Source organism: Phyllobates terribilis, unplaced genomic scaffold (genome assembly GCF_046119375.1).
Source record: "Phyllobates terribilis strain yellow unplaced genomic scaffold, ASM4611937v1 Scaffold_1__5_contigs__length_1240528914, whole genome shotgun sequence".
Classification (NCBI taxonomy): Eukaryota; Metazoa; Chordata; class Amphibia; order Anura; family Dendrobatidae; genus Phyllobates; species Phyllobates terribilis.
The window spans coordinates 1008663945-1008736033 of NW_027362761.1; positions in this window are offsets into that span (position 1 = coordinate 1008663945).

The window sequence follows — 72089 nt, forward strand, 5'->3', positions numbered from 1 at the left end:
TGTCCTTGCCCTATAAGACCCAGCCATTTTCTCCGTCGCCACCATATACTCACTGCTGCAGCTGCGTGTTAGATGGCACTGCTGTTGCTGTGTGCACTATACTTTGTTAATTTCAAGCCAATTTCAGCACAAATCTACAGATAGCTTGGGAGTAGGGAAGAGTTGTGATTGCAGTCCTTTTAAGGACTAGGTTACATCATCTTACGACTTTTATCAGGCTGGTCTGTGCTCTTAAATAGATAGGTTGGGAGTAAATGCTAATTGTAATTGCAGTCCTTTTCAGGGCAAGGTTACATCAGTTTCTATCACTTTTTGCCAGGCAGGTCTGTGCCAGTGCTATGCAAGTTTTTTTCACAGCATTTGGGTAAATCTAGCAAAGCAAATCCTTTTTGGCCTATTGCAGAGTGTGTTAGTCAGTGGAGTAGCCTACCTGTGTTGCAAGCTACACTACCTGTGTATAGAATACAATTTTTTTTACTGCACCTAGTGAAGTAAAACTTTTTGGGCATAGCATCATTCTATTAGTCCATCTATACTAACCTCCACCAGGGTGCAAATTAAAAATAATTTTTTTCTGCATCTAGCTCTGAAAAAATATTTCAGCTTCTAGCAGTGTGTGGGACTTGGTCTATTAGTCCATCTATACTGACCTCCATCAGGTTGCAAATTCAATATAATTTTTTCTGCATCTAGCTCTGAAAAAATATTTAGGCTTCTAGCAGTGTGTGGGACTTGGTCTATTAGTCCATCTATACTGACCTCCATCAGGTTGCAAATTCAATATAATTTTTTTCTGCATCTAGCTCTGAAAAAATATTTAGGCTTCAAGCAGTGTGTGGGACTTGTTCTGTTAGTGTATCTATACTAACCTCCACCAGGTTGCAAATTAAAAATAATTTTTTTCAGCATCTAGCTATGAAAAAATATTTAGGCTTCTAGCAGTGTGTGGAACTTGTTCTATTAGTCCATCTATACTAACCTCCACCAGGTTGCAAATTAAAAATATTTTTTTTCTGCATCGAGCTCTGAAAAAATATTTAGGCTTCTAGCAGTGTGTGGGACTTGGTCTATTAGTCCATCTATAATAACCTCCATCAGGTTGCAAATTCAACATAATTTTTTTCTGCATCTAGCTCTGAAAAAATATTTAGGCTTCTAGCAGTGTGTGGGACTTGTTCTATTAGTCCATCTATACTAACCTCCACGAGGTTGCAAATTAAAAATATTTTTTTTCTGTATCTAGCTCTGAAAAATTATTTAGGCTTCTAGCAGTGTGTGGGACTTGGTCTATTAGTCCATCTATACTGACCTCCATCAGGTTGCAAATTCAATATAATTTTTTTCTGCATCTAGCTCTGAAAAATATTTAGGATTCTAGCAGTGTGTGGGACTTGTGCTATTAGTCCATCTATACTAACCTCCACCCGGTTGCAAATTAAAAATAATTTTTTTCTGCATCTAGCTCTGAAAAAATATTTAGGCTTCTAGCAGTGTGTGGGACTTGGTCTATTAGTCCATCTATACTGACCTCCATCAGGTTGCAACTTCAATATAATTTTTTTCTGCATCTAGCTCTGAAAAAAAATTTGGGCTTGTAGCAGTGTGTGGTACTCATTGTATTAGGCCATCTATACCAAGCTCCACCAGCTTTGAAATTTATAATCATTTTTAGCTGCATCTAGCCCTGAAAATAATTTTTCTTCCCAATAGTGGTAGCAATAGAAATATGGGGCACGCGCCTGGCTAACAAAAATATACGATTCATAACAAAAAACACCAGCCTTGCGCACTGCATTAATAACATGGCATCATCGTCTCTCCCAGTGCTAGGCCTACTACGCCGGCTAGCATTCCTGTGCCTAAAACACAATGTATGGGTCCGCGCTAGCCACGATCCTGAGGGGTCTAAAGCTGCTGCTAATGCTTTATCACAATTCAATTGGCAGATTTTCACAGAGCTCTTCCCCAACGCCCACCCATCAGACAACAGTTGCCCACCCTCCCTATGGGATCTAGTGGCGAATAGCTGATGCCATTAATCAGAGCTTCAGTTGCCCCGTCGATGTGGCAAGCATACGGTAAGGCATGGGAAGAGTGGACTCGACTAATAGCAGGCAGACGGGTTGACCAATGTGAACAAGCCAGATCACAAGTCACCATAGAATTTCTCCACCAGCTAATGAAGAGGGGCATATCAGGGGCGTCAGCGCAGTGGTGTCTGACCGGACTAGCATTTCACTTCCAACTACTGAATTGGGGAGATGTGACAAAGATTCATCATCAGACAATCCATAAAAGGGTGGAAAAGGGGTCAGCCAAGTCAGGAGTGTAGACGTCCCATCCCGTGTCACTAAAACTGATTTCTCAGATCATATCCCTAACACCATTAACATGACACTCACAATTTGAAGCAACACTACTGTCTACTGCATTTGCGATCGACTTCTTCGTGGCGCTATGCAAAAGCGAATTAGTCCCTCAATCCAAAATTACCACCAGTGGAGGCTTATTACACCAGGACGTAGTCATAGCCAATAATGCAATACGTCTACGCATATGCCAATCGAAAACGGTTCCAGCGGGCAGGGGCACTTGGGTACTTCTACAACCCACAAATGGTACACTGAGTCGGGTAACAATAGTAAAAACATATATAACCATCAGATCACAAAGTAATTTCTTCCTATCACACATTGATGGAACGCCATTATCAAGATACCAGTTCCAAGCTATATTTAATAAATGCCTAACATCGGCAGGGAACCAACCCAAAGATTACGGGAGACACTCATTCCGCATAGGCGCGGCCACGGAAGCAGCAAGAGCAGGACAGTCAGAAACGGAAGTTCAGTGGATAGGGAGATGGCAATCCATGTGTTTGGCGAGATACATAAGACTGGACTTGTTATCCTAACATGATTTGTTTCTTTTGCAGGTGACGCTAAACCAACAGTGTGGGTGATAGGCCACTCGTATATATATTGGGCAGAAAAAAGGGCGAAAGTCCGCCCAGGCAGGAGGAAATAAGAGTTTCATAACACATATTTCAACTGGAGAGGTATTAGTGGCCTGCTATGGCCACAGGTACTAATGGAGGTAATCAAGGTAGGGAGAGAGGCAAGAGGTCTGGTCATCTTAGTTATACAGGCCGGGGGAAACAACCTAGGTCATCACAAGAGCGCATAACTAATGGCAATAATGAAACTAGACACAGAGAGCTTCAGAGAATTTTTCACAAAACTAACTATAGTATGGTCAGAGATTGTGCCGATAGCGGTATGGCAAGGTGCGCGAGACATCACGGCCATCGAACGGACAAGGCGGGTAATAAATATTCGGATGGCAAAATTTAGAAGAGACAGAGGCGGTGTAGTGATACGACACCGACAACTGGAAGGAGATAAAGCAGGCCTCATACGGCCCGACGGTGTTCACTTAATGGATATTGGACTGGACATTTTTCTGTCAGGACTCCAGGACGGAGTGGAACAAGCTTTAAGAGTGATGGGTGGGGGTCAAAGTCCTGCATACGAGTACGCAGGATCCTCCGTGGCCTGGAAATAGAAAGGACATGTTGGAGAGTTACACTTGTTGGCCAACTTGCCGGTGTGGAGACCCAGGGCATGCTGCAACAAGCTGAATTATTTTAGAAATAAAATGCCTTTCTAATGGAATGAGTATAAAGAGTTAATAAAGCTGTGACCGATCCTCACCCATCTAGTTGTAAGAGTTACATTATTGTATTGTCAAGGAAAGGGGGGCAGTAGGGGGGCTGAGCGTCTGGGTTTGGTTGGGGGTCCCCACAGTCTGCCTAAGCTAGATGCATTTAAAAATTCCTATTAGATACACAGGCGGTGCAGCTTGCTTCGCAGCTGGGCTACTACGCCCAAAGTATTGCCTAGGCTAGATGCAGTTAAAAATTCTACGCTGACTAGCAGACACTGAAGCTTTGGAGTAGACCTCTGAGTAAACAGCTGTTCAGACTCAACCATCTGTGTTACCCCAAGCTATAGTGTATGTAGTTTCTTACAGTTAAAAAGGGGGGGGGAGCGACCCAACCCACCTGAAATTGACGATGTCAACGTCACGTAAGACACAACAAGGGGACTCCAAAAAGAGTCTCCATTTTTTCCCAAAATTGTGGCACAGACACCACTTAACCCTCCGTCAGGGGCAACTGATCTGACAGGCGCAGCTCACTTATTTCATTTCTCTATTTTCAGTGGTTTGTCTGGGAAACACCCTCCTCCCAGTACCTTCCTAACTTTAAAGGCTGTGTGATTATGTGTATTCTCATTTATTACATTCCTATTAAGGTAACTGATCACTTTTAGAGCATTGAAATTTAAAAAAAAGGAAAATATAGCTAATTTTCTAGCCTGTGCCTGTCATGCGCAATGCCCCTAAACTCGTTATGAAACATATTGCCCCTGACGGAAGGTTAAGTGGCATCAATTGCCCCACAGTTGCTTAAAATGGTTGGTGAGGTGATTTTACCAAATCCTCAAGCTTTTAGTCTCCCCAGGATGACACAGGGGTAGAAAAGTCCTTGCGAATCTATGATTTGTTCATCTTTATGAACGTGAGTCTGTCTATATTCTCAGTGGATAGCCGCGTGCGCTTATATGTCAGCACACCACCAGCAGCGCTGAACACACGTTCAGAGAGAACGCTGGCTGCAGGGCATGACAAGATCTCCAAGGCGTGAGTGGCTTGCTCCGGCCATTTTTCCAGATTGTAATGCCAAAATGAGCAAGGGTCCAGTGACACAGTCATGGCTTCGATGTTCACTTGGAGATACTCCTGTACCATCCTCTCTAGGCGTTGACTATGTGTCAGACTTCTTGTCTCCTGTGACCTTGCAAAGGATGGTCTAAAAAAGTGGTGAAACGATTCCACAAAATTGCTGTTACCAGCAGATACTGTGTTACTGTTACGGTTTGAGTGATGAAGACTCGACAGTCCCACGATTGGCAAGTTAGAACTGTGAGATTCACTACGAGCACCACTGGTGTTTTGTGGAAAAGCACATGTAAGATTCTGCAACAGCGTCTGCAGATACCCCTGCATGCATGAATCCCTTTCTATTGCAGGAATTATTTTGGCAAATTTACTTTTCTACCAGGGATCTAAGAGTGTGGCAACCCCGTAGTCGGGATTACTTCGAATTCTGACAATCCGAGGGTCATGTTGCAGGTAGTGCAGCAAGAAGGCACTCATGTGTCTTGCGCATCCAGGAGGACCAAGTCCTTGTTGTGTTGGTAGCGAGGTAAGAATCATGCTTCCTTCCTCTGCCCTCTCCCCCCAACCTCGCACAACTGAAATGTGATCAAGGTCTCCCTCATCTGATGAGTCTTCCATGCCCATCGCCATTTCGTCCTCCACTTCTTCCTCGGCTCCTGCACCTTCCTCAACAGTTTGGCTGCTACCATGCGCCCTGGTTAATCCTTCTCCCCCACCCTCCCATGCCTGCCGCCTTGGTGCTGCCGACCGTCTGGACCTTGGAGATGTTATCCCTTCCGCATACGACTCCTCCTCTCAGGTAAAGAAGGAATATGGCTTGCGACCCTAACACCTGCATCCAACACATAACCGCAGGGGGGGTAGGGCGAGATTGCTCCTAAGGGAGAGCCCAGTCTCAGGTCCCTAGCTGTCGGGAGGGTCCTATGTAGTGGGTGCTTAGGGGAGCAGCTTAGGGGAGCTCATGACAGGGAGAGTATAAATAGGAAGCCATCTTAGAAAGAGCAAGCCAGTCAGAGGAGGAGAAGTGACAGGAGCAGAGGCTCTGCATGAGCTCTGCTTTGGAGGCGGGCCTAGCCTGGGAGGCCCAGGACTGAAGGATAGAAGAGAGGAGTGGGAGCAGGAAGGCTCCAGGAACCGAAGGGACCCTAAGGGTACTGGCCGAGCAGAAGGCCACCCATACGCCCGCTGCTACCAGGAGGTAGAGGGGTCAGGCCAGATAAGGTAACCGGTCCCTCAACTAGCGGAGAAACAGCAAGGCTCAACTAGAAACCAGAGGCTGCAGCATTTCATGTACTGCAGGCCAAAGTCCACACCAGTCTCACTAAGAAGGTAGCCACATAGGACCCTGGGGACGGAACACACGTCGCCCGCCAAGGCCCGAGGAAACCGGATAGAAGTGTCACTGGATGTGAGGTGCAGGGAGAAGGCAAGAGAAAGGACACACAGAAGGGGGTCCTTCTAAGTACTCCGGAGCTATCTGGAGGTGGACTGAGCCCCTCACTGAGTACGCACAGCAAGACGGGGGAGATTGCTCTGGTACCTGTAATCTAGACTGCAACAACTGTGAGTAAAGATCTTGGCACTGTATCACATGGACTCTGTGTTCATTACTGACTCCCTGCACTACAACCACCATCATCCACCCACACTGCCCAGAAGCTACACTCTTCCTGTGGGAAGTAATAATACAATTGCTGCAAAACCACCAGCTTCAGAGGACTGTTCTGCAGCGGTGGCCCCATTGGCCGCACTCCACAGGTGGCGCAGTCGAACATTATGAAACCCATATATGCAAATTACCCTTGGATTGACCGCCCTGGGTCACGGACCGGGTCACCGCCACAGTGACTACAACCCCCAGCGTCTATCGGCCCGACTCCGGATACCCCACGGCCCAGGGGGCGCATCAACTTCATAGGTCCCTGATCTGAGACCACTCCTGCAGCGTGATTTACCCCACCTCTGGATCTCATTGGCCCAGGCTATACGTCAGAACGTATTGCACCAGGGCTTGTCAGTGCTGCCACAGTCGCTGCAACATGTGCAGAGTTGAATTCCACCGGGTAGGCACATCGCATTTTAGCCGGTGAAGTGGCAGGCCCAACGACTTCTGTAGAGATGTAAGTCGCTGAGCTGCGGGATGCGAATGGCGGAAGTAAGCACACAGCGACCGTGCCCTCTGCAGAAGGCCATCTAGTCTGGGATAGTGGGCTAAAAATTGCTGGACAACCAGGTTCAACACGTGAGCCATACAAGGCACGTGTGTGACATTGCCCCGGCGAAGGGCCGCACCCAGGTTTGCAGCATTGCCACACACGGCCTTCCCTGGTTGCAGGTCCAGTGGAGACAACCGTTCATAAAACTGGGTCTCCAGAGCTGACTACAACTCCTCAGCTGTGTGACTCACATTTCCCAGACATTTCAAAGTAAACACTGATGCCGTTGAGCCCTGCTGCCAGCATAGTAAGGAGGTGTACAGGATTCCTTCTGCACAGTTAGAAAGCAGGTGGCATTACCAGACAGGCTTTGGGCGCAGGTGGAGGACCGAGAGGAGGTTGAGGAGGCAGAAGCAGTGGAGGAACTTCGAGATAAAGAGGATTGACACACAACTCGTGGGGACGGTAAGACTTGGACAGCAGCCCCTTGTCCTTCTGTCACCATAGTTACCCAGTGCCCAGTCAGTGACATGTAACGCCCCTGTCCATGCCCACTCGTCCAAGTGTCTGTGGTGAAATGCACCCTGTCACACACAGAGTTTCTCAAAGAAGCGGTGATGTTGTGTGCGACATGCTGGTGGAGCGCAGGCACACCTTTCTTTGAGAAGTAGTGTCTACTGGGCATCTGGTACTGGGGCACTGCGACGGACATAAGGTCTCGAAAATCCTCTGTGTCCACCAGGTGAAAAGGCAAAATTTCTGTAGCCAACAGCTTGCAGATGGTGAAACTCAACCTCTTAGCTTTGTCATGGCTAGGAGGAAATGGTCTTTTACTTGTCCACATCTGAGGGACCGAGGGCTGGCTGTTGTGCTTAGACAGGGTTGAGTAGGGTGTCCCCAGCAAACTGCCGGTCTGTGACGAAGATGCAGGCGGACATGTTGCTTTGATCCAAAGGTGGTGCTCTCGAAGTCGGAGATTTCTCAACACCAGGAGGTGTTTCCACTTCCAAATGAACTGACGACCTGCCAATCAAACTGGCTGTTGCGGGTAAAGAGGTGGCAGGTCTGTGTCCAAAAACATGTGTGACTGCTGTCCCCCCAGTCACAGAGGATGAAGAGGCCACGGATGCACAAGATAGGGCAGACGGTGGTTGGCCCGGCCCGCTAGGCCGCATTGTAGCACAGTGAGCTTCCCACTGCAACTTATGCTTCATGTCCATGTGACGGTTCATGCATGAAGTACTCAAACTATGGATTTTTTGGCCTCTACTTAGATTTGGTGACAAATATTACAGATAACACGAGTTGGGTCATCCTTATCGATCTGAAAAAATGCCCAGGCTATGCAAGGCTTAGAGCCCATGCGACCTGAAGAGCCACTACGACTTGTGGTCAGAGGCAGAGTTGTGGTTGAGGATGCAGTTGTTGACGTGCTTCCAGTACTCCGTCTCTGTCCAGGAAGGCGCAACCTAACCTCGTCGTCAATAGCATCTGTGACGCCCCGCTGCGCTTGGTATCACAGATACTAGAAGAGTGCATTGATGGAATCCTCCACAAGAGGCCCCCATAAACATTCACACATCTCCACCTTCCACCTCAGACCAGCAGAGAAAGCCCATTAGGGATATAAATAGGGAAGGTGGAGCTAGGCAGTTCAGTTCCTCTGAAGAGTTCCTGCAGTAGAGAAGCTTAAGAGAGGTCAGTCTGCAGTGGAGCTCAGTCTAGTCTAGAGAACTCAGTTAATAGTTCAGCAGTGGAGCACGAGGCTCCTGCTAGCTAGATTCAGGGAGCCCAGTTAGAGCTTAAGGTGTGCCGGCGCCATAAGATCGGTGAAGCGCGGCAAGCTGCCGTTAGTGTGTATAGCCTAGTGAGGGCCCGAGTAGACCGAAGGCGAGTTAGTACATAAGGGGCAGAGGAGCTTAACCAGCTCACCCCGAAGCATTTACCGGACACCGGATCCGAGCTTACAGGGATCTCTTTGACCCAGTAAGGCATAACCAGAATCCCTGGAGAACTACAAGTCCCAGGATCGCTAAGGTGCTGATACGTAACAGAGCCAGGAGACGCTTAGGCCCCGCATACTGGGAGCGTGAACTCCAAGACAAGGCCCTACCATAAGGTCAGCCAGCGCAGGACAGAGACAAAGTTAGGCCTAGCTCCAGGCAGGTCAGAAACTTACTACGCAGAGGCAAGAAACAGGAGGCCCTACACCCGCTCATTAGGGAGGATCCTGATATGCACCCTTCACCCTACAGTGCTCTGGGATGTGCCTGAATTTCCACCAGTAAAAGGTACTGTAGTGACTACCGTGTCCGATCCCGTTCTTGCTCTGACCCAGCTAGGTCTCGCCTGTCCTGCATTCCCCCTGCATACGCTTTTCTGAGGCCTAGCTCCACCAGTGGGGAGCTATACCATCGAGCTGCCTTATCACCGGCCTCAGTGGACTGCTGCACAGCTGGTGCTTCTCACCAGATACCACAGGTGGCGTTACGAACTCTTATAAAATTAACAATTATCCACCCTTTTAAAGAGTGACCCCAGGGTACGGGCCTGGGAGCCGACCACCGCGACATCCCCAAGACCAGGCAAAGGCCCGGGTACCGAGTCATCCCCATCCCCTGGGCTAGACACATCCTCCTCCATCTCCTCTGCTGACCTCATCGACTGGCTGACTGTGGGTTGACATTAAGTGGGATCTCCAACCTCGTCATCATCACCCTGTGTGTTCTCACACCCGTCGTCCTCAGAGCCAACCTCTTCCTGCCCTGTCCGAAAAGTCAAGTTGTCTCTCCAATCAGGTATTTGAGACTCATCATCGTCTTCATCATTGTCTCCACAACCAGGAGTTACAGTTTGGGAACGAGGGTCTACATTATGCTCAGAACCTTCTTCATCTGGTCCTGGATCCGACTTATAAAGATTCTGGGCATCAGTGCAGATCATTTCCTCGTCTGGATTAACAGAAGCTCTGGAGCAGAACTCAGTTTCCCAGGCTATAGTATGAGTAAACAGCTGTGCAGACTCAACCATCTGTGTTACCCCATACTCAGAAGGGCAGCTGGAGACTTGGGAGCTGTGAGGAAGCAAGTGCGATTGGGGTGACACCTCTGAGGACTGGAGTATTTGGGATGTTGAAGTTGAGGTGGAGGAGAGCCCACTTGAAGGAGCACTTGATATCCGTTGAAGCACCTGCTGTTTTTGTGCCTCATCTGGAATTTGTAGCGATGGGCGTGTCCATAAGAAAGGGATCGTATCACATTGTCCACGAAAAGAAGTAGACATATTAGTTTGGCTGGAAGATGGTCTTCTTCTGCAGATGTTACTCCCCCCCACCGCGGGGGGGGGCTCGACCCACCAGCAGGCAGGCACCAGTATTGGGAGAGGGAGGCTGGCCGTCAGGGTCCACCGCGGCTTTGGCACAAACCCGGCGACACGGAGGTGGCACGGGCAGGAACGGACTGGCCGTGTCAGCTTCGCACTTTTTTGGTTTTAGAAGGGCATGACATGCCTATATCTGTGTCTCTCCCTCCTTTTACTCCTCCACCTCTTTTCTTTTCGCATGACTATATGTACTTGTCACTTTTCCATCTGTTAGTTGTGTCTTCTGAGCAGTTTGTCAGCTTTTGGACACCTTTGAAGGTGTTTTCTATGTGTTTCTATGTGTTTTTGCCTGTAATTGGTTTTAATGGTGTTCGAAGGTGTTCGACGAACAGTTCGACGAACAGTTCGACGAACATACGGGTGTTCGACGAACAGAACCGAACTCAAACACTACGGGTGTGGCTCAACACTAGTTGCCTGTCCTTAGCAGTGGTTTCCTAGCAGCTATTTTATCATGAAGGCCTGCTGCACAAAGTCTCCTCTTAACTGTTGTTGTAGAGATGTGTCTGCTGCTAGAACTCTGTGTGGCATTGACCTGATCTCTAATCTGAGATGCTGTTAACCTGCGATTTCTGAGGCTGGTGACTCGGATAAACGTATCCTCAGAAGCAGAGGTGACTCTTGGTCTTCCTTTCCTGGGGCGGTCCTTATGTGAGCCAGTTTCTTTGTAGCGCTTGATGGTTTTTGCAACTGCACTAGGGGACACATTCAAAGTTTGCCCAATTTTTCAGACTGACTGACCTTCATTTCTTAAAGTAATGATGGCCACTCGTTTTTCTTTACTTAGCTGCTTTTTTCTTGCCATAATACAAATTCTAACAGTCTATTCAGTGGGACTATCAGCTGTGTATCCACCGGACTTCTGCACAACACAACTGATCGTCCCAACCCCATTTATAAGGCAAGAAATCCCACTTATTAAACCTGACAGGGCACACCTGTGAAGTGAAAACCATTTCCAGTGACTACCTCTTGAAACTCATCAAGAGAATGCCAAGAGTGTGCATAGCAGTCATCAAAGCAAAAGGTGGCTACTTTGAAGAACCTAGAATATAAGACATATTTTCAGTTGTTTCACACATTTTTGTTATGTATATAATTCCACATGTGTTAATTCATAGTTTTGATGCCTTCAGTGTGGATGTACAATTTTCAAAGTCATGAAAATACAGAAAAATCTTTAAATGAGAAGGTGTGTCCAAACTTTTGGTCTGTACTGTATATATTTATATATATATATATATATATATATATATATATATATATATAGATAGATAGATAGATAGATAGATATAGACTGCTCAAAAAAATAAAGGGAACACTTAAACAACAGAATATAACTCCAAGTTAATCAAACTTCTGTGAAATCAGACTGTCTACTTAGGAAGCAACACTGATTGACAATCAATTTCACCTGCTGTTGTGCAAATGGAATAGACAATAGATCAAAATTTTTGGCAATTATCAAGACACCCTCAATAAAGGAGTGGTTCTGCAGGTGGGGACCACAGACCACGTCTCAGTACCAATGCTTTCTGGCTGATGTTTTGGGCACTTTTGAATGTTGGTTGTGCTTTCACACTCGTGGTAGCATGAGTCGGACTCTACAACCCACAAAAGTTGCTCAGATAGTGCAGCTCATCCAGGATGGCACATCAATGCGAGCTGTAGCAAGAACGTTTGCTGTGTCTGTCAGCGTAGTGTCCAGAGGCTGGAGAACCTACCAGGAGACAGGCCATTACACCAGGAGAAGTGGAGGGGGCCGTAGGAGGGCAACAACCCAGCAGCAGGACCGCTACCTCCGCTTTTGTGCAAGGAGCAACAGGAGGAGCACTGCCAGCGCCTTGCAAAATGACCTCCAGCAGGCCACAAATGTGCATGTGTCTGCACAAACGGTTAGAAACCAACTCCATGAGGGTGGTGTGAGGGCCCGACGTCCAAGGAAAGGGGTTGTGCTCACCGCCCAACACCGTGCAGGATGCTTGGCATTTGCCACAGAACACCAGGATTGGCAAAGTTGCCACTGGCGCCCTGTGCTCTTCACAGATGAAAGCAGGTTCACACTGAGCACATGTGACAGACGTGACAGAGTCTGGAGATGCCGTGGAGAGCGATCTGCTGCCTGCAACATCCTTCAGCATGACCGGTTTGGCAGCGGGTCAGTAATGGTGTGGGGTGGCATTTCTTTGGACGGCGGCACAGCCCTCCATGTGCTCGCCAGAGGTAGCCTGACTGCCATTAGGTACCGAGACCTGGGTGTATTGGTGGACGACAAGCTCATGTTTAGTGGCCAGTGTCAGGCTGCTGCTGCAAAGGCAAATAAAATAATGGGATGCATTAAAAGATGCATAGATGCCCATGAGGAGAACATAATTTTACCTCTATACAAGTCATTAGTGCGACCACACTTAGAATACTGTGTACAGTTCTGGTCTCCTGTGTATAGGAAAGACATAGCTGAACTAGAGCGGGTGCAGAGAAGAGCGACCAAAGTTATTAGAGGACTGGGGGGTCTACAATACCAAGACAGGTTATTACACTTGGGGTTATTTACTGTGGAAAAAAGAAGGCTTAGGGGTGATCTTATTACTGTGTACAAGTATATGAGGGGACAGTACAGAGACCTTTCTACTGATCTTTTTACTCTGAGGCCTGAGACAGGGACAAGGGGGCATCTTCTACGTCTGGAGGAAAGAAGGTTTAATCATAATAACTGACGGGGATTCTTTACTGTAAGAGCAGTGAGACTATGGAACTCTCTGCCGCATGATGTTGTAATGAGTGATTCACTGTTAAAATTTAAGAAGGGCATGGATGCCTTTCTTGAAAAGTATAATATTACAGGTTACAAATACTAGATTCCTTGATAGGGCGTTGATCCAGGGAACTAGTCTGATTGTCGTATGGAGTCGGGAAGGAATTTTTTTCCCCAATGAGGAGCTTAGTTTTTGCCATATGGTTTTTTTTGCCTTCCTCTGGATCAACAAGTTAGGCTATGGGTTGAACAAGATGGACTTAGTTTTCCTTCAACCTTAAAAACTGTAGCGCCGGCGTCCCTGCCCTCTGCTAGGCAGGGACGCTGTTCCCCTCACCTCTCTGCTCCGTGCCCGGCGTCCTCCTCCCACTCTGCTGGCAGCGCGTGCTCCTTCCCGGCCACTGTGCTTAGGGCGCGCGCGCGCGCTCTCCCTCCCTCTTAAAGGGGCCGCGCGCGCCGTCCTAAGGAGTCCCCGGCCAATGGCCGGAGGACTTCACCATATATAAGGCACCTCCTCCAAAATGGAGGTGCCTGAGCAATGTTGTTGCACTGTTCACTACTCTGCTTCAGCCCTCAGGTCCCATTGCCAGTTACCTGCCAGATACCTGTCAGATTCCTGCCAGCTTGCTGTCTTATTCCTGCCTGATATTCTGCTACCTGCCTGCTAACCTGAGGTCCGACGGTCTGCCTTACAACTCCTGTCATTCTGTCTAAGGACCAGCTTGCCCGCTCACCTGGGAGTGCACATCAGCTACCTGCCTGCTTGCCTGAGGTCCGGTGGTCTGCCTTCCAACTCCTGTCAGTCTGTCTATGGACCAGCTTGCCCGCTCACCTGGGAGCGCACATCTGCTACCTGCCTGCTAGCCTACCTGGAGGCTCCGCCGTCACGTGCTGTGACCACCTGCCTGTCCAGTGACTCCTGCCCGCTCACCTGGGAGCGCTCATCTGCTGCCTGTCTGCTAGCCTACCTGGAGGCTCTGCCGTCACGTGCTGTGACCACCCGCCTGTCCAGAGACTTCTGCCCGCTCACCTGGGAGCGCTCATCTGCCGCCTGTCTGTTGGTCTTCCTGGAGGCTCCGCCGTCACATGCTGTGACCACCCGTTTATCCAGAGACTCTCGCCTGCTCACCTGGGAGCTCACGTCTACCATCAGCCGCCACAGGTCGTACCAACCCTTTACCCAGAGACTGCCCCGGTCACTTGCTGTGACCATATGCCCGTTCATCTAGAGACTGCCCCGGTCACTTGCCGTGACCATCTGCCCGTTCATCCAGAGACTGCCCCGGTCACTTGCCGTGACCTCCTGCCCGTTCATCCAGAGACTGCCCCGGTCACTTGCCGTGACCTCCTGCCCGTTCTTCCAGAGACTGTCCCAGTCACCTGCTGTGACTGCCTGCCTGGTCGCCACCCGCTCCCTTACAAGGACCGCCCCCTTGTATAGTAGCTCAGAGGTTCCGCCTCCCAGACCCGTTACAGTTTGCTTGGGCCATGGAACCCGGTGGCACCCAAGCTCCCTCGCTCTCGGACCTCTGTCATGAACTGTCCCGTCAGAGGTAACAACAGGAGTCCATCCTGGGTCACCTGCGGAATGTCAATTCTCGCCTGGACACTCTGACTGCTCCGCCAGCAACCTCCGCTAGTGCCATGACTCGCAATCCGGCAGCTCTGCTGCCCACTAATACCATGGTATCCTACCCCGGACCCCGGCTTTCTGCACCTCCTCGCTTCGGAGGCGACTCCGCCCAGGCTCGGGGCTTCATAAATCAGTGCACCCTGCACTTTGAACTATTGTCCCACCAGTTTAACTCCGACTGGGCCAAAATTGCCTTCATCATGTCCCATCTCACCGGGGAGGCCCTGGCCTGGCTAAATCCTCTATGGGAGAGAGGAGACCCCCTGGTGTCCGACTTGCCTGCCTTCCTCACGGCTTTCCGGAAAGTCTTCGACGAACCCGGACGGAAGACCTCATCCGCATCATCACTGCTACGCCTCCGTCAGGGAAGTCTCACCGTGGGCCAATATGCCATACGGTTCCGTACCCTTGCCTCGGAGCTGGCCTGGGATAACGACGCTCTGGTATCCGTCTTCTGGGAGGGTCTGTCCGGCCGTATTAAAGATGAACTTGCCGGTCGGGACATTCCTACCACTCTCGATGACCTAATAACTCTTGCCACCCGGATTGACCTACGGTTCCAGGAGCGTGCCAAAGAGGTCACCCGTGAGAGGAGGTTTCCACGTCTAGCTCCTACTTTTCAGAAACCCGTCACTCCCTCCGTCTCTCCCCAGGTACACTCTCCTGAGCCTATGCAGGTCGACCAGACCAAGATGGTCAAAACCCGTCAGGACTTACGCCGTGCCGAGGGGAGCTGCTTCTACTGTGGCAGTAAGGAGCACCGGATTCGTGCCTGCCCAGAGAGGTCGGGAAACGCCTGTGTCTAGGTTCGCTCAGAGAGGTCGACCTAGACAAGAATAAATCCTCTCCATCTCTGCTGCTGTCAGTCTCAATCGTCTGCGGGGAGAACCGTTATTTCGAACTAGCCCAACTGGACTCTGGAGCAGCCGGGAATCTTATTTCACAGTCCCTGGTAGAGAAATACCGCATCCCCACCAAACCTCTGGCTGTACCCTTGTCTGTTGCTGCCGTGGATGGGGGTCTCTTACCACGCCCCATCCAACTCATCACCGAATCCATTACTCTGCAGGTGGGAATGCTGCATTCTGAGAGTATCTCCTTTCATGTTCTGCCTGGACTCTCTCACGCCCTCTTGCTAGGTCTACCTTGGCTCCAGAGACATGCACCGTGCTTGACTGGCAGTCCGGTGAAGTCCTTCGCTGGGGACAGGACTGCCATAAGACCTGTCTGGTTCCCGTCCATCCCGTCCGTCCTTCTCCTACACCAGCTAATCTACCTGGACTTCCGATTCCTTATTGGTCTTATGCTGATGTCTTTAATAAAAAGGAGGCAGAGACACTACCCCCTTATAGACCATACGACTGCCCTATCGACCTGTTACCTGGTACTACTCCTCCCCGTGGGCGTATTTATCCATTATCCGCTGCTGAGACCCGGTCGATGTCCGAATATATTGAGGAGAATCTGGCCAGGGGATTCATCCGGAAATCTACCTCCCCGGCGGGAGCAGGCTTCTTTTTCGTCAAAAAGAAGGACGGCTCTCTCCGTCCCTGTATAGACTATAGAGGCCTTAACCAGATCACGGTGAAGAATAAGTACCCCCTTCCGCTCATTCCAGAGTTATTTGATCGTCTGAGGGGGGCTAGAATCTTCACCAAACTGGACCTCCATGGGGCGTACAACCTGGTTCGTATCCGTCAGGGGGATGAATGGAAGACGGCATTCAACACCCGGGACTGCCACTATGAATATCTGGTAATGCCCTTTGGTCTCTGTAACGCTCCTGCCGTCTTTCAAGAGTTGGTCAATGACATCTTCCGGGACCTTCTCTACTCCTGCGTAGTGGTGTACCTGGACGACATCTTGGTCTTCTCTCCGGATCTCCAGACTCACCGGAGGGACGTTCGTCAGGTCCTGCTCAGGCTCAGGCAGAATCACCTCTTCGCTAAATACGAGAAGTGCCTCTTTGAGCAGACCTCGCTTCCGTTTTTGGGCTACATTATTTCTCAGACCGGCCTACGAATGGATCCAGAGAAACTGTCTGCCATCGAGAAATGGCCTCGACCGGAGGGGTTGAAGGCCATTCAGCGGTTCCTGGGCTTCGCCAACTACTACCGCCTCTTCATACCACACTTCTCTTCCCGGACTGCCCCAATTTCCGCGCTCACCCGTAAGGGTACTAATCCCAAAGAGTGGCCGCCCGAAGCAGAGGAGGCCTTTCTTTCCTTAAAACAGGCCTTCTCTTCCGCCCCGGTGCTGCATCGCCCGGACGGCAACAAGCAGTTCTTCCTGGAAGTTGACGCCTCCTCCTCTGGAGCCGGAGCGGTACTTACTCAAAAATCATCTTCCGGGAGGATGGTAACTTGCGGCTTCTTCTCTAAACTCTTCTCCTCCTCAGAGCGCAATTATTCCATAGGAGACCGAGAGTTATTGGCCATCAAACTGGCATTGGAGGAGTGGCGTTACCTGCTCGAGGGGGCTCTTCACCTGGTAATAATTTACACTGACCACAAGAACTTGGCTTACCTCCAGCATGCCCAGAGACTTAACCCGCGCCAAGCCCGGTGGTCCTTGTTTTTTGCTCGCTTTGATTTTGTTCTTCATTTTCGCCCGGCTGACAAAAACGTCAAGGCGGACGCCTTGTCTCGATCTTTTCTGGTGTCTGATCTCGAGGAAGATCCGAAACACATCATCGATCCCGCCAGAGTAATGCAGGTGGCTCCCGTGAGTCTAAATCGTCTCCCTCCCAGAAAGACGTTCGTATCAGTACCTGATCGGGAGAAGATCCTTCACTGGGGTCACTCGTCTAAACTGGCTGGCCATGCCGGTCAGAAAAAGACCCTCCAGCTTATTACCCGGCACTACTGGTGGCCTACCCTGCACAAGGACGTAATAGACTTTGTTTCTGCCTGTGTGTCATGCGCCCGCAACAAGGTTCCGAGACATCTGCCAGCCGGTCGCCTCCTTCCGCTTTCTGTACCTGCTGCCCCCTGGCAGCATATAGCAATGGACTTTATAACAGACCTCCCAGTCTCTGCCGGTTGTACGGTCATTTGGGTGGTCGCTGACCGCTTCTCCAAGATGGCTCATTTCGTTCCCCTGCCAGGTCTCCCGTCTGCACCCGAGCTAGCTAAAGACTTTATTCGTCACATCTTTCGTCTTCATGGCCTGCCCCTCCACATCGTGTCGGATCGTGGGGTACAGTTCACCTCACGCTTCTGGAGAGCCACTTGTAAACTGCTAGACGTCACCCTGGACTTCTCTTCCGCTTACCACCCACAGTCCAATGGTCAAGTGGAGCGGATCAATCAGAACCTGACCAGTTACCTCCGGCACTTCGTTAATGCCCATCATTCAGACTGGGTGGATCTCCTACCATGGGCCGAGTTCTCTTATAACAATCACGAGAGCGAATCCTCCTCCAAATCCCCGTTTTTTGTAGTCTTCGGTCAGCATCCTCGGATTCCTTTTCCTGTCTCCACCTCTGTGGACAACCCGGCTGCGGAATCTCTCGTTAACAAATTTTCCTCCATTTGGGAGAGTACCCGATCCGCACTCCTTCAGTCGTCCGAACGGATGAAAAGACACGCTGACAAAAAACGCCTGGATCCTCCACAATTTCGTCCTGGAGATAAAGTCTGGCTCTCATCTAAATATGTCCGACTCAAGATACCTTCTTACAAGTTAGGGCCTCGGTTCATCGGTCCTCTGGAGGTCATCAGTCAGATCAACCCGGTGGCCTATAAATTGAAACTCCCGGCCAACTTACGGATCCCTAACTCCTTCCATGTATCTCTCCTCAAACCTGTGGTACTTAACTCTTTTTCCAAGTCTACAGGTACGCCTCCTGCTCCGGTTTCTGCTGAGGACGAGTTTGAGGTAGAGAACATTCTTGCCACCAAAAGGGTAAGAGGAAAGACCTTTTTTCTTGTAGATTGGAAGGGGTTTGGTCCTGAGGAGAGAACGTGGGAGCCCCGGGAGAACATCCATGCCCCTCTTATCGTTGCTAAATTTCTGTCTGGCCTAAAAAAGGGGGGGCCTAAAGGGGGGGGTACTGTAGCGCCGGCGTCCCTGCCCTCTGCTAGGCAGGGACGCTGTTCCCCTCACCTCTCTGCTCCGTGCCCGGCGTCCTCCTCCCGCTCTGCTGGCAGCGCGCGCTCCTTCCCGGCCACTGTGCTTAGGGCGCGCGCGCTCTCCCTCCCTCTTAAAGGGGCCGCGCGCGCCGTCCTAAGGAGTCCCAGGCCAATGGCCGGAGGACTTCACCATATATAAGGCACCTCCTCCAAAGTGGAGGTGCCCGAGCAATGTTGTTGCACTGTTCACTACTCTGCTTCAGCCCTCAGGTCCCGTTGCCAGTTACCTGCTAGATACCTGACAGATTCCTGCCAGCTTGCTGTCTTATTTCTGCCTGATATTCTGCTACCTGCCTGCTAGCCTGAGGTCCGACTTTCTGCCTTACAACTCCTGTCAGTCTGTCTAAGGACCAGCTTGCCAGCTCACCTGGGAGCGCACATCAGCTACCTGCCTGCTTGCCTGAGGTCCGACGGTCTGCCTTCCAACTCCTGTCAGTCTGTCTATGGACCAGCTTGCCCGCTCACCTGGGAGCGCACATCAGCTACCTGCCTGCTAGCCTACCTGGAGGCTCCGCCGTCATGTGCTGTGACCACCTGCCTGTCCAGTGACTCCTGCCCGCTCACCTGGGAGCGCTCATCTGCTGCCTGTCTGCTAGCCTACCTGGAGGCTCTGCCGTCACGTGCTGTGACCACCCGCCTGTCCAGAGACTTCTGCCCGCTCACCTGGGAGCGCTCATCTGCCGCCTGTCTGTTGGTCTTCCTGGAGGCTCCGCCGTCACATGCTGTGACCACCCGTTTATCCAGAGACTCTCGCCTGCTCACCTGGGAGCTCACGTCTACCATCAGCCGCCACAGGTCGTACCAACCCAATGCCACCTATTGGAGACATAAGTAGCATTGACATCTTTCTAACGTTGGTCACTGATGAGATTAAGAAAATCAACCCGAGACTACGTAGGGTTGATCCAAATCTCACTTTTGAGGAAAGAAGAGCATTACAGAATTTAAGTAATGATACCTCCCTTGTCATGAAACCATCTGACAAGGGCGGAAATATAGTACTCCTCAACTGTGATCAGTATGTATCGATGTGTATGGATATCCTCTCTGACACCGTGACCTATAAGGTCTTGCAGGGGGATCCCACTACTATATATATGAGGGCGCTCTCGAACATCTTGCAACAAGCCAAACAAGATGGTCTGATATCTTTAAATGAATTTAGGTTTCTCCTCCCTAAGTTCCCTGTGATTGCGACCTTCTATGCCCTCCCGAAGGTCCATAAGGGCTATCCTCCATTGAAAGGGAGACCAATTGTTTCTGGTGTGGATGCTTTGAGCCAAAACTCGAGTATATATCTTGATCAGATACTTAGGCCCTTTGCTATAGCCCTCCCATCCTTTCTGAGGGATACAACTGATCTATTAACAAAACTAGATGATGTTGTAGTTGACCCAGGGACTATTTTAGCATCAATTGATGTTGAAGCCCTTTACTCGAGTATTCATCATACAGTGGGCATTTCGGCAGTTGAATTTTATCTTAAATCTAGAGGGAACCATTTGATTCCACATAATGATTTTATTCTTCAATTGCTTCATTATGTCCTGACGCATAATTTCTTTTTGTTTCACGGGAATTTTTACCACCAGCTCAGGGGCACAGCAATGGGGAGCCCTTGTGCCCCTACTTATGCTAATCTGCTCCTGGGCTGGTGGGAGGACACGATAGTCTTTGGGGACGGGGATATCGTCGGGGGTCTATACATCCAGTTTTGGGGCCGTTATATCGACGATATCCTCGTCCTCTGGATGGGAGATGAGGCATCCTTTGTTGGGTTTATTCAACGCCTAAATATTAACGAACTGGGCCTTAAGTTCACCTACGAGATAGGAGGTAAAAAAATCGCTTTTCTGGATGTTGAGATAGCCATTGGTGAATCGGGTATCTTAAGGTCATCCATCTTTAGAAAACCGACGGCGGCCAATAGTCTTCTAAAATGGGGGAGTCATCATCCTATCCCCTTGAAACAAGGGATCCCTAAAGGACAGTTCTTGAGATTGCGGAGGAATTGTTCCTCTTCTTCTGACTTTTTTAGGAAAGCTAAGGATCTAAAGGGTCGGTTTAAGGATCGTGGTTATCCAGCTAGGGTGGTGAATAAAGCATTTAACTTTGCCCTGCAACAAGATAGGTCTAAATTACTTGTACCTCGAGATAGGTCTGAACAGACCTCCTTGACTAGACTTATTGGAACCTTCGATGACCAGCATCCAAAAATCATGACAATTCTGAGAAAATATTGGGGCATTTTAAGAACTGATCCCGATATCTCTAAATGGATTACTGATTATCCATCTGTTACTTTTAGGAGAGGCAAATCTGTAAAAGATTACTTGGTGCATAGTCACTTTGTGCCCCCTAAGAGAGAAGGGACTTGGTTGGATAAAAGGTCTGTAGGCACCTTTAGGTGTGGACAATGTACGTTTTGCAGATATATTTCAATCTCAGGGACGTTTACCAGCTCAGCAACTGGACGCACCTATAAAAACAAACATTTCGCCAACTGTAAAACTATGGGTGTCATATACATTTGTACGTGTACATGTCCCAAAGACTATGTGGGAAAAACAAAAAGACAACTGAAGGTTCGAATTGGTGAACATCTGGGTGATATTCGAAACAAGAGAGATACACCTCTGGCGAAGCATGTAAATGTACATCATGGAGGTGATTTGAACTCCATCACGTTTCGCTCAGTAGAGGTTGTTAACCCCCATTGTCGCCAGGGCGATTGGGACAAAAAAATTTTACAGCGGGAATCCAGATGGATTTTTTGGCTGGAGTCTTTGAGCCCTGGGGGCATTAACGAACAGCTGAATTTTTCTAGTTTTGTCTAGCCTTTTCTATTTTTTTTTTTTTTTTTTTCTACTTTATTAGCCCTTATTCAAAAATCAATATCAGTCTCTTTCTCCTGATTAAGGATTTATATATATATTATTATGTTCCAGTATTTAAAAAATGGATACTGGCCTTTGTTGGGACAATCCTGATTGATTGCTAATGGATTCTGCTGCCCAGGTATATCTTTATGGGCAGCTCTGATTTTCTACCTATGGTTGACAGAGCAATTAGCATATTTTACATCATTTCTAAAAAATTGTTTTTTTTCTCCCTCTTCTATTGTATCATAACACTGTTGCTTATACATGAAAGTTTGCCTAGTGTATTCATTATTATGACATAGGGATATAATATATTTTTATATGTATTTATTAGCCTAAATTTAATTATATATGGCCCCCCTATCAGCCTAAATTTATTTATATATGGCCTCTTAAGGGGATTCTTATTATACCCTCATACCTTATTATGGTCCTTCCCCCCCCCCCATGTGATGGTTCTTTGCCTTGTTAGTTTTGACGTTAGTTGACCGTGGCTGCGAGCCTTCCACTATGAAGCTAAACAGTACGCAGTTTGCGTAACTTCTTCAGTCTAGATCGGTACATACGCAAGCGGAAATGACGTCTGACGTAACTACCGGAACTGATCACGCGTGAGGAAGGAAGGAAGGGGGGATCGTGGAGCGCAGTTTGTGTTCCAAAATCATGGTGAGTATGTAACTAACTACAGGTGGGTCTAATCTCACGGCGTGTTAGCACGTGGAGGGAGGTATAAATATAGGGTCCTGCTTAGTTTATATGTGATTGAACTCTAACTTGGTAGCACTTATTATCGGTGCACTTTTTCTCCTCTAGTACAATTTTGTCCCCTGATGAGCCCCGCATTAAGGAGGGGGGGGTGAAACGCGTAGGGACTATGAGACTACTCTGAAAGGACTTTTTGATCCGTTGACGATTTTGGGACCATATTTAAATATATGTTATTTGCTGATAATTCTATATCTGCCTGAGGGACCATTACTAAGGACTTCTGGTGTGTTTTTGAAGTAAACCTGATTCTACACCTGCCTGAGGGACCATTACTAAAGACTTTTGGTGTGCCTCTGAAGCAACCTGCTTATATTTTGTTGCTGGGATTATCTTCTGGACCGGGCTCCTACAGCTATAAATCTTTTGTGTCTGCAGGGATCTTTTCTACAGGAAGATCAGCCGGAACCTCAGAAGGATCTGAACAAGATAAGTCCATTGTTATATATAATTTTTTGAAACTACTGAGACTATTTGGGACATTTTTTTTCCCTTTTTTTATTTTTTTCATTTTTTTCTTTTTTTGATCCTTTTTAGGTTGGGATTATATTTGAGGGATATGTTTACCTGCTGGTGATCTTATACCTGCCTAAAGGAACTGCTATTAAGGGCACCTGATGTATTGAATATGTTTAGCTGCGAACATTTTTTGGACCTGGTCCACACAGCTATATATATATATTGTTCTGGGGTCTGAAGGGGACATTTGTCTAACAACAAAAACCTCAGAAAGCTCTGTATAAGTCCTTTGCTATACATTTTTGATGTGATACCTCAGAAAGCTCTGTATAAGAATAAGTCCATTGCTATACATTTTTGAAGCTATATAATGGTTGACCAGTATATGTTGTAATTGGCTATTGTCTTTTAAGGATTGCCTTTATTTTTCTAGGCGATCCTATCTATTTTCTGTGTATGTATTTAGTATCCCTATTGACATAATTATTGTGTGTCCGATATATATTTAGTTCGCCAACTTTAAAAATTACTGGTCATTTGTGTGTATGTGTCTGAGTAGGGATATTGAGGGTTGGGTGAGGGACAGTTTTTGTGTAGGGGGGGGCACCATCTTAACCCTTAGGGTGATATCACTCCGTTGCTAGGTAGGGGGAGCTCCTCTACCAGGGTTATTCAGGGTCAATTTTTGATTGTTATATGACTATCCCCACCATCCCCTTACTATCTAGTATCTCATTTCAATATATGTAGTTTGTCCTAACTGTACTATTTGGTACATTTTTAAATGTTATATTAAAAGTTATTTTTTAAAGGGTATTTTTTCTGCTCCTTGGTTTGTTAGATAGCGTACCAACCCTTTACCCAGAGACTGCCCCGGTCACTTGCCGTGACCATCTGCCCGTTCATCTAGAGACTGCCCCGGTCACTTGCCGTGACCATCTGCCCGTTCATCCAGAGACTGCCCCGGTCACTTGCCGTGACCTCCTGCCCGTTCTTCCAGAGACTGTCCCGGTCACCTGCTGTGACTGCCTGCCTGGTCGCCACCCGCTCCCTTACAAGGACCGCCCCCTTGTATAGTAGCTCAGAGGTTCCGCCTCCCAGACCCGTTACAAAAACTATGTTACTATGTTACTATGAGATGAGATCCTCAGACCCCTTGTGAGACCATATGCTGGTGCGGTTGGCCCTGGGTTTCTCCTAATGCAGGACAATGCCAGACCTCATGTGGCTGGAGATTGTCAGCAGTTCCTGCAAGATGAAGGCATTGAAGCTATGGACTGGCCCGCCTGTTCCCCAGACCTGAATCCGATTGAGCACATCTGGGACATCATGTCTCGCTCCATCCACCAACGTCACGTTGCTCCACAGACACGTTGCACCACGGATGCTTTTGTCCAGGTCTGGGAGGAGATCCCACAGGAGACCATCCGCACCCTCATCAGGAGCATGCCCAGGCGTTGTAGGGAGGTCATACAGGCACGTGGAGGCCACACACAATTCTGAACCTCATTTGGACTTGTTTTAAGAACATTACATCAAAGTTGGATAAGCCTGTAGTGTGTTTAAAAAGACAATATCAATGCCCCTTGGAAGAGTGGTAGAGGTTGCAGTGGAATAAAAAGACAAATTCAATGCCCCTTTGAAGAGTGGTGGAGGACCCAGTGGAATAAAAAGACAATATCAATGACCCTTGGAAGAGACGTGGAGGTCACAGTAGCTTAACAAGACGATTTTAATGCCCCTTGGAAGAGACGTGGTGTTCAGAGTGGTTTAACAAGATGGTTTTAATGCCCCTTGGAAGAGACGTGGAGGTCACAGTAGCTTAACAAGACCGTTTTAATGCCCCTTGGAATAGACGTGGAGTTCAGAGTGGTTTAACAAGACGGTTTTAATGCCCCTTGGAAGAGATGTGGAGATCCCAGTGGAATAAAAAGACAATATCAATGCCCCTTGAAGAGTGGTGGAGGTCCGAGTGGAATAAAAAGACAATATCAATGCCCCTTGGAAGAGTGGTGGAGGTCACAGTGGAATATAAAAACAATATCAATGCCCCTTGGAAGAGTGGTGGAGGTCCCAGTGGAACAAAAAGACAATATCAATGACCCTTGGAAGAGATGTGGAGGTCACATTACCTTAACAGGATGGTTTTAATGCCCCTTGGAAGAGACGTGGAGGTCACAGTAGCTTAATAAGACGGTTTTAATGCCCCTTGGAAGAGACGTGGAGGTCACAGTGGAATAAAAAGACAATATCAATGCCCCTTGGAAGAAACATGGAGGTCACAGTAGCTTAACAAGACTATTTTAATGCCACTTACAAGAGCCATGCAGTGCAGCATATTAAAAACATTATTCTCATTATTGGGGAGTGGGTCTCCCATAGTCTTTACCTATGCCTTCCAAGCAAAAGCTGCCAAAAGTTAGGAAGGAGGAACTTGCAATGCTGGCCACACGGACCACGTTCACCCTGGTGGTATAGTGGTGGTGGAGGCTGAGGAAAAGGAGAAGAGCAAAAAACAGCCAAAATGAGGAAGCGTATACCTATGTGTGGGTGTGAAGCGGTCCATGGGAATACACCTCACGAAATAACACAGTGGATTTGACTTTATGTTACTCTGCTGTCATTTGGTGGTGATGAGAAGTCTGGCCCAATCCAGCCCTTGTTCATTTTGATAAGCTTGTCAGCATTGTCAGTTGACAGGCGAATGCGCTTATCAGTTATAATTCCCCCAGCGGCACTAAAAACCTGCTCCGATAACACGCTGGCGGCAGGGCAGGCCAGGACCTCCAAAGCATACAGAGCGAGTTCATTTCGCGTGTCCAGCTTGGATACCCAAAAATTAAAAGGCACAGAGGAATCACAGAGGACGCTGGTACGGTCGGCAAGGTACTCCCTCACCATCTTTTGAAACTTTCCACTCCTTGTGAGAGTACCCCGCGCCTCAGGGCCTGTAAGCTGGGCGGGTCTCAGAAAACTGTCCCAGAAAGTTGACAGTGTTCCCCTGCCTCTGCTGGATTGGAGTTGCGTCTCTCTCGCCTGTACACCTTGGTTGGGCAACGAACTGTGACCTCTGCCGCTAGCGTGTTCAGATGGGAATTTTTTTAACAGTTCTGCAGCAAGGGCCTTCTGGTACTGCCCCATTTTTGTAGACCTCTCCACCTCAGGAATAAGACAGTGAAAGTTCTCCTTGTAGCGGGGGTCTAAAAGTGTCACTAACCAGTAATGACTGTCACCCAACATTTTGACAACGAGAGTGGTCACGGTTAAGGCAGCGTAACATAAAGTCAGCAATGCGTGTCAGAATGGTAACGGGCAAGACTTCCGTGTCCTCACCAAGATTATGACTGACCATGCTCTCCTCCTCCTCCTCCTCCTCCTCCCCCCTGTCCTCAAGCCACCCACACTCAACCGACGGTATGACAGTTGTACAGGTACTACCATCTACAGCGCATAATACCAGCTCCTGTTCTTCCTCCTCCTCCTCTTCCTCCTTCTCCTCTCCCTCATTGTCCCCCAATGCACGTTGGGATGAGATGAGGCTGGGCTGTGTGTAATCGCCCGCTACGGCTTATTGATCCATCTCATCATACTCTGGCTGCAATGCCTCCTTTTTAATTCTCTGCAGAGAGCGTTGCAAAAGACAGACAAATGAGATGCTGATGCTAATGATGGCGTCATCGCCACTCACCATCATGGTGTACTCCTCAAAGTTTGTCAGGATGGTACATATGTCAGTCATCCACGTCCACTCCTGAGGTCTTATGTGTGGAGTCTGACCTGAATATCGACGGCCTTGTTGCAGCTGGTACTCCACAACTGCTCACTTATGCTCACAAATCCTTTGCAATATGTGGAGGATAGAGTTCCAACATGTGGGGACATCACACACCAGTCTGTGTGCCGGAAGCTGCAAACGCTGCTGCAACATAGCAATGGCGGCGGAAGCTGTAGCGGACTTCCGAAAATGAGCTGACAGGTGGCATACTTTGACGAGCAGATCTGGCAACTCGGGGTACGATTTAAGAAACCGCTGAACCACGAGGTTAAGCACATGAGCCAGGCATGGTACGTGTGTGATCTCTCCTCACCTCAGAGTCGCCACCAGGTTACAGCCATTGTCACACACAACCATGGCTGGATGTAGGTACAGCGGTCTCAGCCACAGATCTGCCTGCTCTTTCACAGCTGTCCACAACTCACAAACAGTGTAAGGTTTATCACCTAAGCTTATGAGTTTCAGCACAGCCTGTTGCCTCTTTGCTGAGGCAGTACTGCAGTGCTTCCAGCTTGTAACTGATGTGGTGATATCTGAGATGGCGGCTGAACATGAGGAGGAGGATGATGCACTGGAGCTGTACACTGTGGGTGCAACTCTGACTGACATAGGGCCAGCAATCCTCGGTGTGGGGAGGATGTGTTCTGTCCCAAGGTCCGACTGGGTCCCGGCTTCAACTATGATTACCCAGTGTGCCCATCAGGGATATGTGCCGTCCCTGGCCACAAGCACTTGTCCACGTGTCTGTTGTCAGGTGGACGCTCCCAGTTTCTACGTTGTTGAGGGCATGGCGGATGTTTTGGGACACGTGTTTGTGTAGTGCGGGGAGGGCACTCCGGGCAAAATAGTGTCAGCTGGGGACCGAGAACTGAGGGACGGCCACCGCAATAAGGTTGAGGAAGGATTCCGTCTCCACCAGCCTAAAAGGCAGCATTTCCAACGCAGGCAGTCGTGAAATGTGCGAATTTAGGCCTGTGGCCTGTGGGGCGTTGGCTATGAATTTGTGCTTTCGTTCAAAGGTCTGGGATATGGACAATTGAACGCTGTGGTGGGACGTGGACGTGGACGTTGATGCTGTTTCTTGAGAAACTGCCATCACAAGTGAAGACTGAGAGGAGGGGGTATCTTTGCATGCAGTATGAACAGGGGATTGCCTTGCACACACAACAGGGGGTTCTCTTACACGCACAAAAGCGGAGGAAGCAGTGGTGACACCCGCTGACACTGGTCGTGGACCCTGGGGTTCGCCCCACAAAGTCGGATGCTTTGCTGACTTGTGCCTGATCATGCTGGTGGTGGTCAGGCTGGTAGTTTTGTCACCCCTGCTGATGCTGGCCTTGCAGGTGGTACGAATGGCCTTTTTGGGGATATCAGCAGAGTCTTTAAAAAAATTCCAGACTCTGGAAGACTTACCGGTTGTACTGGCAACGTCCCTCGTGTTGGTGTTACGGGGAACAGTTGCCCGCCTTCTGTCTGCGGCCACCACACTGCTTCTTCGTGCCTGTTGGGGTACTCTACCTCCCTTCCCCTGTGTGCTGTTCTGCATGTCCTCCTGCCACGTTGGGTCAGTTATTAGATCATCCACCACCTCCTCCTCTTCCACTTCCACGCCACGGTCCTCCTCCACAATTGTGTCTCGTCATCTGTCACACTGTCACAGAATACTGGAGGTAGGGGGCCTAAGCTGACCCTAAGCTGGGGCCCTGACTAATCCCTCATCCTGGAGGTACTGTTAAAGGTACAGAGGTCCAGGCCGCCAGCGTAACCCCTACCTCCTGAGGATCCCTGCACCACAGTAATCTAGTCCTGAGAAGGACCCTGATCACAACAATTGGGAACCAGCAATAATATGCCCACAAACAGTATTTAGACGAACGAGACAGTACAAGGGAAAAACCAAAACCACCTTGCATACAACTTCAACAAAACTACAACAGAGGGAACACCAACGGGAAAGGAGATAAATGATAAAGCGAGGAAAGGGAAATAACACTTTCAAATACACTTATCTCAGCAACTCCAAACACCACGATCCGCACTGTAAGTCTGAATGAAAAGCTTTCACCGACACCTCACAAACAGACCTGCAGGAATATAAAGGAGTCTCACTAACGAAGCATTGATTGCAGCTGGGCGAGGCTGGACCTCAGCTAGCCCAGAGAGAGAGAGAATTAACTCCTTCACTGCCGAGAAAACACAAAGCACCAACAAGTCAGCTGCGAGAAGTCAGGCTGTGTACTCGTGACGATCTTCGTGGCAACACACCCGTGACAGTACCCCCCCTTCTACGAGGGGCCTCCGGACCCTCAGGGCCAGGTTTATCCGGGTGAGTCGTGTGGAAGGCCCGAACTAATCGGTCTGCGTTAATATCCGACGCAGGAACCCACATCCTCTCCTCAGGACCATACCCCTTCCAATGAACCAAGTACTGAAGGGACCGGCGATTAAAGCGTGAATCAATGACCCTCGATACCTGGAACTCCAAGTTACCCTTGACCACCACTGGAGGGGGAGGTAAAGGTGACGGTACCACCGGCGCCACATACCTCTTAAGCAATGATCTGTGAAACACGTTGTGAATTTTAAACGTAGGGGGGAGGTCAAGACGGAATGCCACCGGATTAATAACAGAACTGATTCTGTACGGCCCGATGAACCTGGGACCCAGTTTCCAGGAGGGAACCTTAAGTTTAATATTCCTGGTAGACAACCATACCTGATCGTTCACACTGAAGTCCGGACCAGACACTCTCCTCCTATCAGCCATACGTTTGTATCGGTTCCCCATAGTATTCAGATTCTTCAGCACCCCTCTCCATACTGAAGCGAGAGATGAGGAAAATCGTTCCTCCTCCGGAACCCCCGAAGAGCCCCCCCTACTGAAAGTACAAAACTGGGGGTGAAAACCATATGCCCCAAAAAACGGGGACTTACCAGTGGACTCGCTTCGCCTATTATTGAGAGCAAACTCTGCCAGAGGTAGGAAAGAAGCCCAGTCCTCCTGGTTCTCTGACACAAAACACCGAAGATATGTCTCCAAGCTCTGGTTCATACGTTCCGTCTGACCATTGGTCTGAGGATGAAAAGCCGACGAGAATGACAAATGCATCCCCCGCCGTGCACAAAACGCCTTCCAGAACTTGGACACAAACTGAGACCCCCGATCAGACACCACCTCGGAGGGTACCCCGTGAAGCCTCACAATCTCCCCAATGAACACCTGCGCAAGAGTTTTAGCATTAGGGAGAGCCGGAAGAGCGATAAAATGTGCCATCTTGCTGAACCTGTCCACTACAACGAGTATGACCGTTTTACCCGAAGACGGAGGGAGGTCCGTAATAAAGTCCATAGACAGATGAGTCCAAGGACGCTCCGGGATCTTCAAGGGTAAGAGGGCCCCAGACGGACGGGTATGTGAGGTCTTTGAGCGCGCACAAACCCCACAGGACGCGACAAAAGTTACCACCTCTTTATGTAAGTTAGGCCACCAAAACCGACGCGAGAGGAGATCCACAGTTGCTTTACTCCCCGGGTGTCCTGCAAAAACTGAGTTATGGTGTGCCTCGATCACCTTTTGTCGCAACTGATCTGGAACGAACAGTCTCCCCGGAGGTCCAACAGGGGCGTCCCCCTGAGCCTCCAATATCTCCTCCTCCAGCTCAGAGCATACTGCCGAAACCACCACCCCCTCCTGAAGAACAGGAATCGGGTCGTCCGTATTCCCGGCCCCAGGGAAACTACGAGATAAGGCATCCGCCTTTACATTTTTAGACCCAGGACGATATGTAACGACGAAATTAAACCTGGTAAAAAACAATGACCACCTAGCTTGTCTGGGATTCAGACGTTTAGCGGACTCCAGATATAGCAGGTTCTTGTGATCGGTGATGACGGTGACCGGATGAACTGCCCCCTCCAAAAAATGGCGCCACTCCTCAAAAGCTAACTTAATGGCCAGGAGTTCCCTATTGCCGACATCATAATTCCTCTCAGCGGACGACAATTTTTTAGAGAAAAAGGCGCACGGATGCCACTTACCAGGGGACGAACCCTGTGACAATACTGCTCCCACCCCTACCTCGGAAGCGTCTACCTCTACAAAGAATGGCTGAGACGCATCAGGTTGAATGAGTATGGGTGCCGAGGCAAAACATTTTTTCAAGGAGGAAAATGCTTGACAAGCCTTGTCAGACCACCTAGAAAAATCCGTCCCCTTTTTAGTCATGTCTGTGAGAGGCTTAACCACGGACGAGAAATTACGAATGAACTTCCGGTAATAGTTAGCAAACCCCAGGAAACGTTGTAGTGCCTTAAGATTCTCCGGCCGATCCCACTCAAGAACTGCCCGCACTTTCCCAGGGTCCATACGAAAACCGGACGCAGAAACCAGGAAGCCTAAAAACTGGAGTTCCTGTACGGCGAACACACACTTTTCCCACTTGGCATACAGTTTATTATCCCGCAAGATCTGTAACACCTGTCTAACGTGCTCCTGATGAGACACCAGATCCGGCGAGTAAATTAAGATATCATCCAGATATATGACAACAAACTGTCCCACCAGGTGGCGAAAAATATCATTAACAAAGTGTTGAAACACCGCCGGGGCATTAGTCAGACCGAATGGCATGACAAGGTTCTCATAATGCCCCTCCGGAGTGTTAAAAGCCGTCTTCCACTCATCCCCCTCCTTCATCCTAATCAAATTGTACGCCCCCCTGAGATCCAACTTAGAGAACCATTTGGCGCCCACGATCTGATTAAAGAGATCGGGAATAAGTGGGAGCGGATACGGATCTCGGACCGTAATCCGATTAAGTTCACGGAAATCCAGGCAAGGGCGTAGGCCTCCATCTTTCTTCTTAACAAAGAAGAACCCCGCGGCCACCGGTGAAGATGAAGGTCTAATATGCCCCTTAGCCAGACTTTCAGAAATATAATCCTTCATGGCCTGCCTCTCAGGACCAGAAAGGTTATACAACCTAGCTTTAGGTAACTTGGCCTCAGGGAGCAGTTTTACAGAACAGTCATACTCGCGATGAGGAGGTAGTTCCTGACACCCATTCTCCGAGAATACATCCTCAAAGTCTGCCAGAAATGGAGGTAAGACCCAAGGAGTAACCGCACCGATGACCGTGTTCATGCAGTTTTTATTACAGAATTTACTCCATTGGCTTATCTCTCTGGTTTGCCAATTAATAACAGGGTTATGCTTAGCTAACCAAGGAAGGCCCAACACTATAGGAGTGGGAAGACCCTCCAACACGTAGCAAGACAACAGTTCTTTATGTATTGCCCCCACTTGAAGTTTTACGCTATGCACAGCTTGCAAAAAACTTCCCTGACCGAGAGGCCTGGCATCGATCGAGAATATGGGGATGGGTTTAGCCAACTCACTCAATCGCATACCTTGAACCCGGGCAAACCGAGCATCAACCAGATTAGCCCCGGCCCCACTATCCAGAAGAACAGATATCCTCACAGTTCTCGTACCCACCACCACCTCCGCCGGTACGAGAAACTGAGACGAACCTAGGGACGAAATACCTACTCCCAGATTGCCGTCCACCACACAACCTGGGATCAACAGTTTTTTCGACGACTCTTTACTCAGCAAGGGGCGGGATGGACACCCCCCAATAAAATGTCCCTTTTTCCCGCAGAGGAAACACCCTCCTGTCTTATGGCGCACCACCGGTCCCCTTCCCCGAAATGATGTCCCCCCTAATTGCATAGGCTCCTCCGGACTGACCAGGGGAACCACCATATGAGGGGACCTTGTAAGAGGTGGAGACATTACAGGGGGTAGAGTTATCCCGCACCTCTCCCGAAGCCGTCTGTCAACGCGAATAGCAAGGGCCATAGCGGCTTCCAGTGACGCGGGAGAGTCATACTGTGCCAACACATCCTGTAATTTGTCGGATAAACCATGACAAAACTGGCTCCTAAGAGCCGGGTCATTCCACTGGGTGTCCGTGGCCCACCTACGGAACTCCGAACAGAATTCCTCCGCCGGACGATCTCCCTGCTGAATCCTACGTAACTTAGACTCAGCAAGGGAGATCCGATCTGGGTCATCATATACGAGTCCCAAAGCAGCGAAAAACCTATCCACTGACTGGAGAACTGGGGAGCTAGGGGGAAGAGAGAACGCCCAAGATTGTGGGTCCCCTTGTAGGAGCGAGATGACAATTCCCACCCTTTGTTCTTCACTGCCCGATGACCGAGGCCGCAGCCGAAAGTACAATTTGCATGCCTCCCGGAAAACAAAAAACTTGTCCCGCCCCCCAGTGAACCTGTCAGGGAGAGCTACTTTAGGTTCTGGTCCGGCTTGCTCCAGAGGATGCAAAACCTTGGACCTAACGTCCGCCAGCCCCATGGACAAACTCTGCAACTGCTGAGCTAGACCGGCTACTGGATCCATGGTAGCAGGAGAAAAACTAAGTTGGTCGGTGAAAATGTCACACTGTCACAGAATACTGGAGGTAGGGGGCCTAAGCTGACCCTAAGCTGGGGCCCTGACTAATCCCTCATCCTGGAGGTACTGTTAAAGGTACAGAGGTCCAGGCCGCCAGCGTAACCCCTACCTCCTGAGGATCCCTGCACCACAGTAATCTAGTCCTGAGAAGGACCCTGATCACAACAATTGGGAACCAGCAATAATATGCCCACAAACAGTATTTAGACGAACGAGACAGTACAAGGGAAAAACCAAAACCACCTTGCATACAACTTCAACAAAACTACAACAGAGGGAACACCAACGGGAAAGGAGATAAATGATAAAGCGAGGAAAGGGAAATAACACTTTCAAATACACTTATCTCAGCAACTCCAAACACCACGATCCGCACTGTAAGTCTGAATGAAAAGCTTTCACCGACACCTCACAAACAGACCTGCAGGAATATAAAGGAGTCTCACTAACGAAGCATTGATTGCAGCTGGGCGAGGCTGGACCTCAGCTAGCCCAGAGAGAGAGAGAATTAACTCCTTCACTGCCGAGAAAACACAAAGCACCAACAAGTCAGCTGCGAGAAGTCAGGCTGTGTACTCGTGACGATCTTCGTGGCAACACACCCGTGACAATCGTCCACCTCTTGTGACAAATTGCCAGCGTCGCCTCGCCGTGGCTGTTCAAATATTTGGCCATCACTACATGGGATCTCCTCTTCCACCACTTCAAGCGGGGCATGCGAGGGGCCCAAATATGGAAATGTAACACTGAACAGCTCTTCAGAGTGTCCAAGTGTGGGATCAGTTGCTGTCTGATGACACTCGGCATGGTGGGAGGAAGGAACATCAGGGTGAGGAGGAGTATGCGGTCGAGACTCACGGCTACTAAGACTTGACTTTGTGGAAGACAAACCGGAGGTGGTGGTGCCCAGGTGACTAGAAGTATTATCTGCTATCCAATTAATAACCTGTTCACACTGATCAGTTGGCAATAGTGGTGTTGTTGTGTGCTTCCCTAGTAATTCGGTCAAGAACTGGAAGCGAGAAGATGTAGCTTTTGGTTGTGGCACATTTTCACCTTGGCCACGGCCCCATCCTCTGCACGCACCATCATAAGAACGTCCAGTTCCACGTCTCTTGCCACGCACCTTGCCCATTGTAAATGGAATAAAATAGCTTACACTCAAACTATCAATGGCAAAAGGGTAATAAAAAGGAGATTATAACCGTGGAAGAGGAAAACCACAGTTCCATTTCTTTGGCCTACACTAGGATCTTTTAAACAGATATATTTGTGTCTGAACAGTCACCGAGACACTCAAACTGTTTTTTTTTTATGGAAAAAAGGCAAAAAGGTGGATAACACCCAGATTTGAACCGTGGAAGAGGAAAACCACAGTTCTATTTTCCTGGCGTATACCAGACTTTTTTAAATAGATATATTTGTGTCTGAACAGTCAGCAAGACACTAAAACAGTTTTTTTTATGGAAAAAAGGCAAAAAAGTGGATAATACAGAGATTTGAACCGTGGAACTGCAAAACCACAGTTCTAGTTATCTGGCCGAAACCAGACTCTTTTAAACAGATATATTTGTGTCTGAACACTCACAGACACACTCAATTTTTTTTTTGGGGGGGGGATACCAAAAGGTTAATAAGCCGGGTATTTGTACAGTCTGACTGAGGAAAAAAAATGAAAAAGAGGATTTAGATGAAAAAAAAAGGATTTTTCCTGGCCCCTTAGACCTGGGGATAAGCCTAGCAATTTGAGCATCAGCAGCACTCAGGACTGTAATGCAGTGTTTGTTGGTATAACCACTGCGTCTCCTATACAGTCTGCCTGCCTGCCTGATATCTGGGATGGATATTAGTCCTCAGAAGGACTGTTCGTTTAATTTTGCAGGCTTTAGAGACCCTACACTACCTATTTCGCAGTATAAATCTCTCCCTAGCTCAGCAGCACTCTCCCTACACTTTCTGATCCGGAGTGACTGTGTCCAAAATGGCTGCACCCGGTTTTAAATACTCGAGGTGACGCTGTGCGGCCAGCCAATCACTGTAATGCCCACAACCAACATGGCTGCGGCATTACAGTGACTGACTGGCAATCCCTGCATGTTCATTGGCTCCGTATAGAGCCCAAAACATGCAGAGCGGAGACCCGAGCTCCCGCCCGAGTAACCCGAAAATGCTCGGTGCTCGCCGAACATCCCGAGTAGTGAGATGCTCGGGCGAGTACCGAGCAGTGTCGAGCATGCTCGCTCAACACTAGGGGTGACTCCAAATCCAGGCCTCCATTGGTTAATAAATTTGATTTCCATTGATGATTTTTGTGTGATTTTGTTGTCAGCACATTCAACTTTGTACAGAACAAAGTATTCAATGAGAATATTTCATTCACTCAGATCTAGGATGTGTTATTTGAGTGTTCCCTTTATTTTTTGAGCAGTGTATACTGTATATATTCACACAAAACATATATATAGTTGAAACCAGAAGTTTACATACACTATATTAAAAGACACATATGCATGTTTTTTTCAATATCTGAAATGAAATCAGAATAAACCTTTCCCGTTTTAGGTCAATTAGGATTACCATAATTTTTTATATTTTCCACATGCCAGAATAATGAGAGAGAGAGAAAGTTTAAAGGCATTTTTATTACTTGCTGCAAAGTCAAAAGATAACATACATTTCATTAGTTGTTGGTACCATTGCCCTTAAACTGAATGACTTGGGTCAAACGTTTGGGATATCCTTCCACACGCTTCTCACAATAGTTGGTTGGAATTTGGGCCCATTCTTCCTGACAAAACTGGTGTAACTGATCCAGGTTTGTAGGTTTCCTTACTCGCACCTGCCTTTTCAGCTTTGCCCATAAATTTGCAATAGGATTGAGATCAGGGCTTTGTGATGGCCACTCCAAAACATTGACTTTGTTATCCTTAAGCTACTTTGTTACCATTTTGGCTGTATGCTTCGGGTCATTGTCCATTTGGAAGACCCATTTCCTCCCAAGCCTTAACTTCCTGGCTGTTGTCTTGAGATGTTGCTTCAGTATTGCCACATAATCTTCCAAACACATGATATCGTCATATGGGCAGTCCAGAATTGTTTAAAGGCGTAGTAATCATAGTGTATGTAAACTTTTGACTTTGCAGTAAGTAATAAAAATGCCTTAAAACATTCTCTCTCTCATTATTCTGCCATTTGGCAAATATTAAAAATTATGGCAATTCTAATTGACCTAAAATGGGAAAGGAGGTGTTGGGGCATAGCCATATGGTATTTATATTCAATTTATTCCCTTCTATGTGTTTACTTTAGCACCTTTGGATCCATGCTTTAGCACTTTAATATATACCGTATTTTTGGGACCATAAGATGCACTTTTTTCCTCCAAAATTTTGGAGAAAAATGGGGGGGTGCGTCTTATAGTCCAAATGTTGTATATGGGTGTATAATGGGTGTATATTTATGTGGGGTGTGGGGGGAGCAGTATCGGTGGATGAGCGGGGCACAGGAGGCAGCAGCTGCCTGCTGCAGCCTACACTGTCCCCGCTGCTAAATAAAATGAATATTCACTGCTCCCCACGCCCATGAGGCGTGGGGAGCACTGAATATTCATGCTCCATAATAGCGGTATACAGTGTAGCCGCGCTGCGGCTGCTGCTGCTGCCGGCTATCTCCTGTGCCCGCTGTTAAAGGGCATGAATGTTCAACCTCTCTCCACACCTATGGGCGTGGGGAGGGGGTGAATATTCATGCCCTTTAATGAGTGGGCACACGAGATAGCTGGCAGCAGCAGCAGCCGCAGCACGGCTCTGCTGTGTGCCGGCTATGAAGGAGAGTGAAGTCACTGCTCTCCGCGCACACAGACCCGGCATGGGGAGCAGTGACTTCCGGCAGCTGATCTCTCCATGTGAGCTGCGCATGGCAGTGACGTCATGCGCGGCTCACAGGGAGAGATCAGTGCAGGCAGACCAGACGCAGCGCTGGAGGAGAAAAGAGAGGTGAGTATGAGTGTTTATTTTTTTTTAATGTGCAGCCTGATGGGAATTAGGGGGGCCATGCATACCAGGAGAGGGATTAGGGGTGCCGATGCCATGCATACCAGGACAGGGATTAGGGGTGCCATGCACACCAGGACGGGGATTAGGGGTGCCATGCATACCAGGACAGGGATGAGGGGTGCCTGCATACCAGGACTGGGATTAGGGGTGCCATGCATACCAGGACAGGTATTAGGGGTGCCATGCATACCAGGACAGGGATTAGGGGTGCCATGCATACCAGGACAGGGATGAGGGGTGCCATGCATACCAGGACAGGGATGATGGGTGCCATGCATACCAAGATTGGGGATGAGGGGTGCCATGCATACCAGGATAAGGATGAGGGAGCCATGCATATTAGGATAGGTATGAGGGGTGCCATGCATACCAGGATGGAGGGATGCCAGGCATACCAGGACAGGGATGAGGGGTGCCATGCATACCAGGACAGGTATTAGGGGTGCCATGCATACCAGGACAGGGATTAGGGGTGCCATGCATACCAGGACAGGGCTGAAGGGTACCATGCATACCAGGACAGGGATGAGGGGTGCCATGCATACCAGGACAGGTATTAGGGGTGACATGCATACCAAGATTGGGAATGAGGGGTGCCATGCATACCAGGATAAGGATGAGGGAGCCATGCATATCAGGATAGGTATGAGGGGTGCCATGCATACCAGGATGGAGGGATGCCAGGCATACCAGGATGGAGGGATGCCAAGCATACCAGGATGGGGATGGGGACCACATATAAAAGGAAGGGGGCGGCATATATACCAGGATGGGGGATATTATTAGAATTGGGGGACATTAGCCCTATACCAGTGTCAGCAGAAGACCCCCGCCCCCTTAAAAGTGCATCATGACCACATTTTTTGCTTAAATTTTTATTTTTTTTATTTTCCTCTAAAACCTAGGTGCGTCTTATGGTCCGGTGCGTCTTATAGTCCGAAAAATACGGTATATATTATCCACTGTGATTTAATTATTCATTTATTCTTGGGTTGCTATTATATGTATTTGTTTGCACCACGCACTTTAACACATAGTCTGGATTTGTTATTTTTGATTTTCCCCTACATTGATCTATGCCCCACAACAAATTTATTTATTTATTGGGTATTTATTATACTATATATCCCGGTGTCTGTTTTCCTGTAATTGTGTCTTGTTGATCTATATGTGTATTTATATTCATTAAATGGAAGAAAAAAAAATTAAAAATGATTGAGTGGTTGTTCATTGTTTTTTGAGAGAGTCGTATATTGAAGATTAATGAATTACCTGGTGTAATACATTGTGCCATATTTTGGTTAGTTGTGTTGCTAAAATGGGAAAGGTTTATTCTGATTTCATGTCAGATATTGAGAAAAACATGCATATGTGTCTTTTTATATAGTGTATGCAAACTTCTGGTTTCAATTGTATGTATATTGTGACAGCGTCACTGGTGATGTATGTGAGGGGGATATGTTTGACTGCAGCTGTTAGCTTCAGTGAACTGAACCTAGAAGTTTTCTCCTGCATGTTAGGTGCTGAAGAGGTTAATCAACCATCATGCAATGTATTTTATGTGAGTAGGTGTGAGATGGGTGGGATGCCTACTCATCATATCTTGAACTCAAGGGTGTGGCTGGAGAATGTAAATATCTAGCAGTGAGTTTTTTTCTCTCTGTTGTGTGTTTGGATAAGGAAGTCTCCGGACTGTGTGCAACTTCAGCTCAGGAGACACTGAAGTGTGCTGCAACCTATGTGGGCGAATCCCGCATGCTATGGACTGTGTTTTCATTTATCTTTTGGTTTGCTGTTGTGCCAGCAAGGCCATGTTTACTTACTTGAATCTTCAGTGCTTTATGCCCTTTTAAATAAATCTGCAAACAAAATTGTTCCTGTGACTACTTCTGGAAGCAGCCGAGTGAGTCGCCTTACCACAATTGGTGTGTTGAATGCAAGCAAAATTCCAGGAACACGTGTAGCTGTACCCGAAAATATTTTATGTCCTGGGTATAGGCCGTCAGCCAGTGACAGATGTCCGGCAGCATAGAGGAGATCATCACGCACCTGGTCCAAAGCCAGCAGCAGAACCAGCAGCACCTGCAGCAGCACCGAGAGCAGCAGCAGGTACAGCAGGAGACAAATAAACTCCTGATGCAGAAAATCCAACAGCAGCAATGGAAGATGGAACTCCTAGCAGGGGAGGTCCGCAGCAGAGAAACCACTCCTCCCCCAACTCCAGGTGAGTCCGAAATGCGGTAAGGCGAACTATGCAAAAGATGACCCCAGGTGATGATGTTGAGGCATTTTTGACTCTGTTTACAAGTGTAGCTGCCGCCAGAGCAGTTGGCGGAGCTGCTGGCCCCCTATTTAATGGGTGAACCCCAAAAGGCTTATTATGACCTGGCCCTACAGGATGCAAAGAAATATGCCAAATCAAAGACAGATATTGAGATATTGGCATGCTCAGGAGTGACTATGTCTGTTAGAGCTCAAGGAGTCTACCAAAGGGCGTATGCTGGCAACAAACCCCCTCGCTCGCAGATGTTTGACTTGTTACATCTAGTCTAAAAGTGGTTGCAGCCAGAGTCTTCCACTTCTGCCCAGATGGTCGAGCGTGTGGTGATGGAAAGATTTATTCACTCCCTTCGCAGGCCGGTGCTGACCTGGGTTGCCCAGGGCGATTCTCGGAACGTGGACTACCTGATTGGCCTAGTAGAGAGGTACCAGGTTGTCATGAAATCTCATGGGAAACTGGACATCATCACTTCCCCATACTGGAATACTCAAATGGGGTGGGCTCACCATGGAGAGGGTCTAGAGCCGCAAACCGGGAGCATCCCAATCCCGCTGAGAGTCCACCAAAGGCTGTTGTTAAGGACGTGGTCTGTTGGCGATGTCACAATCCTTGACACATAGCCGCCCGGTGTCATATGTCCCCTGAACCAATGGACTGCAGCCTGGGTAGACATTGTTCCTATTACACCTATCCGGCCTATAGTGTGGACTGTCACTCGGTGAGGGGCTGCAGGCGTGTGTCCATTAATGGGGTGAGGGTGCTTGGACTGTTGGACTCTGGGAGTCTAGTGACACAAATCAGTGCTAACCTTCCTCATCAGTTGATCCCTGCCAAATCCATGGGTGTTCGCTGTATACAAAGAGGTACCAAGGACTATCCTGTGGCCCTAGTAACTGTGGGAACAGACCACATGAGCTCGGGGTAGTCAATGACTTGATACATCTGGTCATATTGGGGTGAGACTTTTCCGTGTTTTGGGATTTGTGGCAAAAAGGGAATGCACCAAGTGTCTTGGACAAAAGCCAGATCCCTCGGGAAGAAACTCCATCGGAAACAAAGATGGAGGAGTTTCCCCTGTTTATCCTAGTCAGTGAGGAGGACGAGATGGTGACTGAATAGACCAACCTCCCTGAGTTAGAAGTATCTGGAGATAACTTTCGGACTGCACAAGTTTGGGACCTGACTTTAAGGGGGTCTTTTGACAATGTTACTGTCTGTAATGGAGTTGCTCAAGAGCCGGGGCAGACATCAGACTCCCACACTTTGCAGTAAATGTGGAGTTATTGTATTGGGTGACAAAACTAAGTGGTGATGAGATAGTGGAGCAGCTGTTAGTTCCAGGGCCCTACCAGAGCAGGGTGCTAGACATGGCCCATTCATATGTGCTGGAGGGACATCTGGGGGTTGAGAAAGCTCATGTGAGGATAATGAGTAGGTTCTTTTGGCCTGAATGATACCGGAGGACCTAGAGTTTTGTAGATCCTGCCTCACCTGCCAGATAACTGCTCGCTCCTCTCACGTTCGCAGTTCCCTAGTCCCGTTACCTGTGATAGAGGTCCCATCTGAGATGATTGTCATGAACCTAGTGGGTCCTTTATTTTAATCCGCATGAGGGCACCAATACATCCTGGTGGTCATCGACTACGCAACCCGGTACCCAGAAGCGGTAGCACTAAGGAACTCGTCGAGCAAGAGTATAGCCCCGAACTTGTCCATATCTTTGCCAGGACCGGCCTGCCAAAGTAGATATTGACAGATCAGGGAACCCCCTTCATGAGCAAGATGATGAAGGAGCTGTATAAGGTCCTCCAGATTGCCCAGCTGTGAACCTCTGTTTACCATCCACAGATGGACAGCCTAGTGGAGCAATTTAACAAGACCTTAAAGGCGATGTTCAGGAAGGTCGTTGAGAAGGATGTGTGAGGCTGGGATTACTTGCTTCTGTTCCTGCTCTTCTCGGTCAGGGAAGTACCTCAAGCCTCTTCTGGCTTCTCCCCTTTCAAACTTGTGCATGGTCGACATCCATAAGGGCTCCTGGATATTGCCAAGGAAACCTGGGAGGACAAGGTTACGCCCCACTGAGGCATCATAGAGCATGTCGCCCAGATTCAGGAGAGAATGGGAAAAGTGATGCCTATCGTGAAGGCGCATCTCCTCCAGACATAGGAGGCACAGGCAAGAGTGTATAACCAATCAGCCAGGCTGAGGCAGTTCCCGCCTGGGGACTGCGTTCTGCTGCTTATCCCCACCATTGAGAGCAAGTTCCTGGCCAAGTGGCAAGGCATATATGAGGTGGTGGAGAAACTCAGTGAAATGAATTACAAAGTCCACCAGCCTGGCAGAAGAAAGCTGCACCAGGTGTATCATGTGAACGTGCAAAAGCCGTGGCAAGATCGGGAAACGCTGGATGCTCCTTGTTTGGGAGCCAGTCCCAAAGCCAAAGTGTAGGATGTCAAGATAGCAGAGACTCTATTGCCGACCCAGAAGCAACAGTGTGGACAAGAACTGCTGCAATGGAACCATGACCAGTTCTTGGAGTTGCTGGGGAGTATGCAGGTGGTGGAGCATGACGTGCTGATAGAACCACATATTATGGTGAATCTTAAGTCCTAAAGGATTCCTGAAGCACGCCAAGAGGTGATCTCAACCGAGGTGTAGAGGATGCTAGACCTCGACGTGATAGAGGAATCAAAGAACGGATGGTCAAGTCCCATCATTCTCGTGCCAAAGCCTGATTGGTAGTGGAGATTTTGCAATGACTACCGCAGGATGAATGAAGTGTCCAAGTGTGACGCATACCCGATGCCCCGCGTTGATGAAATCACTGAGCGGCTTGGACCTGCGAGGTACATTACCACCCTCGACTTGACGAAGGGCTACTGGTAGATCCCCATGTCCCAGGGGGCCAAAGAGAAGACTCTTTCTCGACACCTGATGGGTGTTTCCAATATACTACATGCTTTTTGGACTGCAGGGGGCTAGAGCCACTTTCTAAAGGGCCATGGATTGGATCCTAATCCAACATGAGAAGTATGCCGCAGCCTACCTTGATGACATTGTAGTCTTAGCCTCGACTGGGCTAGTCATCTACCAAAAGTACAGGCAATTTTGTATGCTTTGAGGAAGGCAGGGTTTACTATAAATCTGAAAAAATGTGCCATTGGGAAGGAAGAGGCCAAGTACTTACGCTATGTCTTTGGGAGAGGCTAAATTAAGCCGCAAGTAAATAAGGTCGTGGCCATCCAGAACTGGCTGCAAGAGCTCTCCAAGAAGCAAGTGAGAGCGTTTCTTGAAATTGTGGGATATTACGGTTTGTTCCAAATTTTGTCATGATGGAAGCACCACTTATGGATCTTCTCAGAGGCACCAAATCAATGATGGCCAAATGTACAAATGAAAGGGACCTGGTGTTCCAACAGCTGATTCCGGCACTGTGTAGGCAGCTGGTCCTTGTCCCATTGGACAGAGTTTGTGGTCCAGTCAGACACTTCAAAAATTGGCTTAGAAGCCATGCTGTCCCAAGAGATAAATAAGAGGAGCATCTTATCCTGTATCTGAGCCGGAAGCTCTCGTCCTGCGAGAAAAACTACATTCTAGTAGAGAAAGAATGCTTAGTAGAGATGAGCGGTGTTCTAATCGAACTGTTCGCCCTGCGAGAAAAACTACATTCTAGTAGAGAAAGAATGCTTAGTAGAGATGAGCGGTGTTTTAATCGAACTGTTCGCCAATCTCAAATTCCAGCTGTTTTGGGCGGTGTTCGAGCCGTTCGACGAACCAGAACGATTTGAAAAAAATCCGGCTGTTCGAGGTTATGTTCGATAACTGGTCGTGCACCAAAATCGTAACTGGATTTTTTCACAGTAATGTTGATAATCAATGTTAATACACAGTTTGAGTGTACAGCGGGGCGGGGCATGGGATGGATCTCTGCAGAAATAATGAAGATCTCCATTTGTTTTTCTCTTTCCCGCATTTACAGTGGGGAGATGCAGTCTGTCAGCCTATCAGCAGCGCACACACGGATCGAAGTGCTGTTTTTCACACAAGCAAGGGCATGTGTCATTGGCTGTGTATGTCACATGTCCTTGCCCTATAAGACCCAGCCATTTTCCCCGTCGCCACCATTTTCTCACTGCTGCAGCTGAGTGTTAGACGGCACTGCTGCTGCTGTTAGCGTTATATTGTGTAACTGAATTGCAAGCAAATTTTCTCTTAAATAGACAGAAAGGTTTAGGGAGTAGGGACTAGTTTGTAATTGCAGCCCTTTTGAGGGCTAGGTTACAGCAGTTCCTAGCACTTTTAGCAGGCAGGTCTGTGCTCTTAAATCGACAGATAGGTTGGGAGTAGTGACTAGTTGTAATTACAGCCCTTTTGAGGGCTAGGTTACATCAGTTCCTATCACTTTTTGCCAGGCAGGTCTGTTTTAGTGCTGTGCAAGTGTTTTTCACAGGATTTGGCTAAATCTAGCTAAGCAAATCTTTTTGGGCCTCTTGCAGTGTGTGTTAGTCAGTGTAGTAGCCTATCTGTGTTGCAAGCTACACCACCTGTGTATGTAATACAAATATTTACTGCACCTAGCCAAGTAAAACCTTTTGGGCCTGTAGCAGTGTGTGGTACTCAATCTATTAAGCCATCTATACCAAGCTCCACCAGCTTTGAAATTAATAATAATTTTTAGCTGCATCTTGCCTGAAAAATAATTTTGGGCATATTAGCAGTGTGTGGTACTCATTCTATTAGGCCATCTACACTAAGCCCCACCAGCTTTCAAATTACTAATAATGTTTAGCTGCATCTTGCCTGGAAAATAATTTTGGGCATAGTAGCAGTGTGTGGTACTCATTGTATTAGGCCATCTATACCAAGCTCCACCAGTTTTGAAATTAATAATAATTTTTAGCTGCATCTTGCCTGGAAAATAATTTTGGGCATAGTAGTAGTGTGTGGTACTCATAGTATTAGGCCATCTATACCAAGCTCCACCAGCTTTGAAATTAATAATGATTTTTAGCTGCATCTTGCCTGTAAAATAATTTTGGGCATATTAACAGTGTGTGGTACTCATTCTATTAGGCTATCTATACTAAGCTCCACCAGCTTTCAAATTACTAAAAAATTTTAGCTGCATCTTGCCTGGAAAATAATTTTGGTCATAGTAGCAGTGTGTGGTACTCATTGTATTAGGCCATCTATACCAAGCTCCACCAGTTTTGAAATTAATAATAATTTTTAGCTGCACCTTGTCTGGAAAATAATTTTGGACATAGTAGTAGTGTGTGGTACTCATTGTATTAGGCCATCTATACCAAGCTCCACCAGCTTTGAAATTAATAATAATTTTTAGCTGCATCTTGCCTGTAAAATAATTTTGGGCATAGTAGCAGTGTGTGGTACTCATTCTATTAGGCCATCTATACTAAACTCCACCAGCTTTCAAATTACTAATAATTTTTAGCTGCATCTTGCCTGGAAAATAATTTTGGGCATAGTAGCAGTGTGTGGTACTCATTGTATTAGGCCATCTATAATAAAGCTCCACCAGTTTTGAAATTAATAATAATTTTTAGCTGCATCTTGCCTGGAAAATAATTTTGGGCATAGTAGTAGTGTGTGGTACTCATTGTATTAGGCCATCTATACCAAGCTCCACCAGCTTTGAAATTAATAATAATTTTTAGCTGCATCTTGCCTGTAAAATAATTTTGGGCATAGTAGCAGTGTGTGGTGCTCATTGTATAAGGGCATCTATACCAAGCAAAACAAGCTTTGAAATTAATGATAATTTTTAGCTGCATCTAGTTCGGAAAATAATTTTTCTTCCCAATAGTGGTAGCAATAGAAATATGGGGCGCGCCTGGCTAACAAAAATATACGCTTCATAACAAAAAACACCAGCCTAGCGCACTGCATTAATAAGATGGCATCATCGTCTCTCCCAGTGTTAGGCCTACTACGCCGGCTAGCATTCCTGTGCCTAAAACACAATGTATGGGTCCGCGCTAGCCACGATGCTGAGGGGTCTAAAGCTGCTGTTAATGCTTTATCACAATTCAATTGGCAGATTTTCACAGAGCTCCTCCCCAACGCCCACCCAAGGGGCAACAGTTGCCGCCCCTCCCTATGGGATCTAGTAGCGAATAGTTGATGCCATTAATCAGAGTGTCAGTTGCCCCAACGACGTAGCAAGCATACGGTAAGGCACGGGGAGAGTGGACACGACTAGTAGCAGGCAGACGGGTTGACCAATGTGAACAAGCCAGATTACAAGTCACCATAGAATTTCTCCACCAGCTAATGATGAGGGGCATATCAGGGGCGTCAGCGTAGCGGTGTCTGACCGGAGTAGCATTTCACTTCCCACTACTGAATTGGGGAGATGTGACAAAGAGATTTATCATCAGACAATCCATAAAAGGATGGAAAAGGGGTCAGCCAAGTCAGGAGTATAGACGTCCCGTCCCGTTTCACTAAAACTGATTTCTCAGATCATATCCCTAACACCATTAACATGACACTCACAATTTGAAGCAACACTACTGTCTACTGCATTTGCGATCGCCTTCTTCGGGGCACTATGCATAAGCGAATTAGTCCCTCAATCCAAAATTACCACCAGTGGAGGCTTATTACACCAGGACGTAGTCATAGCCAATAATGCAATACGTGTACGCATATGCCAATGGAAAAGGGTTCCAGCGGGCAGGGGCACTTGGGTACTTCTACAACCCGCAAACGGTACACTGAGTCGGGTAACAAGAGTAAAAACATATAACCATCAGATCACAAAGTAATTTCTTCCTATCACACATTGATGGGATGCCATTATCAAGATACCAGTTCCAAGCTATATTTAATAAATGCCTAACATCGGCAATGAACCACCCCAAAGATTATGGGACACACTCATTCCGCATAGGCGCGGCCACGGAAGCAGCAATAGCAGGACTGTCAGAAACGGAAGTTCAGAGGATAGGGAGATGGCGATCCACGTGTTGGCGAGATATATAAGACCGGACTTGTTATCCTAACGTGGTTTGTTTCTTTTACAGGTGACGCTAAGCCAACAGTGTGGGTGATAGGCCACTCGTATATGTATTGGGCAGAAAAAAGGGCGAAAGTCCGCCCAGGCGGGAGGAAATTAAAGTTTCATAACACATATTTCAACTGGAGAGGTATTAGAGGTCTGCTATGGCCACAGGTACTAATGGAGGTAATCAAGGTAGGGAGAGAGGCAGGAGGTCCGGTCATCTTAGTTATACAGGCCGGGGGAACGACCTAGGTCATCACAAGAGTGCATAACTAATGGCAATAATGAAACTAGACACTGAGCGCTTCAGAGGATTTTTCACAAAACTAACTATAGTATGGTCAGAGATTGTGGCGATAGCGGTATGGCAAAGTGCGTGAGACATCACGGCCATCGAACGGACAAGGCGGGTAATAAATATTTGGATGGCAAAATTTAGAAGAGACAGAGGCGGTGTAGTTATACAACACCGACAACTGGAAGGAGATAAAGCAGGCCTCATACGGCCCGAAGGTGTTCACTTAATGGATATTGGACAGGACATATTCCTGTCAGGACTCCAGGACAGAGTGGAACAAGCGTTAAGCGTGATGGATGGGGGTCAGAGTCCTGCATACGAGTACGCAGGATCCTCCGTGGCCTGGAAATAGAAAGAACATGTTGGAGAGTTACACTTGTTGGTCAACTTGCCGGTGTGGAGACCCAGGGCATGCTGCAACAAGCTGAATTATTTTAGAAATAAAATGCCTTTCTAAAGGAATGAGTATAAAGAGTTAATAAAGCTGTGACCGATCCAGTTGTAAGAGTTACATTATTGTATTGTCATGGAAAGGGGGGCGGTAGGGGGCCTGAGCGTCTGGGTTTGGTTGGGGGTCCCCACAGTCTGCCTAAGCTAGATGCATTTAAAAATTCTTATTAGATACACAGCCGGTGCAGCTTGCTTCGCAGCTGGGCTACTACGCCCAAAGTATTGCCTAGGCTAGATGCAGTTAAAAATTCTACGCTGACTAGCAGACACTGAAGCTTTGGAGTAGACCTCTGAGTAAACAGCTCTTCAGACTCAACCATCTGTGTTACACCAAGACATAGTGTATGTAGTTTCTTACAGTTAAAAGGGGGGGGGCGCGACCCAACCCACCTGGAATTGATGATGCCAACGTCATGTAAAACACAGCAAGGGGACTCCAAAAAGAGTCTCCATTTTTTCCAAAAATTGTGGCACAGACACCACTTAAGTGGCATCAATTGCCCCAGAGTTGCTTAAAATGGTTGGTGAGGTGATTTTGCCAAATCCTCAAGCTTTTAGTCTCCCCAGGATGACACAGGGGTAGAAAAGTCCTTGCGAATCCATGATTTGTTCATCTTTATGAACGTGAGTCAGTCTACATTCTCAGTGGACAGCCACGTGCGCTTATCTGTCAGCACACCTCCAGCAGCGCTGAACACACGTTCAGAGAGAACGCTGGCTGCAGGGCATGACAAGATCTCCAAGGCATGAGTGGCGAGCTCCGGCCATTTTTCCAGATTGGAATCCCAAAATGAACAAGGGTCCAGTGACACAGTCATGGCTTCAATGTTCACTTGGAGATACTCCTGTACCATCCTCTCTAGGCGTTGACTATGTGTCAGACTTCTTGTCTCCTGTGGCCTTGCAAAGGATGGTCTAAAAAAGTGGTGAAACGATTCCACAAAATTGCTGTTACCAGCAGATACTGTGTTACTGTTACGGTTTGAGTGATGAAGACTCGACAGTCCCACGGTTGGCAAGTTAGATCTGTGAGATTCACTACGTGCACCACTGGTGTTTTGTGGAAAAGCACATGTAAGATTCTGCAACAGCGTCTGCTGATACTCCTGCATGCGTGAATCCCTTTCTATGGCAGGAATTATTTCGGCAAATTTACTTTTGTACCGGGGATCTAAGAGTGTGGCAACCCAGTAGTCGGGATTACTTCGAATTCTGACAATCCAAGGGTCATGTTGCAGGTAGTGCAGCAAGAAGGCACTCATGTGTCTTAGCAATCCGGGAGGACCAAGTCCTTGTTGTGTTGGTAGCGAGGTAAGAATCATGCTTCCTTCCTCTGCCCTCTTCCCCCAACCTCACACAACGGAAATGTGATCAACGTCTCCCTCATCTGATGAGTCTTACATGCCCATCGCCATTTAGTCCTCCACTTCATCCTCGGCTCCTGCACCTTCCTCAACTGTTTGGCTGCTACCATGCGCCCTGGTTAATACCTCTCCCCCACCCTCCCATACCTGCCGCCTTGGTGCTGCCGACCGTCTGGACCTTGGAGATGTTATCCCTTCCGCATACGACTCCTCCTCTACTTCATCCACCTCCTCTTGTCCCACCACCTGACTCTGAATTCCGTTCCATGCTCCAGCATGTAAATCACCGGAATAGTCATGCTGATAATGGCATCGTCAGCACTAAACTTCTTCGTCGCCATTTCAAAACTGTGCAGAAGGATGAGTGGCGCCCCTGAGGGTTCAGTCGCCACAGAGGTACTGCATCTCTCCCAAAGGTGTGGTATCTCACCCTCAGGTAAGGAAGGAGTATGGCTTGGGACCCTAACACCTGCATCCAACACATACCCGCAGTGGGGGTAGGGCGAGATTGCTCCTAAGGGAGAGCACAGTCCCAGGTCCCTAGCTGGCGGGAGGGTCCTATGTAGTGGGTGTGGGTGGAGAAAGCAGTTTAGGGGAGCACATGACAGGGAGAGTATAAATAGGAAGCCATCTTAGAAAGAGCAAGCCAATCAGAGGAGGAGAAGTGACAGGAGCAGAGGCTCTGCATGAGCTCTGCTCCGGAGGCGGGCCTAGCCTGGGAGGACCAGGACTGAAGGATAGAAGAGAGGAGTGGGAGCAGGAAGGCTCCAGGAACTGAAGTGACCCTAGGGGTACGGGCCGTGCAGAAGGCCACCCATACGCCCGCTGCTACCAGGAGGTAGATCGGTCAGGCCAGATAAGGGGAACCGGTCCCTCAACTAGCGGAGAAACAGCATGGCTCAACTATAAACCGGAGGCTGCTGCATTTCATGTACTGCAGGCCAAAGTCGAAACCAGTCTCACTAAGAAGGTAGCCACATAGGACCCAGGGGACGGAACACATGTCGCCCGCCAAGGCCCGAGGATACCGGATAGAAGTGTCACTGGGTGTGAGGTGCAGGGAGAAGGCCAGAGAAAGGACACACAGAAGGGGGTCCTGCTAAGTACTCCGGAGCTATCTGGGGGTGGACTGAGCCCCTCACTGAGTAAGCACAGCACGACGGGGGAGATTGCTCTGGTACCTGTAATCTGGACTGCAACAACTGTGAGTAAAGATCTTGGGACTGCATCACACGGACTATGTGTTCATTACTGACTCCCTGCACTACAACCACCATCATCCACCCACACTGCCGTGAAGCTACACTCTTCCTGTGGGGAGTAATAATACCATTGCTGCAAAACCACCAGCTTCAGAGGACTGTTCCGCAGCAGCAGCCCCTTTAGCCGGACTCCATAGGTGGCGTAGTCGGACATTATAAAACCCATATATACAAATTACCCTTGGATTGACCGCCCTGGGTCACGGACCGGGTCACTGCCACAGTGACTACAACCCCCAGCGTCTACCGGCCCAGCTCCAGGTCCTCCATGGCCCCGGGTGACCGTTAACTTCATAGGTTTCTGATTTGAGACCACTCCTGCAGCGTGATTTACCCCACCTCTGGATCTCGTTGGCCCAGGCTATACGTCAGAACGTATTGCACCAGGGCTTGTTGGTGCTACCACAGTCACTGCAACATGTGCAGAGTTGAATTCCACCGGGTCGGCACATCGCATTTCAGCCGGTGAACTGGCAGGCCCAACGACTTCTGTAGAGATGTAAGTCATTGAGCTGCGGGATGCGAACAGTGGAAGTGAGCACACAGCGACCGTGCCCTCTGCAGAAGGCCATCTAGTCCGGGATAGTGGGCTAAAAATTGCTGGACAACCAAGTTCAACACGTGAGCCATACAAGGCATGTGTGTGACATTGCCCCGGCGAAGGGCCGCACCTAGGTTTGCAGCATTGTCGCACACGGCCTTCCCTGGTTGGAGGTCCAGTGGAGACAACCATTCATGAAACTGGGTCTCCAGAGCTGACCACAACTTCTCAGCTGTGTGACTCACATTTCCCAGACATTTCAAAGTAAACACCGCCTGATGCCGTTGAGCCCTGCTGCCAGCATAGTAAGGAGGTGTGCAGGATTCCTTCTGCGCAGTTAGAAAGCGGGTGGCATTACCATACAGGCTTTGGTGCTGGTGGAGGACCGAGAGGAGGTTGAGGAGGCAGAAGCAGTGGAGGAACTTCGAGACAAAGAGGATTGACGCACAACTCGTGGGGACGGCAAGACTTGGACAGCAGCCCCTTGTCCTGCTGTCACCATAGTTACGCAGTGCCCAGTCAGCGACATGTAACGCCCCTGTCCATGCCTACTCGTCCAAGTGTCTGTTCTGAAATGCACCCTGTCACACACAGAGTTTCTCAAAGAAGCGGTGATGTTGTGTGCGACATGCTGGTGTAGCGCAGGCACACTTTTCTATGAGAAGTAGTGCCGACTGGGCATCTGGTACTGGGGCACTGCGACGGACATAAGGTCTCGAAAATCCTCTGTGTCCACCAGGCGGAAAGGCAGCATTTCTCTAGCCAACAGCTTGCAGATGGTGAAATTCAACCTCTTAGCTTTGTCATGGCTAGGAGGAAATGGTCTTTTACTTGTCCACATCTGAGGGAACGAGGGCTGGCTGTTGTGCTTAGACGGGGTTGAGTATGGTGACCCCGGCAAACTGCCGGTCTGTGAGGAAGATGCAGGTGGAAAAGTTTGGTTGCCTTGATCCAAAGGTGGTGCTCTCGATGTCGGAGAGCGCTCAACACCAGCTGGTGTTTCCACTTCCAAATGAAATGATGACCTGCCAATCACACTGGCTGTTGCGCGTAAAGAGGTGGCAGGCCTGTGTCCAAAAACATGTGTGACTGCTGTCCCCCCAGTCACAGAGGATGAAGAGGCCGCGGATGCACAAGATGGGGCAGACGGTGGTTGGCCCGGCCCGCTAGGCCGCATTGTAGCACAGTGAGCTTCCCACTGCAACTTAAGCTTCATATCCATGTGACGGTCCATGCATGAAGTACTCAAACTATCGATTTTTTGGCCTCTACTTAGCTTTGGTGACAAATATTACAGATAATGCGAGTTGGGTCATCCTTATCAATCTGAAAAATGCCCAGGCTATTCAAGGCTTAGAGCCCATGCGACCTGAAGAGCCACTACGACTTATGGTCAGAGGCAGAATTGTGGTTGAGGATGCAGTTGTTGACATGCTTCCAGTACTCTGTCTCTGTCCAGGAAGGCACAACCTAACCTCGTCGTCAATAGCATCTGTGACGCCTAGCTGCGCTTGGCATCACAGATCCTCGAAGAGTGCATTGATGGAATCCTCCACAAGAGGCCCCCATAAACATTCATACATCTCCACCTTCCACCTCAGACCAGCAGAGGGAGCCCATTAGGGATATAAATAGGGAAGGTGGAGCTAGGCCGTTCAGTTCCTCTGAAGAGTTCCTGCAGTAGAGAAGCCTAAGTGAGGTCAGTCGGCAGTGGAGCTCAGTCTAGTCTAGAGAACTCAGTTAATAGTTCAGCAGTGGAGCATGAGGCTCCTGCTAGCTAGATTCAGGGAGCCCAGTTAGAGCTTAAGGTGTGCCTGCGCCATAAGATCGGTGAAGCGCGGCAAGCTACTGTTAGTGTGTATAGCCTAGTGAGGGCCCGAGTAGGCCGAAAGCAAGTGGAGAGTTAGTACATAGGGGGCAGAGGAGCTTAACCAGCTCATCCCGAAGCATTTACCGGACACCCTATCCGAGCTTACCGGGATCTCTATGACCCAGTAAGGCATAACCGGAATCCCTGGAGAACTACAAGTCCCTGGATCGCTAAGGTGCTGATACGTAACAGAGCCAGGAGACGCTTAGGCCCCGCATACTGGGAGCGTGAACTCCAAGACAAGGCCCTACCACAAGGTCAGCCAGCGCAGGACAGAGACAAAGTTAGGCCTAGCTCCAGGCAGGTCAGAAACTTACTTCGCAGAGGCAAGAAACAGGAGGCCCTACACCCGCTCATTGGGGAGGATCCTGATATGCACCCTTCACCCTACAGTGCTCCGGGATGTGCCTGAATTTCCACCAGTAAAAGGTACTGAAGTGACTACCGTGTCTGTTCCCGTTCTTGCTCTGACCCAGCTGGGTCTCGCCTGTCCTGCATTCCCCCTGCATACGCTTTTCTGAGGCCTAGCTCCACCTGTGGGGAGCTATACCATCGAGCTTCTTATCATCGGCCTCAGTGGACTGCTGCAGCGCTGGTGCTTCTCACCAGATACCACAGGTGGCATCACGAACTCTTATAAAATTAACAATTATCCACCCTTTTAAAGAGTGACCCCAGGGTACGGGCCCGGGAGCCGACCACCGCGACATCCCCAAGGCCAGGCAAAGGCCGGGGTACCAAGACATCCCCATCCCCTGGGCTAGTCACATTCTCCTCCATCTCCTCTGCTGACCTCATCGACTGGCTGACTGTGGGTTGACAGTAAGTGGGATCTCCAACCTCGCCATCATCACCCTGTGTGTTCTCACACCCGTCGTCCTCAGAGCCAACCTCTTCCTGCCCTGAGCGAAAAGTCAAGTTGTCACTCCAATCAGGTATTTGAGTCTCATCATCGTCATCATCATTGTCTCCACCAACAGGAGTTACAGTTTGGGAACGAGGGTCTACATTATGCTCAGAACCTACTTCATTTGGTCCTGGATCCGACTCATAAAGATTCTGGGCATCAGTGCAGATCATTTCCTCGTCTGGATTAACAGAAGCTCTGGAGCAGACCTCCGTTTCCCAGGCTATAGTATGAGTACACAGCTGTGCATACTCAACCATCTGTGTTACCCCACACTCAGAAGGGCAGCTGGAGACTTGGGAGCTGTGAGGAAGCAAGTACGATTGGGGTGACACCTCTGAGGACTGGAGTATTTGTGATGTTGAAGTTGAGGTGGAGGAGTGCCCACTTGAAGGAGCACTTGATATCCGTTGAAGCACCTGCTGTTTTTGTGCCTCATCTGGAATTTGTAGCGATGGGTGTGTCCGTAAGAAAGGGATCGCATCACATAGTCCACGAAAAGAAGTAGGCATCTTAGTTTGGCTGGAAGATGGTCTTTCTTCTGCAGATGTTACCCCCCTCCACCGCGGGGGGGCTCGACCCACCAGCGGACAGGCACCAGTATTGGGAGAGGGGGCTGGCCGTCAGGGTCCACCGCGGCTCTGGGACAAACCCGGCGACACGGAGGTCGCACGGGTAGGAACGGACTGGCCGTGTCGGCTTGGCACTCCAGCGTAGTCCCTCTGCCCGCTCACGCCCGTAACCTCAAAGGGATGCGCACGTTTTTTTTCTGCCCAGGGCTGTTCCCTGCCCAGCAGGAACGTGGGTGAGCTCAGGTCGGCCATCCACTGTACTCCCTTACCTCCCTCGCCCTCTTTTCTTCTTCCGTTCTACATCTAACCCCTCGGCTCTGTGGTGTCCGCTCTCCCTCCAGCTCTCTCCTTCTGCCAGGTGGACTACTGCGTGTATTCACACTGTGGCGAACCTTTTGAGCCCAGGCATAAGAAGTTGTCGAGGTAATAGATAATATGTTCCCCCTTAGAAACGTCCATTACAACCCATTCGAGGAAGCAACTAAACACCTCAAATAGTGAGCAGGATCTGGAGCACCCCATGGGCAAACAGCGATCTATATAGTATGCTCCTTCCCAGAAGCAGCCCAATAGGTGGACACTATTCGGAGGCACAGGTAGTAAGTAACCGGAACGCCGCATCAATGTCTGTTTTGGCCATTAGGGTGACCCTTCCCAACTTCTTGATCCGCCTGATTGCCTTGTCAAAGGATGTACAGTATATACTACTGTACTTGGTTCCGCATCGATGTTGTCGTTTACGGACCTGCCCCTTGGATATGACAAATGGTGGATTAGTCCGAATGTATTGGGTTCCGTTTTTGGCACAACTCACAACGGTGATACCACTACATCTTGTAAGGAAAGTGTTCTGAATGGAACCGCCATTCTACCTAAAGATATTTCTTTTTTTAATTTTCTTGTCACGACGGCTGGGTGTTGGTAGGCTGAATTTAGATTTTTACTCCAGCCTTTCTTGATTTTAGAAGGGCATGACATGACTATATCTGTGTCTCCCACTCCTTTTACTCCTCCACCTCTTTTCTTTTCGCATGACTATATGTACTTGTCACTTTTCCATGTGTTAGTTGTGTATTCTGAGCAGTTTTTCAGCTTTTGGACACCTTTGAAGTGTTTTCTATGTGTTTTCTATGTGTTTCTATGTGTTTTTGTTTGCCTGCCATTGGTTTTAATGGTGTTCGAAGGTGTTCGACGAACAGTTCGATGAACAGTTCGGCAAACATACGGGTGTTCGACGAACCGAACTCGAACACTACCGGGGTGGCTCAACACTAATGCTTAGCCATAAAATAGGCCATAGATACGCTGAGACATTACCTACTAGATCATAAGTTTAATCTAGTGTCAGACCATGCCCCTTTGAGATGATAAAGGGAGAAGAAGGGTAAAAATGCCTGGGTAACTAGGTGGTTTTTAGGTCTCCAAGACCTTAGTTTTCACGTGAAGCATAGGCCCAGGAAATTAGCGGCAATGCAGATACCCTCTCTAGAATTCCCTGTCTGATGATTGAAGGTGCCAAAACCCCCGGCTTTGGGCAGAGGGGGGAAATATGTGACAGAGTCAAAGGTGATGTGTGTGAGGGGTGATATGTTTCACTGCGGCTTTTAGCTTCAGTAAACTGTACCTAGAAGTGTTCTCCAGCATGGTAGGTGCTGAAGAGGTTAATCTATCATCTTGCAATGTTTTTTTTATAAGTAGTAGTGATGAACGAGCACTAAAATGCTCCAGTACTCGTTGTTCGAGTCGAGCAAATTGGAATACTCGAGCGCTCGGTACGAGTAACGAGCCCAATGAAACTCTATGGGAAATTCGAGCATTTTTCCGGCGCCGCCCCTTCCTCGGCGGTCTGCAGAGGGCCTAAAAACTGCCCAAATCGATGGGAACTGTGCTCAAATGACATGGGAACAGCATGGGGAAGACCCCTGGAAACATTTCTGACTCCCAGGTCACTGCTGTCAATAACGTTGACAGAGGTATTACACCACTTTTACAGACTCACAATAAAACAAGCAAAAACGAAACCAAAATGGATTTTCCTGGGAAATATGTTAAGGAACATCCTTTCCAGGATAATGACTTGTATATAAGGCAAAATAAATAATCAAAAACAAAAATGCTCCATCACACCTTGGGCTATGTTCACACGTAGCGTTTTTGATGCACTTTTGCATTGCTTTCAACCAAGACAAATGCATTCACCGGGAAATGTCATTTTAACATTTTACAACCTTATCTGGTCATGTGGTGTGTGACATGAGAACAGCATGGGGAAGACCCCTGGGGCTGGAAGCATCTCTGACTCACAGGGCACTGCCTAAAACTGTGGTCATCTCATCAGACGTGTTCCTATGTTACTGCGGTAATAATACAGGCATTTTTGGCAACAAGACAAATCTTAAACTCCATTTAAAATGGGCAAGGTGTGTGCCAAAGGACAGGGAAGTGGATGATATGGTGATGGTGATAGTGCACGCAGAGGCAGTGGGCAAGATGAAACTGTTTCTGCTGAGGGAGCACAACAAACACCGTCATTTTGAACTACCTTCCTGTCCCAATTTCTAGGGGGCCGCGGAACACCACTATTGAAGCCAGAGCAGTGTGAAAAGGTTGTTGGTTGTATAGCAGATAATGCATCCTGTCAGTTTGCCATCACCACCACCCTGTGTTCCACATGGTCCAGTCTCAGTAGATGTCAGTCTGGATCACATTATTATTATTACTTTATCGACATTTATTCCATAGCACTTTACATGTGAAAAAGAAGTATACATGGCAAGAACAATTACAATAATCTTGAACAAAAATGTGACAGCAACTGGTACAGGAGAGGAGAGGACCCTGCCAGCGAGGGCTCACAGTCTTCAAGGCATGGATGAGGATACAGTAGGTGAGGATAGAGCTGGTCTTGCAGCGGTATGGAGGAGCGAGGGTTATTGCAGGTTGTACGCATGTCACAAGAGGTGGGTCTCAACAGTAGGCGAGAGTCAGAAATGGTGGGGTAGAGAGTTCCAGAGAAGGGGGATGCACAGGAGAAATCTTGTATGCGATTGTGGGAAGAGGCGATAAGAGGGGAGTAGAGAAGGAGATCTTGTGAGGATCGGAGGTTGCATGCAGGTAAGTACCTTGAGACGAGGTCACAGATGTATGGAGGAGACAGGTTGTGGATAGCTGTGCATTCCAAGGTTAGAGTTTTGAATTGGAGTCTCTGGGTAATGGGGAGCCAGTGAAGGGATTGACAGAGAGGAGAGGCCAGGGAATAGCGAGGGGACGGGTGGATTAATCGGGCATCAGAGTTTAGGATAGATTGGATGAATGCGAGAGTGTTAGAAGGGAGGTCACAGAGCAAGAGGTTGCAGTCATCGAGAAGGGACATGATGAGCGCGTGAACTAGTGTTTTTGTAGATTTGTGGTTAAGGAATGTGTGGATCCGGGAGATTTTTTTTACTTGGAGTTGGCATCTTCCTCACCCTGATACTCCTTCCTCCCACCATTCCGAATGCCCTGGGACAACTGATCTCACATTTGGACACTTTGAAGAGCTGTTTTGTTCATCTTTCCATTTATAGATTCTGGCCTCTCGCTTGGTCTGCTCTGAAGTGGAAAGAGCTTGGATATTTGGTTTGATGGACAGATTAGAGTCCAAGGTTACCCCAAGAGCTGTTTACTTTTCCATCGATAAATTTGGGCCTCTCAACTGGCCACTATTTTCCCGGTATCGTCTCCGCCTTAGAATCATAGAATCATAGAATGGTAGAGTTGGAAGGGACCTCCTGGGTCATCTGGTCCAACCCCCTGCTCAAAGCAGGATTCACTAGATCATCTCAGACAGATGTCTGTCCAGCCTCTGTTTGAAGACGTCCATTGAAGGGGAACTCACCACCTCTCGTGGCAGCCTGTTCCACTCATTAATCACCCTAACTGTCAAAAAGTTTTTTCTAATATCTAATCTGTGTCTCCTCCCATTTAGTTTCATCCCATTGCTTCTAGTCTTTCCTTGTGCAAATGAGAATAAAGATGATCCTTCTACAATGTGACAGCCCTTGACATATTTGTAGACGGCTATTAAGTCTCCTCTCAGTCTTCTTTTTTGCAAGCTAAACATTCCCAAATCCTGCAACCGTTCCTCATAGGACATGGTTTGCAGACCAGTCACCATTCTGGTCGCTCTTCTCTGAACTTGCTCCAGTTTGTCTATGTCTTTTTTAAAATGTGGTGCCCAAAACTGTACACAGTATTCCAGATGAGGTCTGACCAAAGAGGAGTAAAGACCGATAATGACTTCACGTGATCTAGACTGTATGCTTCTGTTAATACATCCCAGAATTGTATTTGCCTTTTTTGCTGCTGCATCACACTGTTGACTCATGTTCAGTCTATGATCTATTAGTATACCTAAGTCTTTTTCACATGTACTGTTGCTTAGCTCTATTCCTCCCATTCTGTATATGCTTTTTTCATTTTTATTGCCCAGATGTAGTACTTTGCATTTTTCCCTGTTAAAAACCATTCTGTTGGTTGCTGCCCACTGCTCCAGTTTATTTAGGTCTTTTTGAATCCTCTCTCTCTCTTCTCTAGTATTAGCTATCCCTCCTAGCTTTGTGTCATCAGCAAATTTAATCAGTTTACCCTCAATTCCTTCATCTAAATCATTGATAAAGATGTTGAACAATACAGGTCCCAGGACGGAGCCCTGTGGTACCCCACTTGAAACATTCATCCAGCTGGATGTGAAGCCATTTACAACCACCCTTTGAGTCCGATCACTAAGCCAGTTATGAATCCACCTAACAGTTGCCTGGTCCATTGCATACTTGGTCATTTTTTCAATAAGGATGGTGTGAGATACTTTGTCAAATGCTTTGCTGAAGTCAAGATATACTATATCTACAGCATTTCCCTGATCCACCCAGTCAGTGATTCTGTCATAGAAGGAAATTAAGTTAGTCTGACATGACTTGTTAGTTACAAACCCATGCTGACTCTGGTTAATCACTTCATTCTTATCCATGTACTTACATACATGTTGTTTAATAATTTGTTCAAAGATCTTTCCTGGTATAGAAGTCAGACTCACCGGCCTATAGTTCCCTGGGTCCACCTTCTTCCCCTTTTTGAAGATAGGAACAACATTTGCTCTTCTCCAGTCTTCTGGGACTTCTCCTGTTCTCCAAGAATTTTCAAAGATTATGGAGAGTGGTTCTAAAATTTCTTCTACGATCTCCTTCAGTACTCTGGGGTGTAATTCATCTGGACCTGGAGACTTGAACTCATTTATGTTAGCTAAATATTCCCTCACAAGCTTTCTGTTTACAGATAACTTGGATTCCTCTATTCCTTTAAAAGGACAGTGAAGATCAGTTGATGTTACATTTTCTTTCTGAGGGAAAACAGATGCAAAATAGGAATTAAAAAGTTCGGCCTTCTCAACATCCTCTCTTACCATTTCTCCATTTTCATCCTGTAAAAATCCTATAGCATCTTTGACTTTTCTTTTACTTTTGACATACCCCCAAAATCCTTTTTTATTGCTTTTGACATCTCTTGCAAGCCTTAATTCATTGTCAGCTTTAGCTAACCTGATACGTGCCCTGCAGGATCTGCAGACTGCATTATAATCTTCTTTAGATATGCCTCCCTCTTTCCATTTAATAAACATTTCTTTCTTTCTTTTTAGCATGTGTTTAAGTTCTGTGTTCATCCATCCTGGTTTCCTTAAATGCTTCCCATTCTTCCTACTTTTCGGGATTGTTAACGATTGTGCTTTGAGAATCTCATTTTTAAAAATTTCCCATCCTTCCTGGACATTTTTGTCCTTAAGGACATCCAGCCATTGGATCCCTCCTATTCTCTTTCTGAGTCTCTTAAAATCTGCCTTTCTAAAATCTAACCTTGAAGTCTGAGTCTTCACATGTCTTCCTCCTCTAGTTATCCAAAATTCTATAATAGCATGATCGCTGCCTCCTAGGGTCCCAGCCACCTTTACCTCCTCAACCATTTCCTCCCTGTTTATAAGGATTAGATCCAAAGTAGCAGATCCCCTTGTTTTCTCCCCTACCTTTTGGAAGATAAAGTTGTCAGCAAGAGAGGATAAGAATTTGCTTGACCTGTTAGTTTTACTTGAGAGAGATTCCCAACAAATGTCTGGATAGTTGAAATCTCCCATGACCACTACGTCATATTTTTTGGAGAACTTGGTCATTTGATACATAAAGAGTTCATCCATATCTTCAGCTTGCCCAGGTGGCCTGTAGTAAATGCCTACAATGGTGTCCTTTCCGTTGTTCTCTCATTGTATTCTTACCTAAACAGTTTCCACAGAACTCCCAGTCTCTGAAGCTTCAATCTCTGTGCAGATATACGCTTTTCTAACATACAATGCAACACCTCCTCCTCGTTTATCAAGTCTGTTTCTTGCAAATAAGGTGTATCCTTTTAGCCTTTTATTCCAATCATGTGTATCGTCCCACCAAGTTTCAGTGATTCCAATGACATCATATTCCTTTTCCTGCATTAGTAGTTCCAATTCTCCTTGTTTGTTGCCCATGCTTTGTGCATTTGTATAAAAACATTTTAGTTTGTGATTGGTTTCTCTTCCTCCCATATTTTTATTATTTAAATTGTTTTGTCTTTGTTCTTCCTTTCCACTTCCAGTAGCAGAGATCTCAATAGTATTTGTCAGCTGTATGGCTTTTTCTGGCCTTTTGCTTCCCTTCCCACATTGTTCTAGTTTAAAGCTCTTCTGATGAGTGTAGCAAGGCGACTTCCAAATACATGTTTTCCAGTCTTCGTAAGGTGCACCCCATCTCTAGCAAGTAGTCCATCGTATAGGTAATTCATTCCGTGATCCAGAAATCCAAATCCTTGTTGACGGCACCATCGACGTAGCCAGTTGTTCACCTGTAGAATCTTATTCCACCTCATTGTTCCATGGCCATCCACTGGGAGGATGGATGAGAAGACCACCTGCACTCCCAATTCTTTCACTTTCTTGCCTAAGTCTTCAAAGTCACTGCAGATGGTTTCCAGGTCCTTCTACAAGTGCAGGTCCCAGAAAATTAATGCAAGCGCAAGTATGCAGCCAAACACTCACCCACCCACCCACAGGCCGCAATACTAAACTGCCACATTTCTGGACTGATTGCACTTGAAATGTTGCCTTTTTCAAGGAGGCGGAAGCTTTCCACAACCTCATGGCGGTGGTGGCCGGGTGTCCATACTTGGTCCCCAGCCACCACTATTTCTCCCGGTATTGTCTCCGCCTTCCACAAGCGTGGGTCCCAGAACATTACCCATGCCCTTCCCAGTGCACTTAAATGGGAAGGACCACCTGACCACAAACACGTGGACAAGTGACTGTGACCAGGGATGGTACATCTCACCGACGCATGTCACTGGGATAATATTGTGCTCGGTCTCCTAGACAATGACCAAATTATTCATCATGGTTGGATCATCCATCTCCTTAGCTTTGTGTTACTTGAAATGCAAACGCAAGTATGCAGCCAACCACCCACCCACAGGCCGCAATACTAAATTGCCACATTTCTGGACTGCTTGCACTTGAAATGATGCCTTTTAGGCTCGTGGAGGCGGAAGCTTTCCACAACCTCATGGCGGCGGTGTCCGGGTGTCCATACTCGGTCCTCAGTCGCCACTATTTCTCCCGGTATCGTCTCCGCCTTCCACAAGCACGGGTCCCAGAAAATTACCCATGCCTTCCACAGTGCACTCACTGGAAAGGACAGCCTAACCACAAACACGTGAACAGGTGAATGTGGCCAGGGATGGTACGGAGCAAGTCCACAGTAAAACAACAAACATAGAGTGTCCGGGAACCTTCCCACACACTTTTCTTAGCCAGGGCTGCTTCTCGGCAGTGTTGAACGGGCCCACCACAGAACCAGAGAATTTTCCGGTGGGGTCTGGCTTCTCCATCAGGAGAGTTCATAGTGCCGAGGTGAAGTCGTGATGATGATAGAGGCCACCATCTCTTTAGCTTGCTGCTGGTACTTTTCTTTGGGAATCAGCTTGGCTCCAACCAGCCTTGAATATTCCTAGTGGTTTGGTATTGACAGCCAGTACCAGAAGCGAAGCCATCCACAATTTATTTTTCAGGAATTTTATTTGGTAGACTGAGTGGCTGCCCAAATACATTAGTTTCTCACAAAGGAGCTGAAGATACTGAGTGGCAGTAGGTGCAAGTTTGTCCAGCATGTTAGATATCAGAGGGAGAACAGAGAAGGCAGCACAGTGGCTCAGTGATTAACCCTGAAGCCTTGCAGCGCTGGGGTCCAGGGTTCAAATCCCACCAAGGACAACATCTGCAAGGTTTTTGTATGTTCTCTCCGTGTTTGCGTGGGTTTCCCCCTCAGTAAAAAAGCAGCCATAGAGTGTCCAGGAACCATCCCATACACTTTTCTTAGCCAGGGCTGCTTCTCGGCAGGGTTGGATGGGCCCACTAGAGAACCAGAGAATCATCTGGTGGGCCCTGGCTTCTTCTTCAGGAGTGTTCATAGTGCCAAGGAGAGGTCATGATGATGATAGAGGCCACCATCTGCTTAGTTTTCTGTTACTTGGAATGCAAGCACAAGTATACAGCCAGCTACCCACCCACAGCCACAATACTAAACTGCCACATTTCTGGACAGCTGCTTGCACTTGAAATGTTGCCTCTTAGGCGCAGAAGCTTCCAACAACCTCATGGTGGTGGTGGCCGGGTGTCCATACTCGGTCCCCAGCTGCCACTATTTCTCCCGGTATCGTCTCCTCCTTCCACAAGCACGAGTCGCAGAACATTACCCGTGCCCTCCCCAGTGCACTTAAGTGGGAAGGACTGCCTAACCACAAACATGTGGACAAGTGAATGTGGCCAGGGATGGTTCATCTTACTGACGCATTCCACTGGGTTAATATTGTGGAAGCCGGGACACAGTGGGACCCTGGGATGGAACACGCCCTCCCGATGCAGAGGATTGCGGGCCCTGGGTCAACCAGGGTTATCCCTACATTCTACAGCTCCCGCACCACCTCCTCATCCTCCTCTTCATCCTCCATCTCCAACACTTGATTTATTTTTTCAGGACATTTTCCAGATTATTTACTTAAACTTCGTGTGTGGCAATAACATTAAGCAGACTAGCGCTCGCGCCCGGACTGACTGGCGTGAGCGTGATTAGTGATCCCACTGTACCATGAACCTAGGAGTGCCTCGAGGGGCGTAACTAAGTATCAACCCGATCCGACCAAGGTCGCACGGCAGCTCAGTCGACTCCGTGAACCAAGGAGGAACCGAGCAGAGGGACCAGGTGCTACTCCAGGTCAGACCCCGGTCACAGCTGTTGACCCACACCGGGGAATGCAGGAACAGGCAGGTTAGACTGGCATACAGACAGGTGGGTATTGGCAGGCACGGCTGGTATGCAGACAGGTGGATACTGGTAAGCACGGCTGGTATGCAGACAGGTGGGTGCTGGTAAGCACGGATGGTATGCAGACAGGTGGGCACTGGCAAGCAAGGCTGGTATGCAGACAGGTGGTCACTAGCAAGCACGGCTGGTATGCAGACAGGTGGGTACTGGCAAGCATGGCTGGAGTGCAGACAGGGAGATACTGGCAAGCACGGCTGGAGTGCAGACAGGGAGATACTGGCAAGCACGGCTGGAGTGCAGACAGGGAGGTACTAGCAGGTTGGAACGCAGGCTGGATAGGGTCCAGTACAGACTGGGAGACAGGAACAGAGCCGCAGATGCGGTAGTCAAGCAGAGTAAAGCGAAACCGCCGGAGCAGAGGACAAGGCCGAGCAGAGCGGAACCGCCGGAGTGGTGGACAAGGCAGAGCAGAAAGGAACTGCCAGTGCGGTGAGCAAGTAGAGCAAAGCGAAACCGCAGGTGCAGTGGACAAGGCAAAGCAGAGCGGAACTGCCAGATCGGTGGACAAGGCAAAGCAGAGCGGAACCGCCAGAGCGGTGAGCAGGCGGGGCAGAGCAAAACCGCAGGTGCGGTGGATAAGGCAGAGCAAAGAGGAACCGCCAGAGTGGTGGGGCAAGGCAGAGCAGAGAGAAGCCGCCGGAGAGGTGGACAAGGCAGAGCAGAGAGAAACCGCTGGCGCGGTGAGCAAGCAGAGCAGAACAGGGCTGAAGGTGCAGGCAGAGAGGACAGGGCTCTGTTCACATGGAACAGACTGGAAAATACAGGAAGATGGCTAGAACACAGGAGGTAGATACGGAGGAAGGGAAAAGGGACAAGCAGAACCAGATACACACAAGGTACTTACAATGAAGTAGCGAGTGGACCCAAAACTCACAAACAAAAGTACAGAGACAACGAGTTGGAGTTAGGTGCAGGTTCAGACACTGCAGGAAAAGGGAAGGTACGGACATAGAGACAAACAGGTAACAGGCTAGGAGACAGTTCAGACAGGAACTGATACTGCAACGAGATACAAGAACAAGCTTTGGTATACAGCCCCCAGAGTGGCGGAAACAGACTAGAAGTCAGAGATAACAGACCTGGGTATACAGCCCACAGAGTGGCGGAAACAGACTAGAAGTCAGAGATAACAGGCCTGGGTATACAGCCCACAGAGTGGCGGAAACAGACTAGAAGTCCGAGATAACAGGCCTGGGTATGCAGCCCCCAGGGTGGCAGAAACAGACAAGATACAGGACAAGACCTGGCAACTCAGATGCAAGGAGCACACAGATAGTTAGTGTTGCTCAGGCACCTCCTTCTGGGTGGAGGGGGTTTAAATATCCAGTGACTCACAGCAATAGGCTGGGAACGCATTAGGAGCCGCCCACAGCAGCTATAAGAATCAGGAAGTAATCGGGCCGCCGCCCTAAGTAATCAGACAAGAGACATGCACACAGCATGAACTGGAGCAAGGTTTGCAGGCTGGACTGATGGGTAAGATTGTGGTCTTGCATAGTGGGAGGTGGTGCACTATGCAAGCACGCCGCCAGGGATGTTACAGTACCCCCCCCTTTACGCCACCTCTTCTTCAAGCCTGCAAGGGTCTTCTGCAGAGAATTTGGAGGCCAATCCTTCTCCTCAAGAGGATTACCTCTTCTGTCCACTAGAGGAAACGAAACTGGTCTCATCATCTTGGTGACTAAGATGCTTCCTCCTATCAAGCCATCCTCAGCAACAGATAAAGTGGGTGAAGTATCAGGAACAGTACACAAAAAAGTCTCTCTCCATTTGTTATCAGGTAGCATCCTGGTGGATTCAGGAGACAACTGGAGGTTCTCCGCCTGGTTGGAGGGGTGCAGAGACTCGGAGGTAGCCACAGCCTTGACGTACACTTTGCCAAGCTTACTGGATGAAGTGGGCAAAGTACCAGGTACAGGGTGTAGGAAAGTCTCTCTCTGTTTATCAGGTAGCACCCTGGAGGATTCAGGAGACAACTGGAGGTCCTCCGCCTGGTTGGAGGGGTGCAGAGACTCGGGGTTAATCACAGCTTCGAAGTACACTTTACCAAGCTTACTGGATGAAGTAGGCGAAGTACCAGGTACAGGGTGTAGGAAAGTCTCTCTCCATTTGTTATCAGGTAGCACCCCGGGGGATTCAGGAAACAACTGGAGGTCCTCCGCCTGGTTGAAAGGGTGCAGAGACTCAGGGGTAAACACCGCCTTGATGGACGTAAGACCAGATTTATTAGAGACGGAGGGTCCTTGCTTTGGGACCATCTTCAATCTGGTTTCAGAGATGAAATGTCTGTGAGGCGGGACGGTACCTGAAGCCAGATCATTGGTAAAATCGTCGATACTGTGTGGGGACATCGCCTCCGCTTCTCTTCCTTCAGAGACATCAGCGCACAGCGAGTCAGCGACTAGCAGATCTGGTGATGAAGAAGAAGAAACTGCTGACTGTCCTGAAGATATGGGGACTGGACACCCCTTGAACCTTAACAGTGCCCCAGGATACACCATGCAGGATCTCCTCACCTGAGCGGGCACTAGATCTCTCGGCTCTGGACGACCTGTGGGTAAGCCAGTCAGCACCTGGAATGTGAACTTCTTCATGTGTAATGCTCCAATCTGGAGCTTAATTTGTACAGACATATTTTGACTGTTTCTGAGTAGGGCTCGTCCTTCTGCTGACAATGCCCAAACAGGCTTCTGGAGTTGTCGGACTGGAAACAGACTCCGACTCTTCAAGGCTTTAAGCCCGAAACTTCCGGTTAATCCGAGGCCTTCACTTGCCACGGAGATAATCATGGTCATCTGTGGAGAGGAAACACTAACGCCAAGGGCAGCCTCTACTACAGTCCTAATGTCTTGGGATTCTCCAACCTTCGCTGGACAAAGACCGTCAGGGAGTCCCAAACAACCGCAGCGGGACCGCAGTCCGATTTTGTGACAGAGTTCTGGCCTCTGCTTTGCCTGACGAACATATTCATCCTTCATGGATTCTGTGCGGAAAGCTGCCTCTTCAGGCTGGGGAACAGGAGGTCTTTGGGAGGACAGAACCTGGCGTGACAGTTTACCTCTACGCTTTGCACATCTGGACTGCCTCTTGAGGCTGGGAAGAGAAGTATTCAGTGGAGCATAGTCATCCTGTGTGGATTCTGGGTGGGCAGCAGTCTCTTCGGGCCGGAGAACTGCTAGGCTACCTACACACATTACCCATCGGGGCTGCTCTGGGATATTGGGAAGGGAAGCTTTAGCAGAGGCTTCAGGATTAGGGTCATCGAAGACCATTAGAAAGGCCACCAGGAAGGCCTGCAGGTCAAAGACGATAGGATCCCATGCTTCCCATAGGGGGGTGATCCATTTCAAGGCATCACCCGCTAGGTAGGACATCTACTTTAACCTGATCAGTAAGAAAATAGTGAGCATAGAACATGAAATTCAGCATGCATTGCTCCACAAATGCACGGCTTCGTTTTGGATCCCCATAGTACCGTGGTGGATCCGCAGGAACGAGTGCTGATTAGTGTTGAGCGAGCATGCTCGACACTGCTCGGTACTCGCCCGAGCATCACGCTACTCGGGATGTTCGGCGAGCATGGAGCATTTCCGGGTTACTCGGGCGGGAGCTCGGCTCTCCGCCCTGCACGTTTGGCGCTCTTTACAGAGCCAATGAACATGCAGGGATTGCCAGCTAGTCACTGTAATGCCGCAGCCATGTTGTTTGTGGGCATTACAGTGATTAGCTGGCCGCACAGCGTCACCTCGAGTATTTAAAACCGGGCGCCGCAATCTTGGACACAGTCGCTCCGGATCAGACAGTGTAGGGACAGCGCTGCTGATTTAGGGAGAGATATATCCTGCAAAATAGTTAGTGTAGGGTCTGTAAAGGCTGCCAGATCAAACAAACAGTCCTTCTCAGGACTAATATCCATCCCACATATCAGGCAGGCAGGCTGTATAGGAGACGCAGTGGTTATACCAGCAAACACTGCATTACAGTCCTGTGTGCTCCTGTTGCTGAAATTTCAGGACTTAGCTCCAGGTCTCGGGGGCCAGGAAAAATCCTTTTTTTTTCATCTAAATCCTCTTTTTTTTGTCCTCCATCACACTGTACAAATACCCGTCTTATTAACCTTTTGGTGTGTCCCCCCCAAAAAAAAAAAAAGTGTCTCCCTGATTTTTCAGACACAAATATATCTGTTGAAAATAGTCTGGTGTAGGCCAGAGAGACAGAAGTGTGCTTTTTGCTGTTCCACGGTAAAAAATCTCTATTATCCTGCTTTTGGCATTTTTTTTCCGTAAAAAAAAAATAATAGTGTCTCCCTGATTCTTCAGACACAAATATATCTGTTGAAAATAGTCTGGTGTAGGCCCGAGAGATACAAGTGTGGTTTTGCAGTTCCATGGTTCAAACCTCTGTATTATCCACTTTTGGGTCATTTGTATCTAAAAAAAAACAGTTTGAGTGTGTCGCTCACTGTTCAACCGCAAATATATATATTTAAAAAAGTCTGTCATACACCAGTAAATTATAACTGTGGTTTTGCTGTTCCACGGTAAAAAATCTCTATTATCCTCTTTTTGGCATTTTTTGACGTAAAAAAAAAATAATAGTGTCTCCCTGATTGTTCAGACACAAATATATCTGTTGAAAATAGTCTGGTGTAGGCCCGAGAAATACAAGTGTGGTTTTGCAGTTCCACTGGTCAAATCTCTTTATTATCCTGCTTTTGGCATTTTTTGCCGTAAAAAATAAATAATTGTGTCTCCTGATTGTTCAGACACAAATATATCTGTTGAAAATTGTCTTGTGTAGGCCCGAGAAATACAAGTGTGGTTTTGCAGTTCCACGGTTCAAACCTCTGTATTATCCACTTTTGGGCCATTTGTATTCAAAAAAAACAGTTTGAGTGTGTCGCTCACTGTTCAGCCACAAATATATATATTTAAAATAGTCTGGTATGCACCAGTAAATTATAACTGTGGTTTTGCTGTTCCACGGTAAGAAATCTCTATTATTCAGCTTTTGGTATTTTTTCCATAAAGAAAAACAGTAATAGTTTCTCCCTGATTGTTCAGATTGTTTTAAAGAGTCGGGTGTAGGCCACAGAAATAGAACTGTGGTTTTCCTCTTCCACGGTTCTAATCTACTTTTTATTACCCTTTTTCCATTGATAGTGCGAGTGTAAGCTATTTTACTTCCTTTACAATGGGCAAGGCGCGTGGCAAGGGACGTGGAAGTGGACGTTCTGGTGATGGTGCGTGCAGAGGACGGGGCTGTGGCCAAGGTGAAAATGTGCCACAACCAACAGCCACATCTTCTCGCTCCCACTTCTTGACCGAATTACTAGGGAAGCACACAACAACACCAGTATTGTGAACTGATCAGTGTGAACAGGTTGTTAATTGGATAGCAGATAATTCTTCCAGTTACCTGGGCACCACCACCTCTGGCCTTTCTTCCACACGGTCGACTTTTAGTACCCGTGAGTTTCGACCGCATACTCCTCCTCACCCTGATGCTCCTTCCTCCCACCATGCCGAGTGTCGTCAGACTGCAACTGGTCCCACACTTGGAGACTCTGAAGAGCTGTTCACTCGTTCATTTCCAGATTTGTGCCCCTCGACTACTCCTCTTGAAGTGGACGATGACGAGACACAATTGCCAGGAAGTGAGGAGGAGGATCGTGGTGCGCAAGTGGAAGAGGAGGAGGTGGTGGATGATCTAGTAACTGACCCAACGTGGCAGGAGGACATGCAGAGTGAGGCCAGCAGCACACAGGGGGAGGGAGGCAGAGTACCCCAACAGGCAGGAAGAAGCATTGTGGTGGCCGCAGTCAGAAGGCGGGCAACCGTTCCCCGTAACACCAACACGAGGGAGTTTACCAGTACAACCGGTAGGTCTTCCAGAGTCTGGAATTTTTTTAAAGACTCTGCTGATAACCCGAAAAAGGCCATTTGTACCACCTGCCATGCCAGCATCAGCAGGGGTGACAAAACTACCAGCCTGACCACCACCAGCATGATCAGGCACATGACAGCAAAGCACCCGACTTTGTGGGGCGAACCCCAGGGTCCACGACCAGTGTCAGCGGGTGTCACCACTGCTTCTTCCGCTGTTGTGCGTGCAATAGAACCCCCTGTTGTGTGTGCAAGGCAATCCCCTGTCCATACTGCATGCAAATATGCCCCTCCTCTCAGTCTACTCTTGTGATGGAAGTTTCTCAAGAAACAGCATCAACGTCCAAGTCCCACCGCAGCGTTCAATTGTCCATATCCCAGACCTTTGTAACAAAAGCGGAAATTCGCAGCTAACGCCCCACAGGCCACAGTCCTAAATTCGCACATTTCACGACTGCTTGCGTTGGAAATGCTGCCTTTTAGGCTGGTGGAGACGGAATCCTTCTGCAACCTTATGGCGGTGGCCGTCACTCAGTACTCGGTCCCCATCCGACACTATTTTGCCCGGTGTGCCATCCCCGCACTACACAAGCATGTGTCCCAAACATCTGCCGTGCCCTCAACAACGCAGTTACTGGCAGAGTCCACCTGACAACGGACACGTGGAAAGTACTTGTGGCCAGGGACTGTACATCTCCCTGACGGTACACTGGGTAAACATAGTGGAAGCCGGGACCCAGTCGGACCTTGGGACGGAACACGTCCTCCCCACACCGAGGATTGCGGGCCCTATGTCATGCAGAGTTGCCCCCACAGTGTACAGCTCCTGCGCATCATCCTCCTGCTCCTCATGTTCAGCCTCCATCTCAGATACCAACACATCAGTTACAAGCTGGAAGCACTGCAGTACTGCCTCCGCCAAGCAGCAACAGGCTGTTCTGAAACTCATAAGCTTAGGTGAGAAACCTCACACTGCTTGTGAGTTGTGGACAGCTGTGAAAGAGCAGGCAGATCTGTGGCTGAGACCGCTGAACCTACATCCAGGCATGGTGGTGTGTGACAACGGCCGTAACCTGGTGGCGGCTCTGAGGCGAGGCGAGATCACACACATACCATGCCTGGCTCATGTGCTTAACCTCGTGGTTCAGCGGTTTCTTAAATCGTACTCCAAGTTGCCAGATCTGCTTGTCAAAGTACGCCGACTGTCAGCTCATTTTCGCAAGTCGGCAACAGCTTCCGCCAGCCTTGCTGTGTTGCAGCAGCGTTTGCAGCTTCCGTCACACTGACTGGTGTGTGATGTCCCCACACATTGGAACTCTATCCTCCACTTGTTGCAAAGGATTTGTGAGCAGAAGAGAGCAGTTGTGTAGTACCAGCTGCAACAAGGCCTTCGATATTCAGGTCAGACTCCACACATAAGACCTCAGGAGTGGACCTGGATGTCTGACATATGTACCATCTTGACAAACTTTGAGGAGTCCACCCAGATCGTGAGTGGCGATGATGCCATCATTAGCGTCAGCATTCCACATGTCTGTCTTTTGCAACGCTCTCTGCAGAGAATTAAAGAGAAGGCATTGCAGCCAGAGTATGATGAGATGGATCAAGAAGCCGTAGCGGTCGATTACACACAGCCCAGCCTCATCTCATCCCAACGTGCATTGGGGGACAATGAGGGAGAGGAGGAGGAGGAGGAGGAAGAACAGGAGCTGCAATCATGCGTTGTAGACGGTAGTACCTGTACAACTGTCATACCGTCGGTTCAGCGTGGGTGGCCTGAGGACAGGGGGGAGGAGGAGGAGGAGAGCATGGTCAGTTGTCATCTTGGAGAGGACACGGAAGTCTTGCCCGTTACCAGTCTGGCACGCATGGCTGACTTTATGTTACGCTGCCTTAACCGTGACCCTCGCGTTGTCGAAATATTGGGTGACAGTCATTACTGGTTGGTGACACTTTTAGACCCCCGCTACAAGGAGAACTTTCACTCTCTTATTCCTGAGGTGGAGAGGTCTACAAAAATGGGGCAGTACCAGAAGGCCCTTGCTGCAGAACTGTTAAAAAAGTTCCCATCTGAACACGCTAGCGGCAGAGGTCACAGTTCAAGGCGTACAAGCGAGAGAGAGGCAACTCCAATCCAGCAGAGGCAGGGGAACACTGTCAACGTTCTGGGACAGTTTTCTGAGACCCGCCCAGCTTACAGGCCCTGAGGCGCGGGGTACTCTCACAAGGAGTGGAAAGTTTCAAAAGATGGTGAGGGAGTACCTTGCCGACTGTACCAGCATACTCCGTGATTCCTCAGTGCCTTTTTATTATTTGGTATTCAAGCTGGACACTTGGAATGAACTCGCTCTGTACGCCTTGGAGGTCCTGGCCTGCCCTGCCGCTAGCGTGTTATGGGAGCGTGTTTTTAGTGCCGATGGGGGAATTATAACTGATAAGCGCACTCGACTGTCAACTGACAATGCTGACAAGCTGACCCTTATCAAAATGAACAAGGGCTGGATTGGGCCAGACTTCTCATCACCACCAAATGACAGCAGATCAGCATAAAGTCAAATCCACTGTGTTTTTCGGGAGGTGTATTCACATGCACCGCTTCACACCCACACATGGGTATACACTTCCTCATTTCGGCTGTTTTATGTTCTTCTCCTTGTACTTAGCCTCCACCACCACTATACCACCAGGGTGAACATGGTCCGTGTTGCCATTATTGAACGTTCTTGCGTCCTTATTTTTGTCAGCTTTTGCTTGGAAGGCATAAGCAAAGACTGTGGGAGACCCACTCCCCAATAATGGGAATAATATTTTTAAGATGCTGTACTGTATGGCTTTAGTAAGGGGCATTGCAAGTTCCTCCATCTTAATTTTTGGCATCTTTTGCTTGGAATGCATAAACAAATACTATGGGTGACCAACTCCCCAATCATGGGAATAATGTTTGTAATATGCTGTACTGCATGGCTCTTGTAAGGGGCACTTCAAGTTC